The sequence below is a fragment of the Capsicum annuum genome, chromosome 3 (genome assembly GCF_002878395.1).
Source record: "Capsicum annuum cultivar UCD-10X-F1 chromosome 3, UCD10Xv1.1, whole genome shotgun sequence".
Lineage (NCBI taxonomy): Eukaryota > Viridiplantae > Streptophyta > Magnoliopsida > Solanales > Solanaceae > Capsicum > Capsicum annuum.
In genome coordinates, this window is record NC_061113.1 from 176924712 (window position 1) to 176996800 (window position 72089).

The window sequence follows — 72089 nt, forward strand, 5'->3', positions numbered from 1 at the left end:
GAAATATACCTTCTAAAAGTAGAGAGAAAGTAGTCAAACAATCAACAATTAAGTAGACGTTTGTATATGTGATTTCATATTTGTGATATGAAATAAGTATTTCGTTATCTGATTTCATCTCATGACGTAAAATCTCAATTCTCCAAAAAATATGATTTGAAAATTTCATATCATAATTTGGGATTTGTCAAATTCAAAAAGTAACTTACAAATTTATATTTTATAGAAAAAAATTCACTGTTTATATTTACCAACCATTTATATCATATGTAAATAAAATTTACAGTTCATATTTTTCTCTTACCAATCTTTAAATCATTTATATCTCATTTAATCATTACTTTCACCAACATATAGTCCCATTTGGTCATGAGAAAAAATAACTTTTTTCTCAAAAAATCTTTTCATTTTATTAAAAAAATGATGTTTGACCATAAAAATTTCAAATACAACCTAAAGTTCTATTTGGAAAAGTGAAAATAAGTCTAACTTATTTTTATTTTTTTTCGAATTTCAACTTCACTTTTATGGTTAAAAAAATCTCTCCTAAAAGATAGGATCAAACACAATTCCGAATCCAATTCCAACTCAACTTCAATTTTTTTTATTTTAATGGTCAAATACCTACAAAATTTATTATTACTTCAAATCATCTTCTACTTTATCATCAACTATTCACCAAATTAATAATTCGATCAATAAATATAATATTTTTTTAGAATAGTTTTGTAACAGTGTATTATACTTTTGTTATGAACTTTTACTTATTTGGTTAAAATATATAAAGAATTGAGATAATTTTAATAATTTACACAACTTATGAATTTTTATTTTTATATAAAAAAAATACAATTTAAAATATTAAATTACATATCCAAACACAAATTCAATCTCATCTTATATGATTTCATATCATAATTTCATCTTACATGACTAAAATAAGTCCTATATATTCATTAATAATTATAAATTCTTATTGAGGAATAGACTGGCAGTACTTTCTGTGTTTTTCTTTTTCTTTTTCTTTCTGACAAGCAGATGAAATTTTTGTTCGGAAAACATATACACAATTTAAAATAATTTATGGCATAGACTATATATATATATATACATACTAGATGCTGTAGCCCGTTTCAGACAGACCCAATATATATTATTTAAATTATCTTAATTTATATAACACAAATAGCATTTGGTGTGTCAATCAAATTTTTATTAATACAAATTTTTAAATAATTTAAGTTGCTAATCATTGTGATTTATAATATCTTTTATGTAATTTAGTACTTTAAGTTACTCGCTTTGTCTTAATTTTAGAATTTAGTGACTCAATCAAATTTTTTTTACTAATATATTTTTTAAAATATTTTAAGTTGTTAATCTTTGTGATTTTAGTATCTTTTAATGTAATTTCAAATAATTTATGTTACTTGCTTTATCGCAACTTATGTGACACTATTAAAATTTCAAAAGTCAATCATATTTTTTACTATATATTTTTAAAATGTTATAAGATGCTAATAGTTATGACTTATAATTATTAGTACTAAATTTTCAAAATATGTTAAATTCGAAAACATCATTTGGATCAACATATTACTAAATTAAAACAATAAAACATGCAAATTATAACATGCCAAAACTATCCTGAATTTATGTGATACAAATATAATTTAGATAATCAATCAGATTTTTAATATGTTGTTAAATATTTTAAATTGTTAGTTATTGTAATTTATAATATTTTTATGTAATTTTCAAATAATATACGTTACTCTCCTTATCCAAATTTTTGTGGCATTGATAGTCAATTATATTATTAAAATAATTTAAGTTTTTAATTATTATGATTTATAATACTTTTTCTTCTAGTTCAATTTAAGTAGCACTGAAATAAATTCGAGAGTCAACCAAATTTTATGATTGAAGCAACGAATTGGATATGTCCTAAATGACTTATAATACCTAATTAGAAGTGATATAGAAAAATTACTATAAGAAAATATTCATGAGAAAAAAATTCAAATAAGTCTCATATAAGATTTCATGTTAATTTAAAACATCAAGAATTAATTTATCATTTTATGTCAATTTTATTTTTATTAAATATGATTAAATTTTTAATACCTAAATGACTTATAATAATTAATTAGGGCTACTATAGTCCTATTAATTTAAAACATCAAGAATTAATTTATCATTTATATCTATTTTATTATTTATTAAATATTATTAATTTTTTAATACCTAGATGACTTATAATAATTAATTTGAGGTGATATAATAAAGCTACGATTGAAGCAACTGAAAAAGACATGTCATAAATGTCTATTTTACCTTTTTTTAATTAAGTATTATTAATTTTCCTATATATAAATGACTTAAAATAATTAATTAGAAATAATATAGTAAAATCACGAAACAGCTGAAGCAGGTGAAGAAACAGTCATGTTGATGAAGAGCTGCCTGCGTCTTCACTCTTATTAATAGTAGTAAAGTAATATTGGCCGTTCAAATATATATAATTTGCTGAATTTCATTTTTTTACCAGTATTATAACCTCTTCTCCTCATGATGAAGTCATCATTGTTCATGTATGTCAAATGGTAGCTGCCCCGTGATGATATTAATGTGTAGGCTTCTTATGATATGATAATATCACTGAATAGGAAGTGTTTTTAAAAGCCAAAGGAATTGGATACCTCATACCTGATTTCTTCAAACACACCTTAACTCTACTCAATGGTTAAACCAAGAATTTCTTTAAGAGTGTTAAATCTATATCTATATTTATTTATCTATTATCAATAATTTATATCTATATCTATATTTATTGTCTATATCTATAATCTATATCTATATCTATATCTATATCTATATCTATAATCTATAAGTTATATTTATAATCTATATCTATAATCTATAATCTATAATCTATATCTATATTTATAATCTATAATCTATAATTTACACCTTAAATTAAAGACATGATAATTAATAAATATTTCTTGAAACATGCATCTTCCAAAACTTTTAAAATAGGAAATGTCCTGCTAGTATATTAAAAGTGTGAAGGAGTTAGAAATATTGTTTGAATTTTGTGTTTGCTTTAGACAATTCGTCTTTTCACTATTTTTTTTCTAACATTTAAGAGTTGAAAATTAATTAAATATATTTTTGGTGAAACATTTCCTTATTATACGTGATCAAAATTAATGACAACTAATAGTTTTTTCATTAGTTTAAGAATTCTAAATCAACTAAATTTGATTTTAAGAAGATTTGAAAAATCTAGAAATATATATAAAAGTGTTATAATATGAAAAATTTAAGAAATATCAAAATTTTGAAAGCTTTAAGTACCTAATAAGAATGTAATCAATGATTTTATAAAAATTTGACTTTAAAAACAAGAAAAGATTTAAATATAGAGAAAAAAAAGAAAAATAATCTTAACACAAATATGGTTCAAATTTATGCGTCTCCCTTAGCCTCTGGCAGCAAGGGAAAGAGGTACTACATGACAAACGCAAAAGTAATGATCCATCAATCAGTTGAAACTTTTAGTGGTAAAATAAATATGTGCTTACATTAAAATATATGTTTATGTTTAAGTGTGACGAATCTTTCAAAAGTGATTTAAACTTTTACACTTCATTAAAAATCTCCCCAATATATAAATTAGTTAATTATAAATAATCAAAAGTTACACGTACAAAACACGTGTGGTTAAACTAGTATTATATTAAAAATATGAAGACTCTTATAAATGTTATTTGAACTTTTTGTTCTTCATTAAAAATATTCACAATGGACAAAATTATCTTTTCACCTTTTTTAATAATTATTTAAAAATTAATATATAATTATTCTCCTAATATTTAGGACTTCAAATTCAACTAAATTTTAATTATTAAATCAGATTTAGAATCTGAAATCAACTAATCATTTAAGTTTTGATACTTTTCCTTGTTTAAATCATGTGTAAGTCCTAAATTAATATTTGAATTTTATAGAGATGTTTACGAATGGAAATTCTTAGAATTCAATTAAACAAGGGATATTATAGTTATTTTTTTTTTCCAACAAAAGAAAATTGCTATACTAATTTTCACTTAACCGTTTTTTGTTGCAAACTCTTGCAATTTTTATATTGTAACAATATAATATCATTCCTGCATGTTTATAGGATAATTCTGCATGCTTATTTTTGTTCAATCTCTCTTGATCTATTCTCATATTTCACTGCTGCAAATTTTTCCATTGCTAAGGAAAAATTTAAATTTACTATCTGCTTCTTCTTTTTCACAAATTTTAGGGTATATATATATATATATATATATATATATATATATATATATATATATATATATAAAAAATCAAAATTCAGGTATAAATATGCTAATTTGTCTAATTTTTTATGAACTCTGAATATGATTATGTGCATCAATATGTTAACAATTCTATATTTAAATCTTAAAATTAATTACAACAATATAATAGCAAGGTTTCTTCAATTTCTACTTTTTCTTCTTTTTTCAGTTTTCATTCAAGTCATCTTCTTGCATTTATTCATGTTTTCTTACTTTGAATTACATTATTTATTGTTTTATGTCCTATACATATTTATAAAAGTTTATTGTGCTACATATTATTATTATATCTTAAATTTAAACATGACTAGGGATATTCGTATGATGCACAGATGTATAAACTAGCATTTAATATACGTATATATCAAAGATAGGTTTTTTGACCTATATATATAGTAATATTTTATATGTATAATATAATTTTCTAATAAAGAATGTTCAGTCGATCACCCTTAAGTGTATGTGTATGTGGCTTCGCCATTGACTCTACTTCAAGTGGTCAACTAGAATTACTTGCTTCATTACACAAATTATAACTGGTTCACAAATAAAATATCATATCCTTGCAGATTAATTGAATCTAACTCTCAAGTAAGATACTCTATGCTTAATAAAGTAAATGAGGAAATACTTGCATTCCTTACTAAATGCAAGTCTTTATCGGATGACCTCGGCGAACCACCTGTGCGACATATTTTTAAAGAAGTCGACTTGTGCTTGATATATTTTCTTTATCTAAATATGATAGTAATACCAATTGATATTACTCCCCTACTCAGTTTTATTTCAAGTCTCCATTTTCATATGATTATTAGGTTAATGGAAAAGGGTTAAAATGCCCTATAAGTATACTTGTTTTCGGTTATTTGTTTGGTCCAATCCTGTCCCCGATGTTACTTTGTTGGGACAATTATGCCCTTATTTCACAGGGCACTAACGGAACATAATTAAAAGAATGGAAGGCAATTATATATGGACCTACTACCTAGGCGTATACATAAGGATATATTTGGTCCAATTTAGGTCTTGATTACAATTATGCAACAACTTGATTAAATTGTAGGAGGGCAATTATAGAGTAGTAAATTTTCTCACCAATTTATGACATCATATAAAGCACACAGAGCACATTCTGTACCATTTTTAATCAGTTTAAAGTGTCATTTTATATTATTTGAATTAAAATCTCTACAAAAGTGTGATTCCATCAAACCACCAAACGCAATTAGATTTCACAAACTACAAATACACTTACAATGCATCAAAATAATATAACTAAAGCCACCATTTGCTTAAAGAAATACTAATATGATGAAGAACTAGAACATTGAGGCATTTCATAAATGATTGAGAAAAATAAATGATGAAGATAATTTCAATAGTACTTCAATTGGCTAAACAAAGCTCGAATTTTATCAAAATTAAAGAATAAAACCATACTCACTAGGGTAGCTTTGAGAAATTAGAAGAGGGCGGCTAAGGTTCGGATAAGAACGGGGTTGGGTTGGAGAAAAAGTAATTGTTAAATGGGGTTGCGAAGGACGAAGAAAGTGGTGTACTAACGAATCTAATTAGTCATCAAATTAAATCAGAATAAGAACATATTTGATTCAACTAAATAACGGTAGGATCAAGGCACACTTACGAGTCAAACTATTAATGAGGGACAAATTTATGAATTCACTCTTACTCAAAAAGGCATTTTGACTTTTTTTCCTTCGTTAATGAACCTTCAAATTGGGGACCCAAAAAAAGGGGTCACATTCTATATGACTAGTTAGGATATAAATTACAAAAAGAAAGGAATTAGTTCAGATGTCCATCTTGTAAAAACAAACAGACCACGCAAGTTTTTCTACTTGTTACGTTAATCGTTTAAAATATTGACTTCCTAATTTCACTTTACTGGTGATTAGGGGTGTACATAGGCCGGGTTGGTTCGATTTTTCATTAAAATATAACCAAACCAATAATATCGGTTTTCTAAATTTATAAACCAAATCAAATCAATATACAATCGTTTTTTTATTTGGATTTTAGTCGGTTTTCTCGATTTTTTGGTTTTCTCGGGTTTTTTACGATTGTAATGTGATTGAAGAAAAAATTAAATATTTTAACTAAATAGATAAAAAAAATAATAGCCACAGAGTAGTTCCAATTAAAATTAAATTGACAAATTACTAAGACGTCTAAACTACTATCTCTCAAAATAATATTATGTGGATACTCAGTTGTTCAATTTCTAAGTCACTAGTCACAGTAGTTTGTAAAGTTTCCTTCACATAAAATATGTGCATATAAAAGAATAAAAAATTGGAGACAACTTATTAAAAGTTTAACTCCATAAAGTAATTAACTATAACATAATTCCATAAGAAAAAAAGAGAAAGAAGAGAAACAAACCTAAATCACAACTTGACGAATGAGGAAAATGAAAAAAGTAAGATGAAAGTAAGATGAGGAAATAATGAGAACTCTCTAAAAACTTGAAAAATAAAATGTAAAGTGAAACAATTGAAGGGTTTTAGGTTTTTATATTAACTAGTTTAGTTGCACATGCCTCGCACGGGTAACTTTTGATTATTTAAAATTAGACGATTTTGTCTATTACGAATTTTTTTTAATGAAATGCAAAAGGTTCAAAACATATATTTTATTGTAAGCTCATATATATTTTACCATCAGAAAATCAAGTGATTAATGGATTTAATATATTGTAGATGTAGATTAGATTTATAAACTTTTTTAGTTGATTTAAAATTCTTAACCTAATGAAAAAAATATTAGTAGTTATTAATTCTTATGAATTCTAATAACGAAAAATTTTATCATAAATATATTTAATTAATTTTCAACTCTTAAATATTAGGAAAAAAAGTGAAAAGACGATTTTGTTTAACGTAAAGACTTTTAATGAAGGGCGAAAAGTTCAAACGATATTTCTAAAACCTTTCACACTTTTAATATATTATAGATATAGATATAGAATCGATATAGATATAGATTATATCTAGATATAGATATAGATATAGAGATAGATTATAGATATAGATAAATATTGAACTTTGTATTAATTTGTTACTAATGGACACAACCGGACACAACTATTATAATTAAAGGCCCAAGAATATATATCTATGTCTTGAATATAAAAAAGTAATAAAAGTAATTAGAAAGTAGATTATAAGTGATAAGTTTTTTACGTATAAAAAATGAAATTATATATGTATTAGTTCGATTTTATTTTATTTTCGCTAATACCAAATCAAACCAAGAATGATCGTTTTTTTTCCAACACCAAACCAATCAAATCAAATCATAAGTCAATTTTTTTTCTCGATTTGATTTGACTTAACGATTCGATTTGTACATCTCTACTGATGATAATATGATCTGGCATAACATTTAGTATTTAACTTAAAAAAAAAAAAGCAAAAACTTATGATTTTGTATATGTCATAATATTAATGTTATTCTACATTTTTTTTGAATTTATGGTCTTTAAATATAGTAATGTGCAATTTTTTTAACGAATTAATAAAAAAATAAGGTTCCCTTCGTTTTAATTTTTTTTTTGACTTGAGAAATAATTTTAAAAAGTAAAATATTATTTAAATCATATAATATTTTAAATTAAAAGTACGTAAAATTTACTACAATATTCTTAATTTTGTCGCTTTTATGTGAAAAATTAAAGATAAAAAATTGCCAAGAAAGGAGAGAGATATCGTTTTAAACGGACAAAACAAAAAGTGAAAAAATATTAAATTGAAATTGAGGGAGAACTAAATAAAGTGAAATGGAAAGAATGTTTATTTATCAAATAAATAGATAAAATTTTAAAAAAGGGTAAAGAAGAAGCAGCCTAGAAATACTCTTGGTGGAAGAGATGAGGGTCATCTATCAATGCCAATTAAAGAAAAAACCCAAAGAGAAACAAAGCAAACATCATCCATCACTTTTTGTTGCCCCACATCATTTCTTAGTAATTACTTCCTCTATGAAATTGTTGAATTTTGACACGAAAAACGACATTAAAACATAAATTTAACATAACTTTTTATTTCTTCTCCTTAAAAGTTAATCTTGTAATACCTTTTCAAAAGTTAATTGATTGTCAAATCATAAGGACAAATTTGAAAAAAAATTCAATGATTCACTTATATTGAAACATCAATAAATACCCCAATAATTCACTTATTCCAAAATAAAATGGAGAGGGTATTTTATATTTCCCCCGTTCAACTTGTCACTAATTTCTTAATCGTGTCATATTCTATTTAGTTTTTTTCAATATTAATTGTTTGTTTCATAAATTAATTTTAAAATATAATAATAATTATAAATTAATAAATACAACTACAACAAACTCAATATATTCCTACATAGTAGAGTTAGAAAAGGGTAGAATACTAATACCTTCAAAAAATATATTATATTATATTATAATAAATAATTATGTTATTTAATATTTTTTAATAAATATATCAAATTAAAATAACACCAGGTAACATAACAATTTGTCTGTAACAATAAGTAAACTACAAGTAGCACTAAAGGGTCGTTTGGTTGGGAAATTGTTATCTCGAATAATTAATATCGAAAATAATTATCTCGAGATTATTCGGGATAACTTATTTTAAAAATGATGGAATAAGTTATCCCACCATATATTAATCCCTCCAACCAAACAAAAAATTTAAGTGATCTTTTATTTAATCTGAGATAAGTTATCTCTTATATTACTTATGGCTCACACCAAACAACCCCTAACAGGTTAATAGACCACCCGATGCTTCCTATCTCCACCTTAGAAGCCTCCTAGAAACCTCTTTTCAATCCTCAAATTTCCACTCTTTATAACCAGCCCTCAAGACACTCACTTTTTTCCACTCAACTCAATATCCCCTCCCCTCAAACACACAGAAAATATTCCTCTCCAATACCCTTTTAAATTCTACATAAATGGGTTCCCCACAAGAGAATTGCTCATTTGATATGATTAGGCAGCATCTTGATGATATTTCTTTGATGGAATATTATTGCCCCGAAAATACCCTTTATTCTCAAAGTTGTGAATCTCTGGACCAGACTTCTGTCTCCTTTGAAACATCTTCGAATCTTGATGATATCTCAAGCTTCTTTAGTAGCTCAAAAACAGACTTTGGTTGCTTCGAATTTGAGACAAAACCAATTACGTCAGCTGCTACTAGTATCAGTTCGAATTCTCCGAAAAAGAGGAGTTTCAACGAACGCAAGCCATCTCTGAATATAGCAGTACCCGTGAAGCCTGTTGTTGTTCAGAAAGTGGAAGTCGTCAGGGAGAAGAAGCATTACAGGGGAGTTAGGCAGAGGCCGTGGGGGAAGTTCGCGGCGGAGATTCGTGACCCTAACCGAAAGGGCACTCGGGTTTGGTTAGGAACCTTCGATACAGCAGTGGATGCGGCTAAGGCATATGATAGGGCGGCGTTTAAACTTAGAGGCAGCAAAGCAATACTGAATTTTCCTCTTGAAGTTGCTAACTTCAAGCAACAGAATAGTACTGTTGAGGTTCCACAGCAGGTGAACTCATCAGGCAGTAAAAGAGCCAGAGAAAAGGAGGAATTAGCAATTAACAAGGAAATGAAGATAGAAGAAGAAGAAAGAGTAGCCCAAACAGCTCCATTAACTCCGTCAAATTGGTCGACGATTTGGGACAGTGGAAATGGAAAGGGCATTTTTGAGGTGCCACCACTATCACCATTGTCTCCACATATGAGTTATTCTCAGCTTGTCATGATATAAACAAAGGACAACTACTAATAATTTGGGATGTTAGTGTTTGATAAATATGCACCTGACTGTAAAGAAAGTCTGAGGTGAAGTTTTTCTAGAATTAGTGTTACGATTCAATAGAAAATTGAAAAGAGAGGATGTGTATCTGGACCTTGAATCTTTAGTAATTTCATTTATTAAGCCTTATTTAATGTAAATACGCAATCAGTGTAACATGTGTTCATTTGATCTTTTATTATATATTTATAATACCGATATATGAAAGCAGACATTTATATGAAGCAGATTGTTTTTAATACACCCAGTCGCATATTCCGACGTGTGCACACTTTAAATTTGAAGAGTCAACAATAGGTTAAGTTTTGATCTTGAATTTGGGTGTGGAATATTTAAGTTTTTTTTTTTCTAAAAAAAAACAAAATTTATATATTCGAAAACTACGTCAGAAACAAACCAACCACGAAAGTTTATAGTAATGCGCTTTCACTTTTACTCTGCTATAGACATCCTCCGAGTCAAGCCACTTGATCTACGATGTTCAAAATTCAACACTTAAATAGCCGTTTGATCATGAAAACTAAAAAAATTTAAAGTTGAAGTTGGAGAGATTTTTTTAGATTTTTGAAGTTTTTTTTTTTAAATATAATTTTATTCTCTCAACTTTTAAAAACTATCAAAATCACCCAACCACTAATTTACCTACTAACATACAACCAAATGTGATTTTTATATATAGACACTTCCATTACTCCAACCAAGTTTGCCTTAAAGAAGAAAATAACACTTGAGAACAAAGATTGACAACTAATGACTCTCTTAACAAGCATCAGAACTAACTACAGGGGATAGAATGATTGATTTGGATCATTTGTTTAGACGCATTATTAGACACATCATTTGTTTTTTGATTTGAATCTTCACTAGGTCCTCCCTTGGTCTCAAATAACTTTCCAGTTTCCCAATTGCAAGAAGTAACTCAAGCTGCTGAAACAAAATTGAAGAAAGATAATGTAAAAATGCAAAAATGTTCAATCAGCCGAAATGCAAAAATTAAAGAAAGATAATGCAAAAATGTAAAAATTGAAGAAAGATAGAGCAGAAACAAAGTTGAATAAAGATAATGCAAAAATGTCTTAGATGCAATCTCAAACGAAAGATGGTGATATTTTTGTATTAATCACTGTTCAATCAGTAATTATGGAAAAAACATCATTAATTGCATCAGTGGCTAAACACTTAAAACTTTTAAACATTATGAGGGCTTTGTGTAAAAATTTAAAAAATTGGGATTATATGTAGTAATAATAATAAAAGTTGGAATTTGAGTTGAAAAATAGTGAAAATAACAAAAATCTGTTTTTACTTTTTAGAAAATAATTTTGGAATAATTTTTAGAATTTTCATGGCCAAACACCACAACTTTAATAAAGTGAAATTTTTTTTTCGAAAAAAAGGAATATTTTTATGGCCAAACGGCCTCTTAGTCATGAACTCCATGATATCCTTTTGCATCCAACATCATCAATAATGCTGCTTCAGGTCCTGATACATCTTGGTTGCTCCCGAATGTAAACCTCCTCCATGATCAATTCAGTCAAGTCGCCGCTTTAGAACAAAAATACGATCTTTAATCCTCAAAACACTTTTCGAATCAAGAATCAATTCTTTAGCTTCATCACTCGTCACTTTGTCTCGAATGATGCACAACTTTGCATCCTTGAACTGTCTACCCTTAATAGCTCCAACAACAACAAATATACCTCAACACAAGCAAGAACTCTATCCAATTCTGAAATATCTAGTCTCACGAATCTATTGGCCAAACACGAATATCCATGGACCGATGTCTCTCCTCAACCACCAATAAAGCAAAACTATCCATTCTCACTATCTTTCTGCTCAAGGCATCCACCACTGCCTAGGTCTTACTCAGATGATAGAGTATAGTCTAGTTATAGTCCTTCAAAAATTCTAACCACCTGTGATGCCTCAAATTCAAATTCTTCTGGCTGAAACTACATTAAAGGTTATGATGATCGGTGAACACTTTACAATCAACTCCACACAAGTAATGTCGCCACAACTTTAAAAACAAACACATCGCCGCCAACTCTAAGTCATGTTTAGGTAGTTATTCTCATGAGTTTTCAATTGCCTTGAAGCATATGCTATCACTTTTTCCTTCTGCATCAAAACACTACCAAGGCTAACTCTCGAAGTATTATAACACACGATAAAATATTCACCTTTCACGTGCAAGGATAATATAGGTGTTTAATTTAACAACAAAGTTTTGAGCTTTTGAAATCTCTCTTCACACCCATCAGACTATTAAAAGACAACATTCTTCTTAGCTAATCTTGTCAAAGAAGCTGCAATAGTAAAGAAGTACTACATGAATTATTTGGAATAGCCAGTTAACCTAACAAATTACTTGTAATAACTATCTAACTCAATAAAACTCTGCTCGATAAGTGAAGTAGGTCGAGACCAATATTGAACCACCTCAACCTTGGTCCGATCAACCATAATGTCGTTCTTGGTCACCACATACCCCAAGAAAGACACAGAACTCAATCGAAACTCACACTTCAAGAACTTGATATACAACTTCTCATCTCTCAACTTCTGGAGCACAATACTCAAATATTTCAAATGATTTGCTCATTTATTAAATACACCAAGGTATCATCGCTGAACACAATCACAAAGGAATCAAGATAAGGCTGAAATACTCAATTCATCAACTCCATAAATATTGTAGGGGCTTTAGTCAATCCAAATGAAATTACCAAGAATTCATAATGCCCATATTGGGCTCTAAAAGCTGCCTTAGGATATATAATACCCTAATCTTCAACTAATGGTCCCTTGATCCCATGTTAATCTTTGAAATCACTGAAAACCTTGAAGTTGATCAAACAAATTATCAATATGCAGAAGAGAATACTTATTCTTGATAGTCACCTTATTTAACTGTCGATAGTCGATATACATGCAGAACATAGACTCATCCTTCTTCTTCACTAACAACACTGAAGCATTTCATGTGAAATATTTTGACCAAAATAGGCTATTATTTAAATCATTTCATCCATATAGTATTTTTTTAAATTTTTTTTAAAACTAGTATAAACGTATTTGGCAGTAACATATTAGGCTATATTTTATTTTAAAAAATAAATGGATCAAAAAGTAATTGATTGAGGACGTTAAAGTAAGATTCGTTACTGAGAGGAACGTTTTTAACTTAAAACGTTACTGTCAGTAACGAAACTCTGCCACTCTGCCACTCTGCCACTCTGCCACATCAGAATATTCTTACGAAATTTGTCATTATAGTCATTATTATAAGTCACGTTTAAGGCTAAAACGTTACTATTAATAACGATTCCGCAGAGAAATTATAATTTAGGTGTATAAATTTATTTTTAAATCAACTAAATGTTAATATTTAAAATTATCATTATAATGTACTCGTTTAAAATATGCTTTTCTAAGTAGAACAAATATAATAAAACATCTAAAGTTATTTGACTAGAACTAAACGTTGAAAAATATTTATGATGTAACGACTATCTCTCTTTCAGAGAGGAAATTACTTGTTGGATCATACTCATAGGTTTGATTGATTGGGTATATATATTCGAATAAATATACAATCACGCTCAAATATATCACTAGTATGAGTCATTGATTCTTCTTCTTTGGTCACATGTAAAATAAAAAATTATTTTTTTACACTAAAATTATGAATACTTTGAAATTCAAAAATATTGTATGTACATGTTTTAAGATTACGATATTACTTATTTATTATTGGTTTTCTTTTTATCGAATGTCCCTGATCCAATTAGCAATTTCTGATGAACTTGATCAGAAGTCTTTCTTGCCTCTCAACACACTCTTAGCAAAAAAAATTACTTAAGTTATATTATTTTCTAATCTTCTTATCAAATATAACATTATACTAACCAGTATATATATATATTAATTATACACTTGCTAAATATTGAATATATGTAAAGATGATTATAATTTAGGTGTGTGAATGTTATTTTTAAATCAGCTAACTAATCAATTTATATATATATATATATATATATATATATATATATGTGTGTGTGTGTGTGTGTGTGTGTGTGTGTGTGTGTGTGTGTCTGTGTTTACGAATACTGTGATTCAATTTGATAGAATCATTACTCAGAGTAAAATTTTAGCCATAAAACGTGATTCCTGATAATGACAGATTTCATACAATGACAGAGTTGCAAAGATTCGTTACTAAAAGTAACGTTTTAAGCCAAAAATGTTACTATCAGTAATGACTCCCACTTTAACACCGTCAATCAATTGAACTTTGATCCATTTATTTTTTAAAATAAAATATAACCTAATACGTTACTATCAAGTATGTTTATCCTACTTTTATAAAAATTTTAAAAAACGTACTATTTTGGTGAAGTGATTCAAATAATAGCTTATTTTGGTCAAGGTTTAAGTCTAATGAATTCCTTACTCAACAAATTCTACAACTGGTCCTTCACCTCCGCTAGATCCATCCTATAATGTAACACCCCAAAAGTCCCTAAGATCATATGTCAGACCAACAACAGAAACCAATAAAAAAATTTAGGTTTCTTCATAGAAACGTCTCACACCAAGAGTCGTGGTCAATATCAACGACTATGGGTGACCCATTCTGAGCTGAAAGCCAAGATTTTTGAAAGGTGATATTTTTTCCCAATAACACTACTCACAGATCACGATTCATTGGGACTCTCTACTAGTCATTAGTTCACTTATTCTGATGATGTATCAGAGTTAATATTGGCTTAGAGGCAATGAGTTTCAAACATTACTAGTTACCAGTTCTCACAAGTCGTGGCAAGTAAAGGGACCACGAGTTAGGGAACGACTCATAGGTTCAAGGAATGAGTCATACCCTGATCCATGACAATTGAAGATAAAAGAATTAGTTATATTTAAATAGGATATTCTTGTCTCTTTCCTAGATCCTACTCTTAAACTATGTTGTTTGGAGGTTCAATCAACGAGATTAAAGGGGGAAAAGGTGACCCTTTTTCCCCGTTCACTCTTTAAGAACTTAGAAAAAAAATTAGAAAGGCGATTAAGGTTCTCTCACGGAACAAACTAGGGTTCTTCTTCTAAAGACATGGTTCAATCTTCCAAGCAAGAATTTTTCATTTCAGGTATGTGTGGGATTTCAACAATAGCTATCGTTTCACCCATTGTGTCCCAAGTAACTCGAAAATTCTCAATTTTTTATGACTTAAAGTTTAGGGTTCTCATTTAGTTTATAATTCCCCCCTTTTAATTTAGTTTCCTAATGATTTATATATTATAATTGTATATCTTCCATGATTTTGATATCTTGCATGGCCTATCATTTTGTAAATAGATACTTAGTTTAGTTTTATTGTACTTTCACATGAATTAGCTTTTTTTAGTATGTTTGACATTTCATGAATTCACGATCCTAGTATTATTAATTTTTGCATGATTACATATGATTAGTTTCAGTATAAAGACCTTCAGAATATTTTTAGTTTTAACTAGGTTCTGACCTCTACTTAGAGCCTCAATTATAATAAGCTATCAGTATGAAATCAGTAATGAAAGTAGTACTTAGCCCTGAGTTTGACTAGGGATTCAGTTTTATCCAAAGTTTCAAAATTATATGCCACCATAGGTTTATTTAGCCCTCCAAATTGGGCGTCAATTTAGTGATCATGTCAGTCATGCCTTTATACCTTGGCAAGGTATATTGAATCCTCTCGATGGGGATTATATATCACACTCCATGTTAGCTCACATGATTTCTGTCATTTAATAGACTCTCCCACAGACTCAGATTCAATTTGTGTACATGACTCTTAGTTCAGTTTTATTTGCTTTTAAATTATGACTTTTCAAATTAACATTTCATATCAGTATATACGTATCACATACAGAGTCATTGCACTACAGTTTAGATTTGCATTTAGTATAGTATATCAATATTTCTAGCATGTTTAGTTTATTTCACAGTTGTATATCTCACATGCTTAGTATATTCAAAGTATTGATTGCATACTTTCTCTTTGTGTTGTATCATGTTATGATATAGATTCGGACGCTCAACATCAACCACATGGTTAATATGCTCTAGTGCCACCTTAACATCTGTCAATAGTGAGTCCTCATCATCCAGAGATCATGATTTATTTCCTTTCAACATTATTTCTAGTTTCAGATATTTAGAGTTAACTGGGGACTTGCCCTTGCTCATCAGGTAGTAAAGACTTTCATACATAGAGTTCGACATTTCAACTATTTTAGTATTGGTGTTTTATCTAGACTTAATACTTATTTCAAACTCATAGTTATTTAAATTAAGTTTAGCTTTCACTCATTTTACAGTTAAGAAATGCTTAGTGTTATGCAGGTTATGTGTTAGATTGAGGTCACTTGTGAATGTAAGCACTATGTTACATTCATGGTGTAGACTCAGATCGTGAAAACCTTAGTATTAGAGCTAGTCTTAAAGTGTTTCTCGGCATATGAAAGTCGCATTAAGTAAAGTCTATTTTATGAGTGTGAATATGTCACACTTAAGAGAGAGAGGCTGTGATATGTTTTAGGAAAAGTCTCATTTTTTTCATGTTCATATCATGTGATGGAGTATAAATTCTAATTATCCTTCTAATCGTGCTCTACACGATTACAGAATATGCCTCCCAGAAAAGTTAATGGAAGAAGAAATGAAAACCAGGCAGCCCCACCAGCACCAGCAAATCTTTTGAATGAATAAGTTACTCATGCCGAGTTTAGTGTTGTTTTCCAGGTTCTTCCTCAAGCCATGACTAACCAGGTTAATCAGCGAGTTGTTGCACCTGCTAACCGAATGTGAAGGCAATAAATATTAGAGTTTAAGGCTTTACTCGAATGAACCCTCTAGTGTTCTATGATTCAAAGTTAGATGAAGATCCATAGGATTTTATTGATGAGGTTCAGAAGATCACTCATATACCGGCTTCTGACATTATATTTTACATCTTTATAAGGTATAATTGTTTATTTTCTTACAACTGTTAGTGTTATTTGACATATTTTGTTCTTGTTCTCAGGAATCAAATGAAAGTCAGGAAATCTCAAAAATTCAAGTTACAACAGCTTACAATAGGTTTACTAACTGACCGCTGGTGCCTTGATGGACCATCGGAACACTCGTCGCCATAAGGCAAAAATTGGATCAAATTAGAATGAAATAACGAACTAAGTGATGGGTCATCGGGATCATGATGGGTCGCCGCCTAAACCATCTCGACCACAAGAACTAAGGAAAATTTTATGGCATTTGACGAGAGAGGCAACGGGACCTCCTACTAGTAATTAATCATCACCAGAGCCATCAAAAACTTATCTAGGTAGACCATCTCTGGATAGTCAGGCGATGGTTTAGCTAATGAACTATTGCAGTACTGACGGACCATCTGGTAAATCGTTAGCTCTGACGTAACATCTCCATTTTAAACTTCAAAACCCAAATTTGTTTGAGTCTATTAATACCCAACTTAGGGTTAGAATAGGCATCTTTTGACTATTGTGAAATTTATAACGTAAGTTTGGCTGAGAAATAAGTTTAGAATTGAAGAACACACTGCTTAACTTTTGAATTTGGACTAGAAATTCTAATTTCTTTTCATTGTAAGTGTAACACCCCAAGTTCTTGGGATTTAGACCCTCCAAGATATGAATAATTGAATTAGCCACGTTACTAAAGTGATGCTAAAACTTTTAGTGATAACGACTTTAATGACGACTTGTTGTCAAATATAACGAGTTATCAGGAGGACTCGTTACCACGACAGTAAGAAAGCCTATGGTTTAGTCCCCTGAAAATGAGTCCATAGTATGACCCATTGTGTGACATAATGAGTAGTTAGGAGGGACTCGTTGTCAGCATAGAAGGATGCCCAAGAGTTCAATCCCTGACTACTATTCTTTATAACGGCTCGCTACATCAAACAACAAGTCGTTATGAGAGACCCATTTTCATAACAGTGAAGGACTAGATTGTCGATCCTCAGGTAAAGACTCTAGGTCACGACTTATGGTCAGACCTCATGAGTTGTTATCCAAGCCGTGACGACTGTTCTCAGGATTTTTCTTGTATGTTTTAATTAGGGTCTTTTTGGTATTTTCCTCTCTTCAAAATCTTTCCCACAACCTTTAAACACCAAAATGTCCTCTTTGTAAGGAATTCAACAATTCGGCTTCAAACTTTGAGTCATTTTAATTTTCTCTATATTTCAAGCATGTTACTCATCCAACTGATGTTTTTACATTATGGCATTTACTTACTGAACCTCTATGTGCTTAAATTGTTGGGTTTGAAATTGGTTGAGAGCTTTTGACTGATTATTACTTGAATTATTTTTCCATATTTTAAATGTGTTATTCATGCTTGATAAATGATTTATTTTGGACTGAGTTGGTGCAACATAGTAGGGTTTGGAATGGGTGACCTGGGTTTCCTAAATTTATGGATTTTTTACTTGGTAATGACATAAGCCTCAACCCACCTTGTAAACGTGATCTTGAATTTAGATAATTGCATAATTTATCTTATCTTTTAAAATATTGCATTGCATTAAAGGATAAATGGCTAAAAATGGTTTTTGAAGGCACTTGATGGCTATGGTTTGGAATTTAAATGGAACTTGGGAGTCTAATGGTTACACGAATTGATTTGGTATAATTATGTAAGATTGCAAGCATATTGGTATGACGATACCAGGTGAGTAAAATACCTTAATAAAGACTTTTTGGTAAATGGTTGGATTATGTGCAAGTCATTTTAATTTAGGCTTAAAGGAAATTGTGTATCTCATTGTAAAGGTGTAGGTCCTAGGGGAACAAACACTGAAAACCATATTTGCCGGCGTGGGGGCTTATATGATTGCGTGCTTAGTGCACACATTATCTTTTAGATGGCTATTGCCTTGGTGTCTTTAGCCTTTCTTCAATTTTCTCGATACATGCAACTTATACACACTGAGGCCCTTTTGACAGGGAGAGCCGGACCCATATAAACCATGGGTGCCATTAGGACAGAGCGAGCTATACAGTTTAGGTTAATATTTTATACTCTCATGTTCATGGTCCTTGTCCTTATCTTAATATCTTATATATGTTTATATAAATGTTATGCATATGGTTTTAACTATTTTTTTACAATGGCATTATTTTATTACTTTTGTCTGAGTTACATACCAGTGCTAGCCCCACTGACCATCCTTGGATGCTGCGTCATTTCATGATGTAGGGTTTAAGGGATTTTTTATCACTCTTGTGCAGCGTTAGGTGGTGTAGACGTTGGTTGAGTTGCTGTGAAGTGGTGAGCCTCTATCTTTCAGAAAACCTGCTATTTTATTAGGGTTCTTTTTCTATTTTGAGAATTGTGAATTATCTTTGTCATGGTCGGGGGTGTGTCCCAGCCTATTTTGATATTTTTGATTTTAGAGGCTTTTGTGGACAGTATTGGGATGATTGCTTGTCTTGTTTAGACTCTTAGATTTTATTTTATTCATCCATCTTATTTATTATTTTTGTTAGCTTCTACTATTTATTATATTGTGCTATGAAGGTTAGGCTAAGAGAGTGGTATCCAGCCCACGGTAGGCTTGAGATACATATCACGACTACGCCCTGGTGGGGGCGTGACAAGCTTGGTATCTGAGCATGGTCTGTGTTGAGTAGAGTCCCTTTTATGGGTGTGTAGCATGCCACACTTATAAAGGGAAAGCTATGAGGTATTTAGGAATGTTTCCCCTTCTTATGTTCTATTTTGGGCTATAGAGTGTATTTACCTTGAACCTTCTCTAACTTCTGGCTTACTCACATTTTAGATCATACCTACCAAAAGATCTAACGGTCGTAGAAAATTTATTGGAACCTCTTTCCCACGTGTGGAAGATGTGGAAAGAACTCGCCCTATTTATGGAGTGCAGACCCAATTTCAAGTGCCTTTCTTGATCATTTCTTTCCTTAGTATCTGATGGAGGCTAAGGCCGAAGAGTTTGTAAAGTTGAAGTAGGAAAAGATGGGTGTAAAGAAGTATGCCTTAAAATTTTAGCAACTATCCTCTTATGCTTCGGAGTTGGTATCTAATATGAAATCCTAGATGAGTAAGTTTGCTTCTGGGTTGTCTCATTACTTAGTGTTGGAATGCAAGGTTACGATGTTGAACAGTTAGTTAGACATCTCCAGGCTGGTGGTTTATATGCAACAGGTGGAGGACAAGAAAAAAAATAGGTCGAGATGGGAGAGAGGCAAATAAAGAAGTTTAGATATTTAGAGTAGGGTGCAAGTTAGTAGAACAGTGGGAGAGATGGTAGGCAGTGAATTAAAAAGTAGAATTGGGGAAGTTCTTATTCATTGGCTAGTGCTCCTTATCCTAAGCCTTTGTGTGATCGACTTTTTCATGCTAGCAGTGGTCCTAAGGCACACGGTGCTCAATCTCAGGCTAGTGGAGCTCAGTCAGCCTAGCTTACCCTCCTTATTATTTTGTGGGTAGCTTCACCGTGGTTATTATGAAGAGAGGAGGAATTTTTGTTTTAATTGTGTCATCCTAGTCTATTATGGTGAAATTATCCCATAGATAAAGTTGCCACTGGAGCTAATAAGGTCCCAGTCACCACTTCTTCAAATCCTGCACCTAAGGGAACCACTTTAGGTACCGAGAATTGCTGGAATCTCCTCTATGCACTTGCTAGAAATCTAAGGTATCCCTAGATGCTGTCACTAGTATTTTATAAATCTTATCCTGTGATGTTTATTGTTTGCTTGATCTGGATTCTACCTTATTCTATGTGACCCCTTATGTGGATGGACACTTTGGTTTTGGTCTTGAAAATATTTCTGACCTCTTTTCTGTGTCTACTCCTGTGGGTTATTCCATTGTCGATAGAAAAATATATAGGGGTTGTGTGGTGTCCATTTTTCATAAGGAGACATTGCTTGATTTGATAGAACTTGATATGGTGGATTTTGATGTAATCTTGGGGATGGATAGACTTTATTCGAGCTATGCTTCTCTGGATTGTAGTACTCAAAAGATCAGTTTCCATTTTCCTAATGAACCGGTGATTGAATGGGATGAGAGTTCCTTAGTACCCAAAGGAAAGTTTATTTCTTATATTATAGCTCAAAAATAATTTCTAAAGAGTGTCTATATCATCTAGTTTGGGTTAAGGTTTCAAAATCTAAGATTTTCTCTTTTTAATCTCTCCTGTAGTGAATGAGCTTCCTCAAGTATTTATCGATGATCTTCCTGGAATTCCTCCCAATAGAAAAATAGATTTTGTGATTGATCTTCTACCGGATATCCATCATATTTCCATTCCTCTTTATAGGATGGCTCTGACTAAACTAAAGTAACTAAAGGAGCAATTAAAAAAGATTCTAGATAAGGGTCTTATTCGTCCTAGTATTTCTTTATGGGGTGCTCCTGTGATTTTCGTATGAAAGAATGATGGGTCTCTTTGGATGTGTATAGATTATCATCAGTTGAACAAGGTTACAGTAAAAAATAATTACCCTCTCCCTAGAATGGATGACCTATTCAATCAACTTTAAGGTGCTAGGTGTTTCTCTAAGATTGATCTTCGTTCAAGCTACCATCAGCTAAAAATTAGGGAGATTGATATTCCCAAGATTGCTTTTCAAACCCGATACGACCATTATGAGTTTCTGTTTGTCATTTGGGTTGACCAATGCTCTGGCTGCTTTCATGGATCTTATGAATTGAGTGTTCAGACATTTTTTGGATTTTGTTTGTTATATTCTTCATTGATGACATCTTGGTGTACTCCAAAAGTGAGAAGGATCATGACAATAACCTCCAAATTGTGTTGCAGAATCTTAGGGATCAGAAATTTGTATACAAAATTTTGTAAGTATGAATTTTGGCTAATGTTGTGACCTTTCTTGGGCAAGTTGTTTCTAGTAAGGGTATTAAGGTAGATCCATATAAAGTTAAGGTAGTTAGAAGTGGCCTAGACCCATGACTCCAACCGCATTAGGAGCTTCTTGGTCTTAGCTGGGTATTATAGGAGGTTTGTAAGGAGCTTCTAGTCTAATGTTGCTCCACAAATGAAGTTAACTCAGAAAAAGGTTAAGTTTTTGTGGTCTGATGCTTATGAGGGTAGTTTTAAGAAATTGAAGGATGAGTTAACTTCTACTTCTATTTTGACCCTACCCAAGGGTATTAAGGGTTTTGTTATGTATTATGATGCGTCCTATGAGGGACTGGGTTGTGTGTTGATGCAACATGGTAGGGTTGTAGCCTATGCTTCTTAGAAACTTAAGGTTCATGAGAGGAACTCGCCAACACAAAATTTAGAGTTGGCAGTTGTTATTTTTTATTTCAAAATCTAGCACCATTACCTGTACAGGGTGCATGTAGATATTTATTGGGACCATAAAAGCTTGCAGTATGTGTTTATATAGAAGGAATTTAACCTTAAGCAGAGGTAATAGCTTGAGCTACTTAAGATTATGACATGAGCCTGCACTACCACCTATGTAAAGCTAATATTGTTCCTGATACCTTTAGAAGGTTGTCTATGGGGAGCTCATCTCATCTGGATGATGAGAAAACATGGTTGTGAGGGATATTCATAGGTTGGCTAACTTAGGAGTCCATCTCTTGGACTCTGATGATGGGGAAGTAATTGTTCAAGAAGTGGTCAAATCATCTCTTGGTGTTGAGATGAAAGAGATATGGGATTTTGATCCATACTTATGCTGATTAAGGATGATGTGGGTCAGCAAAAGCTTATGGCATTCGAGATTGAGGGAGATGGCATTCTGAGGTACCAATGAAGATTATGTGTTTTTGATGTTGATGGGTTATGGAAAAGGATTTTAATTGAAGCTCATGAGTCCATATATACAGTTCATCTGGGTTCAACTAATATGTAGCATGACTAATCTACTGGTGGAATAATATGAAGAGAGATGTGGCAAATTTTGTTACTAAGTGTATGGTTTAGTCATCAAGTCAAGGTTGAACATTTGAGGGCTGGTGGCATGTCTCAAGAGATAGAATTGCCTAGGTGAAAGTGGGAGATAATCATTATGGATTTCATTATAGGTCTTCTGTAGTATCGCAGTCAGTATGATTCTATTTGGGTCATTATGGGTAGGATGACTAAGTTCACTTCTTACTTGTGAGGACTAATTACTCAGGAGAAAATTATTCTTAGTTGTTCATTCAAGAGATAGTTAAGTTGCATGGAGCGCCAATCTCCATCATCTCAAATCGAAGTACGCATTTTTTATCTTACTTTTGGTGTTTGTTTCAAAAAGGTTTAGGTACTCGAGTGAACGTTAGCATCGCTTTCCACCTGAAATAGATGGGAAAGCAAAGAATACTATCTAGAATTTAGAGGATATGATAAGGTCTTGTGTGACTGATTTTAATGGAGATTGGGTTGATCATTTGTCTCTTATTGAGTTTGCTTACAATAACAGTTATCATTCTAACATTCAAATGGCTTCTTTTAAGGCTCTTTATTGTAGAAGGTATAGGTATATTATTGAATAGTATGAGGTTGGTGAGACTAGGTTGTTTGGTCCTGACTTGTTCACCAAGCCATGGATAAGGTGAAAGTGATTAGAGAAAGACTTAAGACTACTCAATGTTGCCAAAAGTCTTAACGTATGTGAAGCAGAGGGAGTTGGAGTTTGTGGTAAGTGATTGGGTATTCTTGAAGGCTTCTTCTATGAAAAGAGTCATGAGATTTTGAATGAAGGGGAAACTCAGTCCCTATTATGTTGGTCCATATCATATTGTAAGGAGTATTGGGAATATTGCTTATGAATTAGGTTTGATAGCGAGTGTGGCTTCGATTCATCCTGTTTTCCATGTGTCTATTCTGAAAAAGTGTATGGGTGATCCTTATTTGATAGTGCCTATTGAGTATGTTGGTGTCACGGATTCGTTGTCTTATGAGGAAGTCCCAGTCAAAATATTGGATAGGCAAGTTCGTAGATTGAGAACTAAGGATGTAGCTTCAGTTAACTTTAGAGAAATCAAAAGATAGAGGAAGCTACATAGGAATTTGAAGAATATACGAAATCCAAATACACGTCCTTATTTCAAACGATGGATGGAAGTGCTTAAGGTATGAGTTTTGTTTCCCTCTTATCACATTTCGAATTTGTCCTTGGATTCTATTTGTATTGGTTTTTTTATCGTGCTAAGGGGGCCCCACTTCTCATTCTAGGAAAATGATCCAAAAGGGGGGGGGGGGACAAATGTAACACCCTAAGTTCTTGGGCTCTTGACCCTCCAAGAGATGAATAATTGAATTAGCCAAGTTACTGAAGTGATGTAAAAACTGCCAGTGATAATGACCCTGACGATGGCTCTTGTCAAATATAACAAGTCGTCAGGAGGACTCTTTACCATGACAGTAAACAAACCTAGGTTTTGGTCCCCTAACAACGAGTTTAGGGTACGACCTATTGTGAGACATAACGCGTTGTTAGGAGGGACTCGTTGTCACAACAAAAAGATATCCAAGAGTTCAACCCCTGATGATGATTCTTCATAACAACTCATTACATTGGATAATGAGTCATTCTAAGAGATAGGTTGTCATAATAGTGAAGGACTAGGTTGTCGATCCTTAGGTAACCACTCCAGGCCATGACTCATGGTCAGACCACATGAGTCATTACCTAAGCCGTGAGGTCTGTTTTTAGGATTTTTCCTACACATTCTAACTAGGGTCTTTTTGGTCTTTCCCCCCCCTTCAAACTCTTTCCCACAACTTAAAAACACCAAAATGACCCCTTTACCTTTCGTTATCAAGATTAAACCTTACTCTTTTCCTCTTTAACTCCCAAGATAAAAGATACTAGGATTTTACAATGAATTCAACAATTAGGCTCCAAACTTTGAATCCTATTCAATTTCCTCTATATTTCAGGCATGTTGCTCATCCCTAACTTGTGTTTTTACATTGTGACATTTACTTACTCAGTGGGTTTGAGATTAGGTTGAGGGTTTTTGATTAATTATTACTTGAATTATTTTTCCATGTTTTAAATGTGTTATTCATTCTTAATAAATGGTTTGTTTTGGATTGAGTTGGTGCAATATGGTAGGGTTTTTAATGGGTGACCTGGGTTTCCCAGATTTATGGATTTTTGACTTGGTAATGATATTAGCCTCAACCCACCTTGTAAACTTGATATTGAATTTGGATAATTGCTTGATTTAACTTATCTTTTGAAAACATTGGATTGCACCAAAGGATAAATGAAAATGGTTTCTAAAGGCCCTTGATGGCCATGGTTTGAAATTTAAATGGAACTTAGGAGTCTAATGGTTACATGGATTGATTTGGCTTAATTATATAAGCCTGCAAGAATATTGGTATGACGATACCAGGTTGAGAAAATGCCTTAATAAAGACTCCTTTCTAAATGGTTGGATCATGTGCAAATCATTTTAATTTGGGCTTAAAGGAAATTTTGTAGCTCACTGTGAAGGTGTAGGTCCCGAGAGGACCAATTCTAAAAACCACATTTGTTAGCGGGGGAGTCTATATGACCTTGTGCTTGGTGCACACATTATATTTTAGATGGATATAGCTATGGCGTCTTTAGCCTTTCCTTAATTTCTTTGGTACATGCAGCTAACACGTACTAGGGCCCTTTCGGGAGGGGGAGCCAGAACCATATAGCCCATAGGTTCCTTTAGGACGGAGCAAGCGACACAATGTAGGTTAATATTTTAAACTCTCATTTTCATGGCCCTTGTCCCTATCTTGGCATCCTGTATGTATGTCTCAATATTGTGAATATGGTTTTGACTGGTTTTTGGTAATGGCATTATTTTATCACTTTTCCTTGATTTACATGCCAGTGTTCGCCTCACTAGTCGCCCCTTGATGCTGCATCATTTTATGATGTAGCATTTTAGGGCTTTTTTGTCACTTTTGTGCAGTTTTAGGTGGTGTGGTACGTTGGCTGAGTTGTAATAAAGTGGTGATCCTCCATCTTTCGGAAAGCCCTGCTATTTTATTAGGGTTCTTTTCATATTTTGGGAATTGTTAATTCTTTTTGTCATGGTCAAGGGCATGTCCCGACCTAGTTTGGTATTTCTGGTTTTAGAGGTTTTTATGGACAATATTGGGATGATTGGTTGTCTTGTTTAGACTCTTCGATTTTATTTTATTCATCTATTTTATTTAACTACTTTGGTTGGCTTTCTCTATTTGTTATATTGTGCTCTGGAGGTTAGGCTAAGAGGGTGGTCTCTGGCCCACGGTAGTCTTTATATACCCGTCACGACTAGGCCTTAGTTCGGGCCGTGACAGTAAGTTAACCCTGCAGTTTTCTGAAATTAATCTTTTCATATATTTTCTAATCATGTGTGGCTAAATCTCCATATTTAGGGTTCAGTAGCCTTAACTTAATTCTATGTTTTGGAATGTTTAGTTTATATTGATATTGTGATTATATCACATTCTTTCCGTTTTAATGATTTCTCATAGTTGCAAACTTAAGAATGTGCCCTAAAACATAACTTGTTTGAACAAAGAAGTTATTGTTGGAAAAAAAGAATAGTGATAAGAAATTAGAGTTTTCACCCTCTAATTTAAAGATTGAAGCATTAAATGGATTAATCTCTTGGAAAATTTATTGCAATACATTTTTATCACTTTAAGTTTGAAGAAATTAAAGTGAATCGATCTTTAGAGGTTGGACACTTGGATGGGAATTTCATGTATCTTTCTCTATAATCACAAATGTTAATATGAGCTCATATAACTCATAGCCCTAAAAAAGTTGAGACACTTTGGTGAACATAACCCTAGTTTACTATTTCTCAATTGTTAACACATTATAAGGTAGACATTGGTCATTACTAAACTGAAATTACTTAATCAATATTTTAACCAAAACCCCCTACTCAAAGGAAACTCTTGATTAAAAGTCTATTAATCTACATATAACTTAATTAGCACCTTATTTCCTGTGGGATTCGACCCCAACCTTTGTTGGGTTATATGTTTGACAACGATCACTTACACTTTTATTGGGGAGTTGTAGTTTGGGTATATCAAATTTTGGCGCTATTGTTGGGGAATACTGTTGTCAATTAAGTTTACATGCATTTACTGACTTTTAGTTTGGTTTCTTAATTTTAATTTTATTTGTTGTTTTTATTCTTGTAGGCTATAGATTGTGTATGGAACGAAACCGTTGGCCACACGAGCCTCTATTACCATTTGATCCCAAACTTTTAGGAACTTTGAGGAGGAATATATAAGCTCAACAAGAGGCCAAAAGATTGGCTGCGCTATCCACCGCACAGGTTAACCAACAAAATGTTGATGCACCCGGATGTCTAAGATGATGAGGATCTGGGAGAGAATGAGTTAGTTAATCTAATGAACGGGCGACATTTTGATAATGTCTCACTGGCCAATCAAAATTAGCAAGCATGAGGTAGAGGGCACCAACAGACTGTGATGCAATTTTCTCTTGATGATGATGCTAATTGGATAGCGCTAGTGCTACTAGAGAAATCGTGTCACCTCCATTGGCTCTTAGGATGAAGTTTAACATTACTATGACAATGATTCAACTTCTCAATTTGAAATTATTATTTGGTGGACTACCCAGAGATGATCCCAATATGAACTTTGTGAATTTTGTCAACATCTGCAAGTCATTCAACTATCCTGGAGTGGGACTGAATGTAACTCATTTGAGGCTATTTCTACTGTGTATGTTTGGGGAGGCAACTCTGTGGATGATTAAAAAAATACCCAATTCTATAACAAGCTGGAGCCAATTGATAGGAGCTTTCTTAGAAAGGTTCTTTCTACCTTCCAGTATGTTACAACTGAGGTATAAAATTAGTAACTTTAGGTAACTGCCTAATAAGGCCCTTCATAAAACATAGATGTGATTCAAGGAGAAGTTGATTCAAATACCCAAATAATAAGCTGACTGATGAACACTTGATGAAGATAATTTATAGTATTTAGAACTCAAACATAAAGCCAGCGGTGGACAACGTAGCTGGAGAAGCTTTTATAGATTGTTCTTTACTTAGGCAACTGCAATCTTGGATAGGTTAACGAAGACAAGTAGAGCTTGGCATACCAGAGAATCTGAGGTAGCAAGAAATACCTATTCAGTTGGGATGTTGATGGAGCAATGCCGAAGAGAAGAAGAACGTAACCATGGTATGGCTCACACGAAGACACAAATAGATTTGATCTCTAAACATTTGCTTTCAAGTAATATGGAAAAGCTCAAAACAGTTGGGTCTCATAGTAGGATAGATGAATGTTATTCTGAAGAGGAGGAAAACTACTTGAAAATTGGGGGGCGAGGGGTTCCAATCCAGTTGCTAAGGAAACCAAGGCTAGAACTATCAATGGGAGAATTATTATGATAAATCCAGTTATAGAGATCGTGACCAAGGAAACTATAATAATGAGGGTGACAGAAGTGGATTGTATGTGCCACTTGAGAGCTGCGACAATGTGACCAATGATTCTAGGAAGATGTCTATAGAAACCAAGATGGTTAAGTTATTTAAAAAGGTGGGTTTGATTGATACAAGTGTCAAGGAAATGCGGGATGATCTATCAACCTAAAGCTAATTAGTTGATTTCCATTCCACCTTTACTAAGCATTTGAAGCAGTAAATAACCCAATTATTATCCGCTTTTAATTAAAGAAAAAGCAGAACTTTCCCTAGCAATATGGTAAAAAATCCAAGAAATGATGGTACATGTATTGCTATTACCACTAAGAGTGGTAGAATGTTATTAGAACCACGTCCGTTCGTGCACCCACATGTTGATGATACTGTGTTGGATAACAAAGTGATGGAGAATATGTCCAATTAAGTTTGAGAAACTGGGAGAGTTGGGAGAGAAGAGCGTAGGTGTAGAGAAACTATCCGAGGTGAAAATTTTTAATGACGTAGGACAGGAAAAAGGGAAGGAGTTGGAAGCACCTCTAACTAAAATTCCTAGGACATCGCCTTTATTACTACTTAGGTTGAATAAGAAGGTAGCCGATGGATAGTTTAGCAAGTTCATAGTTATGTTGAAACAATTATCAGTGAATGTACCATTGGTTGATGCATAAGAACAAATGTCAAAATATACTAAATTTATGAAGGATCTAGTCACGAAAAAGAGAACAATCAATTATAAGCTGGTAGATAATCTTCATCATTGCAGTACCATTGCAACTAGATCATCGGTGCAAAAGAAATCTGATCCAAGAGCATTTACCATACCATGTACGATCAAATCATTTAGCTTTTCTAAAGTGGTTTGTTATTTAGGAGCAAGTACCAACCTCATACCGCTAGCAATTTATCAATAGTTGGGTTTAGGAACTCCTAAGCCAACATCTATGCACTTGTTAATGGTAGACCGCTTAGTGAAGAGACCGATTGGAATATTTTATGATGTACTAGTGAAAGTGGCAAATTTTATATTTCCTGCACACTTTGCCATTCTTAATTGCGAAGTGGATTTTTAAGTGTCCATAATCTTGGGTAGATTATTTTGGCCACTGGAAGAGTAATTGTGAATATGGAGAGGAATGATTTGAAGTTTAGACTCAATGATGATGAAATCAATTTTGATGTTTGTCAGTCTATGAAGAAACCAAGGGAGATGAAGGTATCCTAAGTTATTGATGTTGTTGACAAAGATGATCTAGTGGTGCCTGTAATAACGATCAACTTACACGTTGATTTGAGTTTAAGGCGGTCATCGGCAATATATTTACCCAACTTTGGAGTCGGGGTCGAATCCATGAGGAACAATGTGAGTGACGATCAAATTAATTTGAAATGATAGTTTCAAGTTAAATTCAAACAAAAGGTACAAATAGATAAAATGGGGGAGGTGAATTACTACACTAATGTTTTTTTTTGGGGATTTTCTAGCATAAATTTGGGGCTACGAATAATTAGAGTTTTAATAATCATGCATGGATCTTGGGATTATGCATTACTAAGGGAGTGACATGTGGGAGTTAGTCATCAAAGTCAATTTAGTAAGTCAAATATGGGTAGGTTTGGTTATAGATTTTGATGCTAGTCTTTCAACAAAACACCAAACTTTCACCCATTGATCCTTTCAAATACCTAATGGATGTGTTCAACAATTAGCAACTACAACCTCAATCAAGGCATCCCTACTTCCAGGATGACCCCCAAGGAATAGTCAACCTCAATTTCCCCCTTATTTATAAGATAGTGAGAATTTAGCAAACTACACATATAATTGTCTATCATTACTTTGGTCTCCACATTCCTCTTTCGAGGATGATATAGATTCCTAAAATTCACCCAAAACCCTTCTTTCAAAGATAACCTTGGGGATTTTTAGAGCTTGGAGATATCACCCATCAAGACCATGTGGGTATTTGAAGATTTCACCCATCAAATCCCAACCAAAATAGCATAGCAATAATAGACCCATAAAAAATAACTACCAAATAGATGCTAACATCACAACCTAGACACACTTTTATCCCTATTCACACATAACTCCAAGAGGGAGATTTAGCTACACATAAGATAAATAAGCATAGATATACCCATAATCTCCAATGTATTAATTTGTGGTAGGTCTAAGCAAATGTTACTTCAAACTTGGCTCCTCAACAATATCAATAATGAAAGTGAGTAATCCTTCCACTTGGAAAGTCTTCAATGTATTCTTCACCCAAAATTTATACAATATTTTATTCTCCAAAAATGGAGGCTACAAAATCTTAAGCTAAACCTAGAAAAATTGGAGAAGGAGGAATGTGATGGATTGAATGATTCCTAAAATTAGAATTTAAGTCTATTTGTTCAAATTGGGATCGGCATGTGCAATTATAGTTTTGCCCTTGGGCTGAACATTTCCGCCAAGCTGCGATCGCACAAGTCTGGATGTGACCGTGATTGACTTCTGCGGTCGAGCTTGATTGACCATCTTGATTGACCATGACCGCGACTGTGGTAACTGAGGCTAGTTCACTGTAGGTCTTCAGCTGCACTTTTTCTGTTCCCTTTTGATCATTTCAAGCTCTAATCCATATCTCTTTGTCTTTTCAACTCCTATACCTGCAACGAGTGGATATTTGTGCATTAAATCACAATTATGACTCATTTACTCATTTGAGACAAGGTAATGTGCACGAAAAATGAGTGCGAATGAGTGGTAAAATCACCACTCATCAATATCCCTAACTTAAGACCTTGCTTGTCCTCAAGCAATACTACCTCTTTACCTTACATTTTATGCCTTAAATGCTATACTGAGCTCGATTTGAGTCACAATCATAAGTATCTCATTACACATGTGCTAGACTAATTTCACAACACCCCTCATTATAAAATGCAATCCTCAAAGAATGCATATGACTTTAAAGAGAAATTAAACAACAAAAACCAATACTCAAGAAGTGGCTCATATTTGACTAGAACTAAACCATATTCCACTTGCCTTATTTTCCGGGAGGTGACAAAAATCACTCATCTCAACTTATTTGCATGCTCGTTTCACAAGAAAGAAAATTTTCACACACCAAACTACCGAATAAGTAACAAGGAATTTTAAGTGCATAATTCTCCTCTCACAAAAAAAATCTCAATGCAACAAGTGCCATGCCATAGGCTTGTCCCTATATTCAATCTTTACTACAAAGAAAATAAATGGTTGGAGATCTCAAAGGACTTTCTAAGCTTGTAATGTAGGTTCAGGTTAGGGTAGGCTATCATTTAGGGAACTAGGTTACACCCTACCTTGAACATCTACATCACACTTTACAATACTCCTCCTTTTGACTAAGGGCCATTTTACTATGTTTTCTCTCTTTTCTTATGTCTACTGTTCGCTTCCTTTGTCCACCACTTTTCTTTCATTTCATTTTCTTGCAATTTTCATGCAAAACCTTCTTTTGTTGGACTTCTTACTATTTTATTTTATTTCTTTTAAAGCTTAGGCACACTAGGCATTTCACTTACAACTTTGTGGCCCTAAACCCACTTCCATCGATCTTTAACACCCCCAACTTAGGCTTTTAGCCTCACATTACATTTTCAAGTTCAAGGAGGGTGTGGTTCAAAAAAGGGATTAAAAAAAGGTTCACGACTTGTAACGTGTTTGCCAAAGAAAGGTAAAATGGCTCAAAGTAGGTATTAGGGATTGCAATTATGCATGGGTAGGCATTTTAGGCTAGAGTGGGTTCCAAAATCACAAAAAGGGCCTAAGATCATTTTTCCAACCAAATACAATCAAAATTAGTTTTAAAAGACTATTGGGCAAGTTCTAGATAAAATAAGTATACAAGAGATGAATGCAATATTCTCACCACACATGGCATGTAAAATTTGTTAAGGGATCTCAAATATCCCTCCCGATGGAAACAATCATGGAGTATTTATTACTATTCACAAGTCAAAAATTTGTGGAACCACAAATAGAGAAAAAGATTTGTTACCACATTGGTCGTATCTATGCCCTTGATTTTTCAAAATTTTTGGACGGAGGGGGTTTTCTGATTTTCTATAGTACCATGCACAAATTGCTAAAATATAGCGACAGCAACAACCATAGCCTTAGTCTCATATCTTGGCTCAAAACGGGCAAACTAACCATATGGCTACTCAGACTTCGCCAATGGTGTACAATCTGATCCCAACCTTATAAAATAAACTAAAATGACACAGGTACTCAGGCTTCCCTTGCATTTATACCTCAAACGTAAATACAATGCTTTACTCTTAAGACTGCAATCGCTCAATCCATCATCAGGGAAAGCTAATTAAGTATCAACAAGGTCAAAATATAAGTAAATCAAAAGAATACTTAAAATATGAGGGAAACATGCTAATCCATAAAGAGTGGGCACTATCAGAGCACCCAAAAATATAGCATCTCAAAACTTAATAAAAATAATATCCACAGTGCCATCCAAAACACTACCCAAGGACATCCAAGCAGTACAAATATAGAGACATGCAGCGGCAACTGAAAAGTTGGCAATCCCCCCACTGCCTAGTTAGCAAGGTAAGAGTAAAGGATGCTCACTGAATAATCTTCATCATCTTTGGTATACCCTACATCATCTCTACCATCGTTAGCACCAGACCCCTCCGTAGTGGCTCCATCATCACTGTCGCTCCTCAACGAAGGTATATGTTCTATAGGCTTAAGCACCTTGAAAATTCCCTTTACCCCTCTCCACAACTTGGTGAAGAATTTTTCTCTCTTCTTTTCCCTCTTCAAAAATCTTTCCTGTGACTCCCAGAGGGTCCTGTGTGATATTGCCAAGGTCGAATATACTCTTTCCAATTTGGCGACCCTAGCACCTTGCTTCTTCAACTCCTCATGATATATTTCATAGTCGGACTGAGCTGCATATGAATGGCGAGTGGTGGAGGATTCTCTAAGACCCTAGGGTAGTCTTGGAGCATGTTCCCTAGTAGTAAAAAGTCTATCAAAGAATTCTAGGAGCTTCACTGGGGCTTGGTCCATAGTAATAACTCTGTTCTATGTGTAGCTTGGACGTTGGGAGGTTTTTGTAATACTGGTAGTGGCTTTCTAGAAGCAAGGCTCCAGATTCATCTAAGTCTCCCATTTTGTAGATGAGTATTGTATGTAGGACACTTCAGACCATTTTTAATATTTTCAAAGAAAAACGTAAACTAGATTAACAAGAAAAGTACATGTGGCATTTCTATAGAAAATTCTGGGTGAAAAATAGATGTGTAGAAAGTTGGGTTTCTCTAGGTAGCTATTCTCAGGTACGACAATCGTGGAATATTTACCGCGATCACATTACTGCAGTCGCGGTCATCAGGACTGCGGTTGCGATACCTAAGACCGCAACCAACAGTTTTTCCATTATTAAAAAGGCACAAACTTAACACCAACCTTTTTTTCTAACTAGGTGTACAACATCATGATCAGATAAAATAACCCTAGATAGCAAGATTACAACCCCAAATTTGAAGGAATTCATGTTGGACTCATTTGGGCAATGAATGGACACCTATTGCACATGTCAAATATAACCAATCTAAGTTAGAACATGGGTGCTCAAGACTTCCCCAAATGTTGCGTAGATGCCCTACAACTACTAACCACAATTATAATTACAAATAAGCATAGTTTTGGCAATATAACACTATTTCAAGCTCATTTCTAGCTACATGTCCTAAGCCTATAATAACAGTGAATATAAGGGAGTTTGAGACAACACACTAGGTATCTTATGCAAAAGGTTTGAAATGAAACCTTATATACTCTTGAGCGACCACAATTTTGAGGGGAATTATGAGAAAAATTGAAACTAAGGTGCATAGGTGCATGACATCCGAATGGTCTTTTTAATCTGAGTTAGATGTGATCGCGGTCCAAGTTATGCTATTGAATTCACATGGTATCCACGATCACAGAGACACAAACTATAGTTGCGGTAGCTGAGATCAAGCATCTGGGGTTCCTGCATGTCCTGCTTAGTCCATTTGCCAAATTCACATATCTCTTCTTTCCAAATTCAAACACAATGCCCCTAAGAACCAATACTGTATGAACTATGCATTCATACAAATAACAACACAAATCAAAATCTACCCTATCATGCGTAAACAAAAAGAATATGGGCCACTTTTTATGGCGTGATGGGTTGCCTCCCATCTAGCGCTTAGTTTACTGTCGTAGCACGACACCTTCATTTATCTCTTTTGTGTCTTCACTTAGAAGATTTGAATTTCTATCCCAACTTTCTTTCATTATTTAGTGAACGACAGAGGGACAAAAGATTCAAATCTTCTAAGAAGACACTTGAAAGACATGGAGAGATAACAAGACAGATTCGATCCTACCATTTTAATGATTTAAAATTTTTACCCAATTTCACATCAAATTTTTAGATTGGTTTTATGGGTAAAATCATGGTCATAAATTGGTCATTCCTTGTACTTCATAAGTTAAGTTTCTCGGCTATTGATGTGGGAGGCTCCATATGCTCCGTTGCAATGTCAAATTCAACAATGTAAGAAAGGAGTTCATTCTCTCCATGGCTCATCATTAGCTTAGGTATATAGACTTTCATCTAATACAATAATCAAAATATTGAAAATTGGGTAGAATGGGGTCCGTTCTTTCCTTGGGAATTGTATCCAACGAAACGTACTCACCCTGAAATGAGCTAGAGTGGTCATGAGCATAATGCACTGTGTATTCTTTTAAATCTATGCTCACTTCCTTTATTTTGGTGTCTTCTCCCTTATATGAGTTAGAAAATTGGGAAGTCAGTGTGGAATCTTCACTACCAAGCTCATCATCATAGCTTGGTTTCTCTTTTTGATAACACTCTTCTTGAGTATTGGGAAAGGTAGTGATAGTTTCAAGCTTTTCTTCTTTGACCAATAGCTCTTTCTTGACACCTGTCCATTCTTTGTATATGTATTCCATATTCTCCCCTATGACATATACCCGATCTAAGATGGCTAATAACCTTGGGTCACAATCACTGGACTCAATGCATTGTTCTTACTAATTCTCATCATATGACCTAATAAAATCATAGGAAGAACTAGAAATTTGATTAATGTAATAAGGGGAGAAGGTGTTTGGACACTCATCCCAATGTCCTTGTAGACAACAGCACATGTGGCAACCATACTCCCTATCGGATGCAAATGGTAAAATTTCTCCCTGGGGAGCATACTTACAATCTCTTCTAAGTACGTTACATAACAATGCAAACATGGGGTCACGATATGACTTCCAATCATTAAACTCGTATTTGTTAGAAGAAGTCATCAAGAGAAGTAAAAATAAAATAAAATCTACCTATAAAGAAAAATCACAAACAAATATTCACAAGCTTGAATTCAAGAAAGTAACTAAGATTGCAAACTAACTTAATATGCCAAATTGTTCCCCGGCAACAACTCCAATTTTGATAACGCCCAACTTACATGTCGATTTGAGTGCAAGGCAATAGTTGTCAATATATTTCCCCAACTTTGGAGTCGGGGTTGAATCTATGAGTTACATTGTGAGTGCCGATCAAATTAATTTGAAATAATAGTTACAAGTTAAATTCAAACAAAGGGTACAAAAAGATAAAATGGAGGAGGTGAATTCCTACACTAATATTTCTTTTTGGGATTTTTTAGTATAAATTCGAGGCTATGAATAATTAGAGTTTTAATAATTATGCACGGATCTTGGGATTATGAATTACTAAGCGAGTGACATGTGGGATTTAGTTATCAACATCGATTTAGTAAGTTAAATATGGGTAGGTTTGGTTATAGATTTAGATGCTAGTCTTTCAACAAAACACCAAACTTTCACCCATTGATCCTTTCAAATACCTAATGGATGTGTTCAACAATTAGCAACCACAACCTCAATCAAGGCATCCCTATTTATAGGATGACACCTAAGGCATAGTCAACCTCATTTTCACTCTTATTTCTAAGATAGTAAGAATTTAGTAAACTACACACATAATTGTCTATCATTGCTTTGGTATCCATATCCCTCTTTCGAGGATGATATAGATTCCTAATCTTCACCCAAAACCCTTCTTTCAAAGATAGCCTTGGATTTTATTAGAGCTTGGAGCTTTCACCCATCAAGCCCATGTGGGTATTTGGAGCTTTGACTCATCAAATCCTAACCAAAATAGCATAGCAATAATAGAACCCATAAACAAGAACTACCAAATAGATGCTAACAATCACAACCTATACACACATTAATCCCTATTTACACATAACCCTAAGAGGGAGATTTAGCTACACATAAGATAAATAAGCATAGATATACTCATAATCTCCATTAAATTAACTTGTGGTAGATCTAAGCGGATGTTACTTAAAACTTGGATCCTCCACAATATCAACAATGGAAGTGAGCAAACCTTCCACTTGAAAAGTCTGCAATGTATTCTTCACCCAAAATTTATATAATATTTTCTTCTAAAAAATGAAGGCTACAAAGTCTCAAGCTTAACCTGGAAAAATTAGGGAAGGAGAAATGTGATGGATTGAATAATTCCTCAAATTAGGATTTAAGCCTATTTGTTCAAATTAGGATCAACATATATAATTATAGTTTTGCCCTTGGGTTGAACATTTTTGCCAAGCCACGATCACGCAAGTCTGGCTACGATCACGGCTATGTGATCGCAATTAACTTTCACGATCGCGGTTGATTGGCCATCTTGACTGATCATGACCGCGGTCCCTGGACTGCGACCATGGTAACCGAGGCTAGTTCACTGTAGGTCTTCAGTTGCATTTTTTCTGTTTCCTTTTAATCATTTCAAGCTCCAATCCACATCTCTTTATCTTTTCAACTCCTATACCTATAACGAGTGGATATTAGTGAATTAAATCATAATTATGACTTATTTACTCATTTGATACAAGGTAGTGTGCACGAAAAATGAGTGTGAATGAGTGGTAAAATATCACTCATCAGCCTATTGATGAGAAATTTATTGCGGAAACCTTGGCAGTAGTGTTGATAAAATTTGATAGTGTGGAAATTGAAAAGTATAATGAAACAATCTATGCTTTGACTATAATGGGTTTATACTCATACACCCCAAAGAAGTTAGATTTGGACTTTAAAAATAGACCAACTCCTCCGGCTAAACCATCTATTAAAGATCTATTATGTTGGAGGGGAAAGAGTTGTCATTCCATCTTCGATATGTGTTCTGGGGATAGAGCACTACATTACTAGTGATTATTACAGCTGACCTAGTGGAGTATCAAGTTGAAGCCCTTGTATCTGTATTAAAAAGGTATAAGTGAGTTATAGGGTAGATAATTATTGACATCATATGCATTTCACCGATATTTGTATTCACAAAATCCAGTTAGAGGAGGCATAACCCACCCATGCAAGAGGTGGAATAACCCACCCACTCCAACTAAATGGACAGATGCATAAGTGATGTATCCAATCTCAGATAGAAAATGGGTGTGTCCTATCCAATATATACCAGAAAGGTGGAATAACTGTGGTGGCAAATCAATAAAGTAAATTGATTCCTCTTTGACCAATTATAGGGTAAAGAGTATGTATGGATTGTCAAAAGTTGAACTCATGGATACTCTGAGATCACTTTCCAATGACCTTTATGGACCAAATGCTTGATAGATTAGATAAAAAGGGATGTTATTTCTTTCTAGATGGTTACTTCAAGTATAAATAAATTTCCACTACACCCGAGGATAAAAAAAGACCACATTCACATGCCTTTTTCTTTCAAGTGGTTACCATTTGGGTTGTATAATGCCCTAGCTATATTTTAGAAGTGTATGATGTCGATTTTCTCTGACATGGTTGAGGACACCTTAGAGGTGTTCATGAATAATTTTTTAATGGTTGGAGATTCATTTGATGATTATTGGACAATCTTAGCCATACATTGCAATGATGTGAGGAATTTTATTTGGTACTCAATTTGGAGAAATGCCATTTCATGGTAAAGGAAGTTATAATGTTGGGCCATAAAATTTTGGCAAAAGTGATTGAAGTGGATAGAATAAAAATTGAAGTTATTGAAAATTGCCTTCACCTATTTTGGTAAAAGGAGTGTGAAGTTTCTTGGGTCATGCGGGATTCTATAGGAGGTTCATCAAAGGCTTCTCTAAGATTGGCAATCCTATATGTATGCTGCCGGAGAAGGAGGTTAAGTTCAAATAGAATGAGGATTGCATGAAAATATTCACTTGTCTTAAGGAGAAGTTGGTGGAAACACCTATTACAATTACATTTGACTGTCCAAATCTTTTGAAATAATGTGTGATGCAAGTGGAGTAGCACTTTGTGCAGTTCTGGGCAAAAGAAAGAGAAGTTTTTCCAACTAATTTATTATGAAAGTAAAGCTTTGAATAGAGCTCAGAAGAACTACACATTCACTGAGATGTAGCTGCTTGTTGTGGTGTATGTATTTGAGATGTTTAGAGCATACTTGTTGGGGACCATTGTGATGCTACATAGAGATCATTCAACATTGCAGTATTTGATGGCAAAGAAAGTGTTAAACCTTAATTAATTCAATGGGTGTTGTTGCTGCAGGAGTTTGATTTTTAAGTAAAAGTTAGAAAAGGTTGTGGGAACGAAGTGGCTAACCACTTTTCTAGGTTGGAGAATGAAGGGAGCAAAAGAGAGGAATTGAAGATTGATGATTCTTTCCCAGATGAACAAGTACTTGCGGCTATCCTCAACCTTGTTTCTTGGTCTGTAGATTTTGCAAACTACATTTTGAGTGACATTATTTTAGAGGACTTAAGCTATCTCCAACGAAAGAAATTTCTCCATGATGTGAATAGGTATTTTTGGGATGAGTCTCATTTGTTTTATTTGTGTGTAGATAATATAATTTGAGGGTGTATACCCAAAATAAAGGTAATTGAGATAGTACCGGTGTGCCACTCTGCTCCTATGGGAGGACATCATGGAATTGATAGCATAGAATGAAAGATTTTGCAGAGTGGGTATTACTGGCCAACCATCTTTAAGGATGCTTATGAGTTTGTAAAAGTGTGTGACCAATTCCAGCGTCAAGGATCAATTTCTAAGCATAAAGAAATGCCTACGTAAACCATTCTAGAGGTTAAATTGTTTGATGTGTAGGGCATCGAATTCATGGCCCTCTTCATGAGCTCTTATGGGTGTAAGTACATTATTGTTTCTGTTGATTAAAGTAGTAGCATTATCTGATAATGAGGTAAATACGGTAGTATTATTCTTGAAAAGAACATTTTCTCTCACTCTGTCACTCCACGTACAATTATTAGCAATGGGGGATCACATGTCTATAATATGGTGTTTAGAGATACATCGGCAAAATATGGTGTAAAATAGAACAAGGTGGCCATACCTTATCATCCCAAGATGAGAGATCAGGTTGATGTGTCCAACAGGGAGATAAAAATAATTCTAGCTAAATTCATAAATGCTATCCTTAGAGATTTATCAAGGAAGCTTGATGATGGTCTTTGGGCTTACCCCATCACTTTTAAAACTCCAATCGGTATGTCATCGTACCATTTGGTGTTTGGTAAGGCATGCCACTTGCCAGTGGAATTAGAACGTAAAGCATTGTAGGCGCTTAAGTGTTTGAACTTGAGTTGGAAAGAATCGACTGAACCTATCCTTTAACAATACCATGATCAGAGGATTAAAAAGAGAGAGTTCTAAGTTGGGGATTGGTCTTGATATTTAACTCAAGATTCCAATTATTCCAAAGATAGCTGAAATCAAAATGGTTTGGCCTATTCAAAGTAACCCAGTGTTTGCATCCAGAGCAGTTGAGCTTGAGAACGGAGATTGTAAGTTTTAAGGTTAATAGTCAATATATCAAACAATATATTGGTCAACAAGAAGAGTCTAATATGATGATGATGTCAATATATCTTAATAAAGTCTGAGTGATCAAGATAGCTGGGTCATCGTGACGTTAAATCAGGTGCTAGTGGGAGGCAACCTATAATGTGCTCTAAAATCATATAATTAGCTGTGTTTTATTAATTAGTCAGTGTAATCTTTCTGTTTAATGTGAAAGATTTAAACTTGAAAGGGGCTAGAAATGTGAACATTTTGGATAAAGAGTGACAGAGACCGTCAAGCATACGATGGACCATCGCATAAACCGTCCCGCCTAGGTAAAGAAAGGCTACTTTCTGGATAAGGGGTGATGATTGGAGTGACGAGCCATCACTAATGCGATGGTCTTCCAAACCAACTTCCGCAAATTAACCAAGTCACATATATTCTAGTAAACAGTGATGGGTCGTCGACCCTACCACAAACCGTCAATGTGGCCGTTGGAGGTCAATAAATTAAAATTAAATTTAGGTCGGCCCATGTAGAATAATTCATTTTTTGTGCCCACGATATAAAATAAATACACTCAAAGATAAATATGGGATAACTGACTATATTTATGCATGACGCTTTCACTTCACCTTCTGAAATGGTTAAAACTCCCATATTTATCAACTTTTAAATAACATTCATTCCACACTAACTTTTTAGTTTATCTTCGTTGCTATATAAACCTTGCTAGAAATCTCATTTTTTCCCATCACTAAGAACTCAGACTCTTTACTATGAAAGTGCTTAAATTTTCCTTGCTTAAGAGTGCAACATTAATTTCATTGGTTATAAGTTATTGTGCATTTGTATTCTAAGATTAAGTTTGTTGTGTAGCCTTAAATTTTGTGTGTTTGATGTTTGAGATAATATGAAGTAGTAAGAATGTTACTTTTGGATGTTGTTTTGATTTGAAAAATGAAGTGTGTTATACTTTGGTGGATCCTACGTAGAGGTGAAGTTTGAGTAACCTTGCTATGGAGTTGAACTTGCTAGTTGGATAGGATGAAATTATTAAAAATTGGGTCTGAAAACATAGGCCCACCACGTGTTAAATATAAATATCCCAATGGAAAATTCCAAAAATTGGGTATGGACGTGTTTCCTGAAGATCCACCACAACAGTGACAGTCTGCCAGAGTAACTTTCCAGAGTTAATGTAAATTGAAGACACTAGTTAAGGGGATGGATTGTCACTCCAACCATCATCTACTACTAGAATTTTCTAAATGAATCTACAAAGATATGATGGCACACTCGATGAACCATCACTCAGACTATCAGAAGTCAGCCATCTATACTATTTAATCCTGACAAAATGGGCAACTGGCCGTCTCTCATATGACGGTCTGTTGACCTATTTGCTGGTTTAAAACAAAATTAGATTTTTTTCTTTTAAACTCATGCATTTGTTATACTTATCAGGCATAATGACTTAGAAACTACCATTGAGGAAAGTTAGAGGTAGGACCAGGCCAACATGAGAGACCACTTTCTCAAGACACTATGATGAATGAGAAGGGGACACCAAGGCCCCAGTCTACCATACTTAGGAGTGAAATGAGTCATCAACCACACTCCCAGTCTGATGAGAAAGGGGAATCATCGAGTGTAGAGGCCAACAGTGAAAGTGAAATTAAAAGCAAAAATAGTTCTAGTTCAAGACCAAATGGTGAAAGAGAATAAAAAGATGCCACTGATCCTAACAAAGAGCCAAAATAGGAGAAGGGTGATATAATTTGTATCAAGGAAACTAAGGTTCAAGAATCAATTAGGTGGATGGTTGAAGGGTCAAAGAAACTCTACTATGATGACCTTCAACCTATACAAAGCAAAAGTATGAAGAGGCCAATTGTGGAAGAATGTTAAATCATCATCACAGATCTCCTAGAATATCCTAACCTTGAGAGGAGATTTAATGAGTATGAGTAGGGATGTTTGAGTAGACCTCCTAGATAATATTACCCTACTATTGTTAGGGAATTCTTTGTGAATTACCTAGCAATATTGGAGAAAGATTGTCCAAAAGGGTCAAAGGTAGTAGATATAAGCAACCAAAGGAGAACCTCGGTAAGAGAAGTTATAGTGGACATCTCTGAGCATACCATCAATCGAATATTACTTGTTCAGCTATATATCACTCCCACAATTACCTTGGATCTTAAGCATCAAATTACTACTATGTTTACTAAAAAATCATGGGTAGCAAGAATTATGATAGATAGCAGGTACCTATTATGGCTAAGGAATAAAGAGAGGCTTGCTATATCTACACTAAGCTTTAGAGCCAAATTTTGAGGGGCTATGGTGAGGTTGAGGTTGATGCTGACTGGGGGCATTGTAAATTTGGATCCATAATGGGTAGTGTTGGTGGACTGCTTAATTGGAGGGCTAAAAAAATATCAACAAAATTATAGCAGATAAATTATTCGCGAGGGCACACAAAATATCCAGTGCCTTGCCTTTTCCATGTCTTATAACTAAACTTTATAGGCAGGAAAATGTGCCAACCATTTGAAGAATTCAGAATAAAGTTTGAGCTACAAAGAGATGCGATATTGAGAAGACGAGGGACAAAATAAAGTTTGAGATGAGAGTTCACAAGCCATCAGCATTTACGACACAGTCCCAACCTATCTCGGAGGAATCAGATACACCTTCAAGTATGCCATTACCTCTAGCTACTATTGTTTTACATGGCACTTCTGAAGTATCCAGATCAGTGCCTACACCTCTTACTATTTACGTTGCAGATACGACATCTATGCTACCTAGCTATTCGGAGTATAGGTTGACCCTAGAGAATTTTGTGAAAATGGTTAAGGCTCCAAAGAAATTTGAATGGCAATTAAATATATACACCAAAGAGTTTAAACCATTTGTGGATAGAGTTATAGCTGACGCATTAAAGCCTTATGAAAAGCTGCACACACAAATAGATAATGTAGAGAAACAGGTGAAAAATAGGCTATGAGAATGATCGATTCCAGATCTATCTAGGTTTACTACTGAACTAAAGTAAGTACATGATATATAGCTGAACTAAAAAGGCAACTTATTTTAAGTTTATTTGATCTAATTTTTATGGAGATAGATAAAGAAAAGGATATTATGGATCTAATGGGCCAACCATTGAAAGATAAGGGCTAGGCTATGAGTGAAGGTAGAGAGAGGAGATCATCAAGAAAGAGAAGGCATAAAGATGATATGGATGAATAAAGAATGATGTAAAAAGCATTGAAACATTCAAAGAGAGATGAAAAAGCAAGAAATAAGAGAGTTGAAGATGAAGTTATCGGTGTGTCTACTATTCGACTCAGGTAGGTGGGCAAAAGCCACCAGTTTTTACAAATTCCCACTCCAATTTTTGAGAAAGTGGATGATTTGAGCACCTGGTCACCGCTGAGGTCACTATTGCTACTACCGAGGCCAGTGGGGACTTCCATGACTCGACAGACTCCCAAGCCTAATGGATTTTCAAGTATTCCATTCCCTTGTACTTTATTATTTATGCATTGATGAAAACACATTATTTTTAGTGGGGGCAGGGTGTTTGTATCTTTTGGAAAGTCTGTCACCATGGGGTTTCTTATTGCCTGCATTCTTTTCCCTCGTGTGCTATCTAGGAGAACCAATATATTTAGGATTTTTATTTCATTTCTATATTCTTATTTCTTTCATTTAATTGTATATATCATTATTGTACTTATCATATTTGTTGAAAGAAAATTATTGAATGAAAAGTTATCGGTGGCTGAAATGTGTGATGCTTTGAAATAAGGACAACCCTAAAAAATTTTAATCTTGTCCATAGTCTTTAATGATTAGCCATTATTGATATACGTGGAATTAGAAGCTTTAGGTAAATTGAGTGTGTTTAAGCTGAACACAAGTCTAAAAATTAGTAACATGAGTATTAGTTTATCGCTATGTGTGTGTAAGGATTTTGTTGATTTCCTACATAGTGTATGCAGCTAGAATTTTCCTGGTTCATTGTGTTAAGTGATAATTGGTTAAATAGGATAAGAGCGTAGACCATTTTTCTAATGATTCCACTTTTCCTTTAGAGCCTGACAAAAAACATAGCTATTTGTATATCTTTTTGAGTCAATAACCTTTTATTCAATACCTTTAACCTTTTCTTCTCTATTGTTAAATCCTTATTATGTCCTTGGTACCTCCTTGGACATTGTGCACTTCAACTCAGGTAATTTACTTAAGTGGAGGGTGACTACTATAGAGAGTTGACAAGTGAAAAATGGGTTGAAGAAAATTTTTGGTGTTAAACCTTTATGTTGGCACTGGTCCTTTATGGATATTATGTACCTCAACTTATGACATGAACATAATTTGAGGGTGGCTAGTGTGTAGAGTTTAATGAATAAATTGAATCAAGTGGCTGAAATTTTTTAATAGGACATGTACAGAAATATATATAAAAAAAAGGGACTTTAAACACTAAGAGGGAAACACATAGCAAAATCTGAGGTTAATAAGTAGCAGTAATGATAAGGAAGGTTAAGTCACTACTTTGAAAAGGTATCCTACCTGCACCCAAGCCCTCATTACAAGCCTAATTAAGTCCTATAGTGATCCTTTCTAACAAACTGTAGCATTTAATAGAATGTTAAGGGCAAGCATATGTCTTTGTGTATACTTTTTGTTTGAAATTTATTGTGAGAGTTAGAGATTTGAATAATAGTCCTTGATTTAAATTGATCAATGTGGAAAGGACTTCCTTTGAGGTGAGATCATATAAACGATACCTGCAATTACTGATCCTCAAATGTGGTGTTCTATGTGTATACATGAAACTTATCTAGAGTGTGATACCAAGCATGGATTCTTATGAGTTAGGATTATAGAACTTGTGTACATGTTTAAGTGGTATTCCTTTCTAACTCCAAGAGTTTCTCATTCTTTCATGATTTGGACACATATATAATATAGTGTCAAGTTTCTTAAGGACAAGCAGTCATGTTAAGTTGAGGGTGTTGATGTACCGACTTCTGATAGTGTATTTTTTTTTATCTTTTATGAGGTATAATTGTTTGTTTTCTTCTAACTATTAGTGTTATTTGATATGTTTTTTCTTACTCTCAGGAATCAAACGTTAAGGCATAAAATCTCAAAAATTCAAGTTATAATAGCTTGTGAAGGGTATACCACCTGACCCCATTTTTACTAAGAATAAATTAGATCAAACTGGAATGAAGCGATGGACTGAGTGAAGGGTCATCGAGATCGCAATGGGTCATCGCCCAAACCATCCTAACCAATCAGAACCAAGGAAAATCATATGGAATTTGATGATAGGGGTGACAGGCTGTCATACCAATGACAGACCATCGCTAGAGCCATCAAAAACTTATCTAGGTAGATCATTTATGGATAATCAACAATGGTTCAACCAACGAATCGTCACAATTTTGACAGAATGTCTGGCAAACTGTTAGCTCTGACGCGACATCTCTGTCTTGAATTTCAAAACCCAACTTTATTGGAGTCTATAAATACCCCACTTAGGGTTGGAATAGGAATCTTTTGACTATTGTGAAATTTTTAATGTAAGTTTGCTGAGAAACAAGTATAGAGCTGAAGAACACACCACTTAACTTGTGAATTTGGATTGGGAATTTTGATTTCTTTCATTTTAAGTTAACATTGTGTTTTATGAAATTAATCTTCTCATCTATTTTCTAATCATGTGTTGCTAAAGTTCCATAACTAGGGTTATGAGAGCCTTGGTGAAATCTCAATTCTATGTTTTGGATTGTTGAGTTTATATTGACATTGTGATTATATCACATTATCTTCAATTTAATGATTTCTCATGGTTGCAAAATTGGTGTGTGCTCTAAAACATAACTTTCTTGAACAAAGAAGTTATTGTTGGGAAAAGAGGATAGTGAAAAAAAATTAGAGTTTTCACCCTCTAATTTATAGATTTATGCCTTAATCGGATTAATCTCTTGGAGAATTTGTGAAATACATTTTTATCACTTTAAGTTTGAAGAAGTTAAAGTGAATCCATCTTTAAAGGTTGGAAAACACTTGAATGGGAATTTCATGTTACTTTCTATCTAATCACAAATGTTAATATGAGATCATATAACTTATAGCCCTGAAAGAGTTGAGACTCTTTGGTGAACATAACCCTAGTTTACTATTTCTCAATTGTTAACACATTATAAAAAGAAGTTGGTGATTACTAAACTAAAATTATTCAATTAATATTTTAGCTAAAACCCTCTATTAAAAAACTCATGATTAAAAGTCTGTTAATCTACATATTCCTTAACTAGCACCTTATTCCATACGAGATTCGACCCTAACCTTTGTTGAGTTATATATTTGACAACAACCACTTATTTTCTTCTTGGGGTGTTGTAGTTTGGGCGTATCAATCACCCAAGTTGTAGCATCATGCTAGTTAAGAGTGCAAACTTAGCCTCCTATTAATTGAAAGGGGTAGCTCCACTCTGATTCAAACAATGAAAAAATGGCTAATATGTGGATGCAGGTTCCGTCGATTAGGATAAGTTTGTGATTGCTTTCCAAGATAGATTCTTTTCTTATGAGTTAAGGGAAACTAAGGTTGAAGAGTTCATCAACCTAAAGTAGTGTAGCATGTCTATTTAGGCATAGTCTTTAAAGCTTACCCAGCTCTCCAGGTATGCTTTGGAGATGGTTTCTAATCCAAGGGCTCGAATAAACAAGTTTATTTCTGGTGTCTCAGAGTTAGTGGTAAACAAATTTATTTTTGTTGGGGATATGGATATCTTCATACTTATGACTCATCCCAACATATTGAGGAAGAAAAGATAAAAGGGGGGGGGGGGGGGAGATCAAGAGGGCTAAAATAAGTAACTTTGACTATTCTCAATAGAGATAGGAGCGATGGTAATTGCTCTTAGTTTTAGCAGAGGTCTTCAGCTCCAACATCTTCTTTAGCTAGTGCTACATTACCTAGACCTTGTTATGATCAGAAGAATAAAACATCAAGATCTAAGTCTCAGGGCATTATTATAGGTTGTTGCACTTTTCCAGCAAGCTCAAAGTATAGTAAGAATCATCCAAGAGAGTGTCGTGCTAAAAAGAAGGGTTGTTTTGGATGTGGCTTTATAAGACACAGGTTGAGAGACTGCCTATCTACCGAACATATTAACAAGGGAAGGGAAACAATTGTTACTCTACTACATCAGTTGCCCCTTCAAGCCACCCAGCTGTATTTGTGCAGATAGTGGCCAGTGCTGGAACTAATTCTATGTTTCATCCTTTCGTCAGGATTAAGGGAGCTTACTAGACATAGTTATAGGTATATTATGAGTCTTTCATATAGATGTTTATGCACTACTAAATGCAGGAGCCACACATTTCTTTGTGTCTCCTTACATTGCATCAAATTTCAGTGTCAGTCCCAAAACTATTTAAGAACCTTTATTAGACTCTACCCCTATTAATGACTCGATTATAGCTAAATGCAAATACAAAAATTTCTCAATCTCTATATTCCAAAAATTACCAAAGTTTATCTAGTAGAGTTAGATATGATTAATTTTGATGTCATTCTTGGCATCGATTGGTTATATTCCTATTATTCCTTAGTATACTATAGAACTAGAGTTGTTAAGTTTTATTTTCCCAATGAACCAGTCTTAGAATTGAATGGTCATACATCAATACCTATATATTACTTTGTCTCTTACCTTAAGGATGGGATAATAATTTCTTTGGGTTGAATTTACCATTTAGTTTAGGTAAAGGATTTATGTTCGAAACCCCAACCATCCAGTTAAATCCAATTGTAAATGAGTTTCTAGAAGTATTCCCTGAAGATTTGCTTAAAGTCCTTCTCGAGCGGGACATAGATTTTAAAATAAACCTTCTTCCGAATATCTTACCTAGTTCAATTCCTCCCTATAGAATGGCTCTATCCAAACTTAAGGAATCGAAAAATAATTTAAAGACTTTTTAGACAAGGGTTTCATAGATCCAACATCTCTCTATGGGGTGCTCTAGTTCTCTTTGTGCATTAGAAAGATGTTTTCCTCAAAATGTGCTACAATTACTGTGAGTTAAATAAAGTTACAATAAATAATAAGTATCCCATTCCTAGGATTGATGACTTGTTCGACCAGCTTTAGGTTTCTAGTTATTTTTCAATGATAGACCTCAGATTTGGGTATCATCAACTCAGAGTCAGAAAATGTGACATTCTGGAAACAAACTTTAGAACCTGGTCTGGACACTACAAATTTATATGTCCTTTGGACTAATGAATTCTCTCACCTTTTTATGAAATTAATAAACAAAGTGTTCAAATAGTATTTAGATAGGTTCATTATTGTTTTTATTGATGACATCCTCGTTATTCTCAGACTGAAGAAGAACATGCAAATTATTTAAGGATTATTTTGTAGACTCTCAAGGATCTCCAGTTATTCACTAAGTTCAGCAAGTGTGAATTCTTATTTAAATTAGTAGCATTCCTTATTCATATCATTTCTAGTGAGGACATTCAAGTTGATCCTCAAGATACCAAAGTAGTTAAGAATTGGCCCAGACCCATCTCTTCATTAGACATTAGGATTTTCTTGGGAGTAGTCAGTTACTACAAACAATTAGTTAAAGGATTTTTATCTATTGCCTCTCTTATATCTAAATTAACTCAAAAAATCAAGTTTCAGTGGTCTAATGCTTGTGAGAAGAATTTTCAGGAGCTGAGATAGGGCTCACTTCTGCTCCAATTTTGACTCTTCTAGAGGGTTCAAATGGGTTTGTTGTTTACTGCGATACCTCCAGAGTTAGACTTGGGTGTGTGTTGATGCAACAAAGTGAGGTCATAACTTATTCTTCTTGGCAACTCAAAGTTCATGTGAAGAATAACCCAACTCATGATATTCATTTGGCAATTGTAGTTTTTGCCTTAATAATTTAGAAACACCACCTTTATGGAGTTCATATGGATATGTTTACAAATCAATAGAGCCTTTCGTATGTGTTCAGTCAAAAAATCTAATTCTTCATCCATGGATATGGCTAGATTTGTTGAAAGATTATGACATGAGCATTTTGTGTCATCCGGGTAAGGCCAATGTATGGGTTGATTCTCTTAGCAGGATTTTGATGGGTAGCATTGCTCATGTCAAGGATGAAAAGAAAGAGATAATTTGTGAGGTTCACAAACTTTCTGCATTTGTATTTTATTTGGTTGATTTAGCCGAAGGTGGTGTTCTGGTTCAGAATGGTTCAGGATCTTTCTTAGTAGCTGAGGTGAAGGCGAAGCAGGATAGTGATCCTCTTTTTCTTATACTCCCTAACTACTCTTACTAACTCCAAATAAGGTATGTTAGCACCAGTATCAAGCACATAAGCTAAGTAAGAAAGACACCCCTTCTCCACCATCTGTTGAGCTCGAAGGAAAGATATAACCCCTTAGGATACGAACCTAGAATACCCTTCCTCTTCAATCTCGACATACTTGGAATAATTAAGGTAATTGTATTGGCATCACAACCAAGACAAAATGGCATAGAGAGCACCAATTCATATTCAAAATTACATCAAAATCTACCATATCTAGAATAATCAAGTCTATCCAAGTATCATACCCCAACATAGTCACAAAATAAGATTGATACACCCAATACACCTCTAAAGAATTACCTACCAAGCTAGAAACACAAATAGATATGGCGAGGAACTCACACACTTCATCAATACCTGATACAAGATACTTAGACACATATGAGAAAGTAGATCCAAGATCAAGTAATACTGAAGTAGTCCAATGGAGATTGGGATGATAACTCTAATGGTTGTATTGAAGATCTATGCCTCGATTCTACTTGAAAATGCATAACACTATCCATTTTTTCCCTCCGATTAAGTGACTCTATGACCACTGCCTTGAGTACCAACTCTACCATGCTACGCACCCCTTCTAGTCGTGGGGCTAGTGCTCGATCAGTTTTTATCTAAAAACCTTATTTTGGATGGTCATGTCCATGCATGGGACACTATCAAGCATATAACAAAACTTCCAATAGTCAAAGAATTCACTAATTTCTATAGGATGATGGGATGGACCTGATGAACTAGAATATCTACCATAACTTGAAGATGGAGAATGAGAACTTCTAGATATCTGACCTAAACAATGACTATCTGGAATACTAGACCTTGCATAACCACCATAAAAATCTATAATATGGTGTGAACCAGTCTACTAGGCTAATAGCATTGACCCCTACCTTAGAAGTCCCTGCCTCAGGGTGATAAATCACTGAAACCACCCTCTATGCAAACCCTTTTGTCATTACCTCCATAGGCATCAAGATGTATAGCCTTGATACTCTTAGCATGATTTATAGTCTACTGAAATATGCCCTCATTAGTCACTAACTATGTTGTATCCAACCAAAAAGGAGTAATTAATCCCTTTACAAACTTAATGACTTACTTCTTCTCTGTCAAAATATTCATTACAGCATGCTTAGACAGGGCATAAAACCTAGTCTTGTAATCGGTAATTGTCATGATACCCTTGTCTAAGTCATCAAACTTATCTCTCAGCCTATCTCTCATGTTGCAAGCACTTACTTCATAAGAAAAGCCTAAAAAAATTATGTCCATATCACATGAGGCAAACCTACTGGTCTACACCAATATAAGATATCCACCATTGCATTGCTTTCCTAACCATATGAAAAGTAGTGTAGTCCATATAATAAGACTCAACCAAACTAAGATTATGCAATATCTCTTAGCACCTAACCCAAAATTCATATGCATCCTCCCCAGGGGCATTAATAAACCTAAGAAGAACTAATCTCACAAAATTGTCAAACATATTTTATTTCTAAACTGTCATCACTGGACTAGCCGCAACCGGTGGAACAATAAGACCGACTAGAAAAACCTCAATACGTGGAGCCACAATAGTAGCAGGTTATGCCCTAAAAGTCTGAAAGCCCTAAATCAAAAACTCCTTGGAAGCTGAACACTATCTCTAGTCTGAGATCTATTAGGGGTGACAGGTAGAGCCCCAGGCTGAGCCATATCCTCCTATTAACTCTAGATTCAAACTATAGTATCACGCAATACTAAAGTAGGTATAAAACCTTGTAGAACCTTTGTTGACCCCACCCTCTCTAGATAATAAATCGCACCCTCAAACTCAACAATCTGGATGAGGAGATGTTATTATGGCAGGTCCCCTAGCTGGTATTGTACCTCGTTCTCTACCTAGGATATGGCTTCGACCCTTAGTTAGAGCTCTAGCAGGGGGTGCATGCATATCATCCTTAGTAGCAGCTGATCTCGTCCTCACTTTTTATTGAGGAAATGAAATACAAAGTTTAAAATTCAAGAAGTAAAAATATGTCCACGATAAGGAATCAAATAATAGAGTTTACCTAAAAATATCTCATAACCTCCCAAAGATAAATACAAATGTCATTGTACCAATCCATGAGACTCTACTAGACACTTGCCCTTATATTCATGAGACAGGTGAACCTAGCACTCTAATACAAACTTGTCACAATCCAAAATTCCATGAGTTGTAATAGCACTTACCCCAACTCGACCATGGTAGGTAAGTATGACTTACAATTAGGAATGACTTATAATAAAGACAATATGCTAAAATTTTCATTACACTGTAATTAAAGATAAAACATCCAATATACTCAATAAAAAGTTAAAAAGTTCAGATAGAAATTCCCAAGACTCAATAATCATAAGTACAAATGTGAAATCTAACATACAGTATCAAATTTGAAATATAAGTTGTCCAAAAGATAAACAAGGTAGAAGTGAAGATAGAAGAAGTTGGATTAGTCTCCAAACATAGGAGCTCGCCACAACTCTAAATCAGCAATCATTGCATGAATTAGGAATCACACTGGTGACTCGTTTAGAGATATATATCAAAATACTGTAGAAAAGTAGGAGTAGGTATGATCTACTTGTATTTAACAAGCATCATAGGTTGACTAAACTTAAATAGTTACTATATCGAATAAAGAATACTAAAATAATCTTAGAAGTAGAAAAGTCCTAGTATTTAAATATCAATAAATATCATAGTTTATCTTAATCACAACAACAACGCAAATAATAATGCAATACAATGATATGGAATGATATGAAATATCCAATACCTACCAATATACACCCTCTCAAGTAATATATTATGAGATGAGACCGATGGTGGATTCGCGAAATCTATATATCATGTCCAGTCTCGATCCGGGACTTCAATGCATATATTAATGATCCAGACAAGAACCAAAGCTAAAATCAGTGTCAAATGCCCAAATCAAACCATAATTTTAGTAAGCTTTGTATGAACTCAAGTCGGGACTAAAATTAGTATTTCTGTTAATCATTTCGCATAATTCATGAGATAAATGAATATACGTGCACATGAAAGTAAATAAAGTCAGATTCAACAAATGTATCTAAGCATCACAAAATAATACTCAACCCATGAATAGAGGCTACAAGTCTTAATATTAAGCTAAGAATTCAAGTTCTATATCACCAAAATAATATAAGCCCCTATTTCAGACATCAAAATGATAATCCATCTTATTTAGTACTCAAATACACAAATTCAACAAACCCCTAACATGTTTATAGATAAGTTTCCACCCAAGTAAACTCTAAAGATGTTAAGTCATAACTTACCTTGAAGTTGAACCGCAAAACCCCACAATCACTACCTGGAATTCTCCATCTGAAGGTCCTCAAAATACTCCAATTATCAAACATAAGAGCTTTATATGTAAATATGAGTCTAGTGATACTCATATTGCCATACTTTTATTTTGGGACTACAATTTTAATCCAAAGTTCAACCCTAGCCTTCGAGGGTGAAATTGAAATTTTATTAGAAATTAATTATCCATAACTTAAGGAGTTCAAATCTAAAATTTTATCAGAAACAGAGTTAAAATCAACCTTGAAATCATCAAAATATCATTTATTTACCAGAAAAACTCCAAAATTTTAAGTTGAAAAATCAAGATCTGAAGATGAAATAATGAAATAATGGTGTAACAAACCTATCAAATGAAAAAATCTCAAAATTTTCCTCTTGATTCTTCCCAAAATGAGTTTCAAAACTTCAAAAATGTAGTAACGAGGTTGTGCACCAAATTTAAATTTTTGAACATTGTCAGGTGACTTCTTCTTCACAAATGCGAAGGGTCAATAGGGATTGCAACATGAAACTAACCTAGACCATCGCAAACGGGTCTATTGCAAATGGAGTGGTCTATTTCGAATACAGCAAAGGACCCTTGACAGGCCCAGATTCCTTCCTTTTTGTGATCGTGAGACTACCTCTGCGATTGCGAAGAACCTTCAATACCCTTCTCTGCGAATGTGATGTGAGTCTCGTCAACATAAAGAAGGATTTACAACTTCAAAAGAAACAAGGAGGAACCAAAAATCTTCTAAACGGACCTTAAGATTCATTCAGAACCCTGTGAACTCAATCCATCTATGTTATTAAATCAAAATTGATATTTGAGACTCAATAAAACCATCAGAAATTCCAACAGAGAGGTCGTTATTAATGAATATTGACCGAAGTAAACTCTAGGTCATAACTTTTCAACTTTTTGATAGACTACTCAAAACACATCTGAACGAATCTGGAACTGAAACAACAATGTTACTAGCCTAAAATAACATTTCAGAGCCAACAAAGTAAACTCTAGCAACTACAAAACCATTCAAAATAAAAAATATCATAAAACTCAATAACCACCCTGAGAACTGTCACCCACTCCTACAAACCACATCTTCCATAATACGCTAGGAGGAGGAGTAAAATGGTCAAAATGCTTAAAAATTCAAAATTCACTACACAGATTGTTACAATATTACCTTTTGAATATAATAAATTTAATGCTTTTAAAAATAAAGTGGATAATGAATGCTATTTAATCGTAAGGGCAAAATAGATATAAGTTGGTAAATTATCCATTGTTATTTTTAAACTGGACAAACATTATTGGACATATATCTTTAATATATTGAACAAGTAAAATATGTCGGAAAGAGACAAAGCTGAAAATAGAGATATATAATGCGAAAAATTATTTAAATCGATCATAACAATCATGGGATCATATAGATTCAAATAGACCTAATATAATAATAAGGTTATAAAATCTTTCAAAAAATAGCTACATAACAAATGCCAAAAACTTAGAAGCAACACCATTAAAAATAAATTGAGAGAAATCACCCCAAAATGAAGTTGTTTTTAGGACTTGAAATTGGATACTAATGACCTTTAAATTCAATATCCATTGTTCAAATCAACGACTTGAGATATTAAAAACACATAGTCAATGTTTCAGTTTGATCTAACATTATAAATGGTATCAAAAACTTGCATGTATAGGTAATTTTTGATGAAGATAAATATAAGCAATATGATATGTTTAAATGGGAGTAATTTCAATATATGAAAAAGCAAGATGAAAGATTTACTACTTATTAAGAAAATTATATATTCTTGTTTGTGTACATTTATTATTATTATTTTTTAGATTTTTTGTATCTTGGACTGGGGTATATTAAAAATAATCTCTCTATCTCAGGTAAGCTAAATAAATGACCCATCCCCCAAAAGAAAAGTTGTACAAAATTAGTCTTCCTTCTTTTTTTATCGATAGAACAAATACTTATTTGCTTTCTTTGTACCTCAAATATTTCTAAACAACTTGATACTTTTTTTTTAAATTGGGGGTAGGGGAAGGGGAATGGGGGAGGGGATTACAATGTGGGGAATCGAACCCTCACTAACAAGGTGAAAGTTCAGGTAACTAACTAACTAAGCTACTAAGATTCCCAACTTGATACTTATTTATCTTTCAACTTCTATTTCTTTATTATTTTTATTTTACTTTGATTTTTATTTTTTCTTTTCTCTATTTAAAAAAAAAATTCTCAACCCTTACTTTTTTTCTTTTCTCCCCTCAACTGTTTTTTTCTTTGGCTTTTATTTTTTCTTTTCTCTTTTAATTTTTCTCAACCTTTATTTTTTTCGTTTCTCCTTTCAAATTCTTTTTTTTTTATTTTCTTTGATTTTTATTTTTAAAATATTTTTATTTTTATTCTTTTTTCATAACTTTCATTATTTTTCTTTTCTTCGATTCCTTCCAAACAACAAGTTATGCGCTCATGAGCACAAGTTGAAACTTTCACATTGTATCTTGATTTATGATATGTTCTATAAATCATGCCTTAGAGGCAAGACTTAGGGCTTTCAAACAATAAGTTATGTCTTATGGGAAAGAGTTGACACTACCACATTGTGTTTTGATTTATGAGATGTTCTATAACTCAATTTAGAGACAAGACTTAGTCCAAGGACTTTCAAACAAGAAGTTAAGCCCCACGGGCAAGAGTTGACACTACCATAGTTTATCTTGATTTATAAGATGTTCTTCAACTGTTGCCTTAGGGGCACGCCTTATTCCAAAAATTTTCAAACAACAAGTTACGTATATTGGGCAAGAGTCAACACTATAAAATTATGTTTTGACTTATGAAATGATCTATAACTCTTGCATTAGAGTCAATACTTAGCCCAAGGACCATTAAACAGCGAGGTATGCTTGACACTACTACATTGTGTATTGATTTATGAGATGTTCTATAACTCTTACCTTAGAGGCAAGACTTAGACCAAGGATTTTAGACAAAAAGTTACATCCCATGGATAAGAGTTGACATAACCATATTGTGTATTGATTTATGAGATATTTTATAACTGACATGACCTGACCCGGGGCCTTGTCGTAATGGGCAGCGTAAGTCCAACCAAGACTAAGGGCCACACCTAATACCCAACCCAACCGCCTTCCAAACGCATATCCTGAGTTGGATGAATTTCAAACATTTAATAAGATAACGTAATTATCCAAATCCAAAATCTAGGATAGGTCTATGATCGAGACTGACCCAACCAAGTCCAATTGTCCAAACCCATCTGATAACCAAACCAAACCAAACCACCAAATGGATTCCAAAATATAAATAAATATAATCCAAAACATAAAAGGATGTAACAACCAACAATACCATCCAAGGGTGTCATCCCCAATACCAATGCCAATATTAAGGCCGACACCAATACTAATCCCAACTATTCCAACCCATAATAGTTCCACCAAAGCCTCTAACCAAAAGAAAATCAATATTCGGTTGGTACATGCCCCTAATCATAGCTAAAACCAATATCCATAAAGTAACAAAAGTATGCAAAGACATCCATGAAAGAAATCAAGCCTTCTAAAATATGAAAGATCACCACTTTAATCCAACTGAGTTGATTTTGAAATACGATTAATAAACAGAAGGAGTAGAATGGCCAGTTCCTGCATCGTGTGGGGATACAGCCGCCCAAAGATGGGTTAGAGGGTTAATGCTAGCAAGCACTCAGGATAAGGATAAAATAATGTCATCCAGTAAATCCAAGCAAATCAACCATATGCTTACAAACCATACATATATATAACCATGCTTGAAAGAAAATTGAGTTTAGCATGTATTTAAAACCATTAAACTAGGTATGTATAGTTTAGCCGTCCTAGAACCACCCACGGGCTATATGGGTCTAGTGTAATCCTCTGAACGGGACTTGATGTATGTAGACGCACAAATCAAAGATACCATAAGAGTAAGAGATTCTCAAGTACCCTTTGCTCTCTATGATACATATTTACAGTGCACTTAGAGGATTCCCATGTACCTCATAAGTATCATAGATGGTCACAATGACCAACCCTCATGTAGGCAAACATGAGTTTTGAGTGTCCGTTCATTTGGCTTACACCTTCCACAATTAGCTATCACACCCTGCCATTATTGTATAATTAAAACCATTTCTAACCAACCAAGCCATTACTCTATTATTATTAATCGAGGCTATAAGTAGCGGTATCGTCATACCGGCTATAACTTGCAAGTAATGTCCTTAGCCAAAACTTAGGGGATTCCCATGTACCCATAGGGTACATTATCAACTTGACTTGGTGAAATTCCATATACCCCACAAGTGTTTCATTATTATGTTTGCGTGGGGAAATCCTATATACCCCACAAGTTGTTTATTTGCATGTTTACTAAAGGGATTCCCTTGTACCCCACAAGGAAGTTTAATTAACCATAACCACTAAGACTTACTATTTAACCATTCCAAACTATTTAAACCATTTAGGGTTCCATTACCAAATCATATTATGCAATAGTTCCATTAAAAGTCCAATAATATAGTAAAAGCATTCTCATAGGCATTTTATCAAACATGTCGGGGGCATACTGTTTCCAAACCAAATCCAATTACCGATTAACCATTCTCATGCAACCAAATGTCCAAACCATCATTAAAGCATGTAAAAACATAATAAAACAAGCAAAAATCATAACCAAACATTAAATACCAAAACCCCAACACATATTTGAAAATACCAAAACTATACAATAATTATGAAATGAAAACATTGTATGAAACATGCCTTTAGTTGTAACTAACAATGAAGGCGGAGTAACTTGCCTTAGATTAGATGATGATAGAGAGAAATCACCTTAGCAAGACCCAAATTGATCCTCCAGACGAAACCCTAGCCTTCTTTTACCAAAGAGCCTTAGAGAGAGTTAGAGAGTGTTTTAAGAGAGTTTCTAAGTGTATACGAATAGAATAATAGGGAAATAATATCCCAAGTGAGTTAAAGTCATGGGGTCCCAAGGAGTTATAAGGAGAAATGTCCAGATTACCCCCAACTTAAACTGTATAATGACCCCGTTCGATGGTATGACTACCCCATACCAATTTTACCCTCTAATACGAGTAGTACCCACCATTCATACCCTAAGAATCCCCCTTGGACCCAATACTGTCCACCATAAAACTTACCCAAACCATACGATCAGTACCCCTAAATCGTATCCTTGACAAAATAAAATTAAAGGAAGTTTGAACACTACCTACCATACGAGTTGATGGTATGACTCGTACCCTAACTCATGACCCTTTGTGATCTACTCATACTCAAATCCAAGATATTTTACTAAGTTTCACATTAAGTGAAGGAAAAACCCTAACCCTACGAACCGTTACCAATCATATGACTCGTACCTACCCAAGTCGTACCCATTCCAGAAACTAATCCAACTCACCATCCATCACTGGTTAGTATACGACAAGGGCATACCACTAGTACCCCATCATACGACTGGTACCCATAAGTCATATGCTTCCTAGAAACTAGAAATCCAGGAAATTTTCTAAGGGTGTTTCAATAACTCTTGCGTTATAGGTAGGACTTAACCCAAAGACTTTCAAACAATAAGTTATGCACCTTGGTAAAAGAGTTGACACTATCACATTATGTTTTGATTTATGAGATGCTCTATAACTGTTGTCTTAAAGGTAAAACTTGACCCAAGGACTTTTAATTAGTAAGTTATGTCCCATGGAAATGAGTTGACACTACCACATTATGTCTTGATTTATGAGATGTTTTATAAATCAAGGACTTTTAAAAAAAGTTATTCTCTATGAGTAAGTGTTGACACTACCACATGATGTCATGATTTATGAGATGTTCTATAAATTTTGTCTTAAAGGCATGACTTAGTCCAAAAAATTTCAAGCAGAAAGTTATCCTCCATAGGAAAGAGTTGACACTACCACATTGTGTCATGATTTATGAGATGTTCTATAACTCTTAATGTTGAGGCAAGACTTAGACCACAAGTGTCACGGCCCAAACCAGTGCCTGGCCATGGCGGGCATCCCAAGTCCGTCGTGTTCCTAGTCCACAGTAATCCACAAAACCTCTATGATAAGATCAAACCAAATCAGTGTCGTGACATGCCCCGATGATAGCCAAAATAAGTCCAAAGAAAATTCTATAATGAAAGATAAACCAAGAAGTAACGGCCTTCTGGAAGAAGGAGGCTCAACACTTCAAGTTAACTACTAGTAACCCAAAAATCCAATCATTGAGCAGGAAAAGCAGAAGTATCTCTAGTTTCTACATTGCGTGGGGATACAGGGTTTGATGTACATGATGCCAAGTGTGCATACAAATAATACCACGTCAAAACCACAGTAAAATCCATATGCAAACAGTGTACATACAATTAATGCCAAGTCAAAACCATAGTAAAATCCACATGCACATAGTGTTCATACAATTATAACCATGCTGGGGGTAGGGAATAAGACTTAGCATGCAAGTAAAACCTTAGCCTGAATTGTGTAGCGTAACCATCATGATAGTATCCATGGGCTATATGGGCAAAGCTCTCACCACCTGGTCACGCCCCAGTGCATCAAGACACAAAATTAAAGAATAATCATAAAATATATGCACGGGGGACTTGAACCTCCCAATTATATACTAAAGGTGACTTAAACACCCAATCATGTAATAAGGGGGACATAAACCACCCGATCAGTTAGACCTCCGTATCGATAAATGCGGTTTCCAGTATTGATCCCTCGAGACCTCCACCTTCATAGCTTTTCTACACAACCCCCTTTAAGCCTAATTAAAGTATTTACACACATTCCCAATCATTAAGCAAGGAGTCATTTATTAAGGCTCATCATAGGTATTGTCATACCCTTATTCTTTTACAAGATTATCATTTTGCCAAACTGTACCACTTAGCTAATGGGGACTCTAAGCCCTCAGCCCATGGGACTCCAACCCATTTAGCCATATGGGACTCTGACCAAATAGCCCACAGGACTTTGGCCCATTTATCCAAATGGGACTCTAACCCAATCAACGAATAGGATTTCAAAGTGTCTAGCAAATTTAGGACTCAAACCCATTTATTCGATTCGGGACTCAAACCCATTCAAGTTTCAATAAGGCCTTTTATGACATGCAATAGTTCTAGAGATAGTTCAATATGCATTCTTTTCACATTTAAAACCAATTTCATAATATTAGGTTGCGGTTATTACCAATTCAATTGTCAATATTCACAAATTTAGGGGAAATCACAATCCTCTAGTTTATTCACCTTGCTCATGCGCCCTACAAGTTCAAGATCATAAATAAAGCATGAACAATCATATGTGAACTATGGGAAACATTATTCAGAAAACAAACATTAAAAACCCTAAACCCATGTTCCAAAACCAACATCAAAATCATATGAATAACACTTTAAAACACATGCTTAAAAAATAATATGTGGGGAAGATTAACATGCCTAAAAGTGTAAGGAATTATCGAGAGAATTCAACCCTTAGAAGTTCTAGACATCAATTGCTTAAAAACCCTAGGTGTTTTTGCTTGAGAGAGTTTAAGAAGTTATTTTGATTTGTTTGGGAGTGATAATGATACACTAAAAGGGTTTTAAGTCATGGGTTGTTATTGGGGAAAAGGGTAAATCTCCAAAGTGCCCCTAATTAAAAGCTGAAAAATTATCGCCAGTGACTACGGGCCACTATACGACTTGTAAGGACTCACTATGACTTGTCACCTCGAGTCGTAGTCTGGACAATATCTAAGGGACCTATCTCTTGTGACCCTATGACTCATGCCACATGACTCATCAAGAGTCTCTATGACTCGTAGGGTCTTAGTTGTGACCAAGACAGAAATATTTGGGGTGCACATTGGTCACCCTATAATCTGGACTCCATAATTCGTAATAAGTCTTTACGAATCAAGACCTCTAGTCGTAATCAAGACAGTAGCATAGATACTACTCAAGGATTCCAGGGGTAAGAAATCCGAGGTGTTATATTCTCCCCTCCTTAGGGTCATTTATTCTCGAATGATGAGACAAGGCATCCATTAGCACGATTTAACACAGAACACAACCACACTTAACTTTAACAAAGACAAAAATCGAAGATATAGAGGAAACCACAATTTCATTTAGCAAAGTCGAAAAATAAAGATATCAAGGAAACACATACCTTAAGCATGATTATCCCAAGAAGAAAATGGGAAGGAATATTTGGACTTCATGTACTCTTTATCTTCCCAAGTAGCTTCCTCAACCTTTTGGTTCCTCCATAGAACCTTTACTGAAGCCACGTCCTTAGTTTAATACCGACGGACTTGCCGACCCAAGATCTCAATTGGTACTTTCTCATAAGATAAGGAGTCAGAAACACTAACACTTTCCAAGGGGACAATAAATAAAGAATTACCCACGCACTTATTCAACATCGAGACATAGAACCCAAACTAAGAGGCAACTCCAATTCATAAGCGACATTGCCCACTCACTTTAAGATTAAGTACAACCCAACATAAAATGGACTGAGCTTCTCTTTCTTCTCAAACTGCATTACTCCATTCATAGGAGCCACCTTTAAGAACACCCAATCAATAACATCAAACTCTAACTCTCTTCGTCTCACGTCCACATAAGAATTTTTGTGACTTTGGTAAATCATAAACCATTCCCTTATTACCTTCAACTTTTCCATGGCCTGATGAACTAAGTTAGGACCAAACAACCTAGCCTTACCAACTTCGAACCACTCGATAAAATAACGACATATCCTACCATACAAAGCCTCAAATGGAGCCATCCAAATGTTGGAATGACAGCTATTATTATATACAAACTCTATGAGAGTCAAATGGACAGCCCAACTACCACCAAAATTGATCACACAAGACATTAGCATATCCTCTAAAGTTTGAATGTAACTCTCTGCTTGTCTATCCGTCTGAGCGTGGAAAATGGTGCTAAGGTTTGCCTTAGTCCCCAATTCACTTTGTAAAAAATGCCAGAAGTGAGATGAGAACTGTGTGCCTCGATCAGATATGATAGAGATTGAAGCACCATGCAATTTGATGATCTTAACTTTGCATAATCCTCTGCAGAATAACTACTCCCCAAAGGCAAGAAGTAATCAGACTTAGTCATCTTCTCTATGATGACCCATATCAATTCAAATTGACTATGAGACTGCGGAAGATCGATAATGAAATCTATGTTGATCACTTCCCATTTCCATATGGGCAACTCAATCTCTTGAGACAATCCCTTAGGCCTCAAGTTCTCCACCTTTACTTGCTGACATACCATACACTTTGCCACGAAAATTGCCATATTACTATTTATGTTGTTCCACCAATAAATCTCCCTCAAGTTATTGTACATTGTACATCTTTGTCAAACTATGATGAACCGTATACCGCAACTCATGAGCCTCATCCAAGATCCTCTCTCTCAGCCCATCAATATCAAGAACACATAAACTACCTTGGTACCTCAAGATACCATCACCACCAATCTCAAAAGTGTCATAACCCAAACCAGGGCCTGGGCGTTATAGGTATGTCAAGTCTAACAAGGACCAGAGACCACCCCCTACACCTAGCCAAATAGAACATAATACCCCCAACGATGGATGAACTTCAAACATATAACAAGATAGCACAAGATAAGCTCAAAGAATTAAAGATATGCCAATAACAGACAACTGATAACCTACCAAAAATAACCAACCACTACTACCACCCAAGTTTATAATAATCCATAAAGCATTCTAACAAAACCAAAATCAATAAGTGTCAGGACAAATCCCCTACTCTGACAATGGAAATGACAATGATAATGTTAATATGAACTCTTCAATTCTAGTTTATGAAAGGAAATCGATGGAATGATCAAGCCTTTCAGAAATGGAAGCTCACCACTTCACTGCAAACTACCGACAAATCAAGATAATTCACCTAACACTGTGTAAAAAAAGTAGAAGTATCATTGGTGCATGCATCACATGGGGATACATCATTTGGAGATGGTTAGTGAGTTGAGAACTAGCATGTAACAAAGGGATAAGAGATAAAATAATGCCATGATCTATAATTCAAAAGTCTTTCAAGCCAATGCACATAATCATATATACGTATAAACATGTCATACTGGGAAAAGGAACAAGGCTTATCATGAAGTAAAACTTTATCCTGGACTATGTAGCTAAACCATCACAAACAGGAACCCATGGGCTATATGGGTTCAGCTCCCTTTGCTGAAAGGGCCCAGTACGTGTTAGTCTCACGAATTGAAGGTATCAAGAAAGACCAGGGAATGCCTCGACCCTACATTAATCCAAAATATAATCATATCAATAGTGTGAACTATGCACATGGTCATTAAGATAAAACCTTATATTGGTAAACATGAGTTTCCAGTATAAGTCATTCATGACCCACACCTTTACGGCTCAGCTACATAACCCCATTAAGCCTAAATTAAAATAAGTTTCATATAACCCTTTTCATTTACCAAGGAATCATACATTAAGGCACATCATGGGTATCATCAGACCCTACACTTGAAAACTTATCATGATGACATTACAATTCCATTATTCTGGGAGAATGCCTTGACCCCTTTTGTTCATTAAATCATATTAGAGAAATGCCTCGACCTTCTTTAGTTTATCAAATCAAATCAGAGGAATACCTCAACCCTCTTTGTTCATCAAATCAATACATAGCTAACAAGGCCTTCAAAATCCATATTTAACCTTTTAACCATTATGCAATGCAATAGTATGGGTAAGTAAGTCAAACCATATGACATTCATATTTTGAGTTGAATTTCAAAAATGGGTTGAGGGTACACAATTATTCAAAACCAATTTCAATCTCAAAACATCAATTTGGGGAAAACCATGGACCCTTAGTTTATTCACCATTCGCATGCACCCTACAAGTTAGAAACCATTATTAATGCATAAACAATGCATAACGAATCATGGGAAACCAATTTAAAAATCAATCACGTCAAAACCCTCAACCATAAAAAAATCCATATTTAAATCCATACAATTCAAACCATATAAAGCACATGCTTTTCGTAAATTGAGAATTGAGGAAGAGTAACATGCCTGAAATATCAAGATTTAAGAAGAGAAATCAACCCTCGAGCTCTTAGATGACCAACTTCTTGAAAATCCTAAGTATCTTGGCCTTGGAGAGTTTACAGAGTTTAAGAGTGTTTTTTATTGTGTTATGAATGAGAAATAATCCCTTAAAGTGATTTATGGTTGTGGGGTTCAAGTACTAAAAAAGAGGAATTGACCAGTATGCTCTTAATGAAAAGCCTGAAAAATTACCGCTAGTCGTTATGGGTGCCCTTACAACTCGTAGGGTCACCCTATGACTCTTATCATCCAGTCATAAGATGGACAGTGTTTAAGATCGCCAACACTGACTTGGCTACGAGTCATACCATACAATTTGTACTCAGTTATTATGACTCACTTAGTCCAGTCATTGTCAAAGCAGAAACTATTTAGGCATCACACTCGTTATGAGACCCTATGACTCATAGGGTCTAGGTCGTAGTCAAGACAGAAACTCCAAACCAACAAAATGGACAGGCTATGATTTAGGTCCATAGGACCCGTCAATACTCAGTACGACTCGTATGGGTAGCCTTAGTCTGGGTAGTGAGGATAAAATTTCAGAAATTTTCAAGGACCAAAATCTGGCGTGTTTCATTCCCCCTCCCCCATGATCATTCATCCTCGAATGATGAAACAAGACATCCCTTAGCATGATTTAACTCAGAATACAACCACACTTACCTTTAACAAAGATAGAAATTAAAGATGGCAAGAAATACAGATACCTCAAGCATGATTATCTGGAATAAGGAACAAGAATGGGTATTTGGACTTCATGTCCTCTTCGGCCTCCCACGAAGCTCTTCCACCCCAAATAATATACCTACCAACCCTTATATATAACCACACTTTACCACTATTCTTTAAGATATGAATAGAATGCTACACTCTACCATTTCAATCTCCTAATTTCCCCGTGAGACTGACACACAACTACAAGGGTCCAAGTATAACTACATCTTTCTTCCATTCTAAAACCTAACTCGGAGCTAAAGGTGCTAGAGTAAGCTATAGGATCCTATAATTTACATTCCTCCAATAACACTACTCTATGTCACCACTATAATCAAACATCCCCTGGTCTTAAATCAAGGAGTACTAATCACACAACACCTAGATTTGTATCTATCAATCACACCATTCACGCCCATCTTTTCTACCCCAACCTTATGGATTTCCCAGCTTAAATTACTATCACAAAGGTTTCACCATTTCTCCCCTTCTTAATTATTTCACTTAATAAGAGTTCATCTTACCCTTCTACCTTCATCTATAGCCCTAGCCCGAGAAATCACCTCCAAAATTTTCATATCAAGAACATCCACTCCCTTATTTATTACATTACTACACTTCCCGAGTCACTCTATACTACCAAAAAGAGAGTCATGAAATTAGCGTACACGCATCAAGGATCATAGGGTTAGTTCTTAATCATCTCCTACCAGGCGTACTACTTAGAGTAAGACCCGTGAAATAAGACATGGTACAATGAGCATGAAATACTTTGTAGCAGCCAACTATATCATAAATAGAGGGTTGTTCTCGCATAAGCATAACATAGTATGGTTTCTTCAGACCGGTACAGTGAAAAACACGAGTGCAAGTATCATGGGTCATAAACATGAAGCTGAGACTAATATATATTCAAGAAATAAGACAAAGACAACCGCTTCATACTACTGCCTCTCCTTCTAAGGACTGAGAATGGTCGCGATCTTGTATATACAACATCACTTTGGGCTAATACAAGGCATAAAATGAATCGATAAAAAGTAGAACGTATAGTTCCTTAGAGCCAAGTATAAAGTAAGACATGAGTTTATGGGTTCATGAGCGTCATAACACAGAGCTTGAGTATTTGGAAGATTGGATTTATGAGAGCCATTATCACTTCTAGATCAGGGATTAAAGTATGGACATACGCAGCACAGAGAACACAAACCATAGGCATAGGCACTATAGAAAATGTACGACATTGGTAGAATGCTCTCTTAATTAAAATAGGAGGGAATTACTAAAATAGGAGTATATTTACCATGACACTTCCCTGAAACTCACCATCATAAGAAAATTCAAGATCAACCTTAGTTCACCATCCTATCCTAGTGGACATACTCTCGTTGAACCTATAAGCACAACACTTTGCACCACGGGGTATTACCGTGTACATAAACTAGGTACACCAGGAACTTACATACTTAAAACCTCATCTAACGTGATACTACCTGGAGTCCAACATATTCTTATAGACCTAATTCTCTTATTTACCGAATGACTTGACTCTAATTCATCGCTCTAACACTAAACTTCTGGTATACATCACAATTACCCATTCCAATATCTCCTAAGTTATCAACCTAACCTCTTCTGCACATCCCATCAAGCCCACCAATTTACTCCCGCAATTCTCGCATAGCTACCCTCAAGCTAATATTCCTTATTCGACTGCCGATAATCTATACACAACATATCTAAAGGGAACCACCTTTCTTACGCACTAAGAGAACAGGATCAACCTACAGATAAATACTGGAGCGGCTAAAACCCTTATCAGGAAGGTCTTTTAGTTGCTCCTTAAGTTCTTTTAACCAAGTTGGAGCCATTCTGTAGGGAGGGATAGAGATAGGATGGGTATCCAAAAGAAAATTAATCCCAAAATCAATTTTGCTTTTGGGAGTAATACCAAAAAAATTGTCAGAAAATGCCTCGAGAAACTCATTGACTACAGGGATATATTGTAAAGAAAGGCCCGAACTAAATGATATAGACACCCCTTGGAAATCAATTTATGGGCTCTAAGATATGAAATAAACCTTTCCTTAGGCACTAGGGAACTATATTACCACTCAATCACCGGTTCATTCAGGAAGTGGAAACTGACCTTTTGGGTTCTATAATCAAGAGATACATAACCAAGTGCAACCAATTCATCCCCAAAATCACATCAAAATCTAACATATATAGCTCTATCAAATCCGCCAACGTCTTCCTACCACAAATAGATACCACACAACCCCTATAGACTTTTCTAACCACAATAGAGTCACCACCAGGGTAGACACAAAAAAGGGATCAGGAATACATTTAGGATGGAAACCAAAATGAAAAGCCACATAGAGGGTTACGTAAGAAAGATTAGACCCTGGATCAAACAGGCAATACACATCATAGGATAAAAATTTTAACGTACCCATAATGACCTCAGGAGAGGCCCCAGAGTCCTGACGGTTGACAAAAGTATAATGATGACTCCGACCAGTGCTGATACCATGGGTAGCACCATTTGATGTAAAAATAGAATAAATTGTAACCAAAATCTTATTGTCCCCAATATAGACCCTTGAAGGACACTCCTGCTATATGTGACCAAGCTACCATATCTATAACATCGAGTTATCCCCTCATCATGCTATCTATAAACAAAATCGACAAGAAGGAAAGGGTGGGGCTGACTAAGCTTCATTGGCCCAAAATTGGGCTGCCTATGCCTCAAGCCTATGGTTGACCCGAAAGCAACAATAACCAGATGACCTAGGGTAAGGAGAACTAACATTCGAATGAGAGCTCCCCCAATTTCTCTTCTTAGGCCACTTCTTATCATCTCTACTACTATCTCTCTGACTTCTTCCCTGCTCTGAATATCTGAACTTTTGGCTCTACCTATCCCTCATATTTGCCTGATTCTTTTTTCCACTAACAAGACTGGATTGGCGTGATAGAGAGGCACCTATCTAGGTTAACAAATAAATAGAACGGCAGAACTCAACATTAACATATCTCCTTGAGGCGACTGAGCATGAGTTTCACATGTTAGAAAAGAATCAGTAGGAATTGATGGAACTCCACGTGGGTATTCAGAAGCAGAGACCCAAGACCAGGTTTGTACCCCATAAGTGGGACGAGTATTCTCTATATTGTACTCAATCGGGATGGAAGAGTCCCTATGAGCATCAGATCTTTGAGGAATCATAATCTAAAATTCGATTAATGAAAGTTAGAGAGTTTTCAATACCTTAGAATCTATAGCTCGAAAATAGAACACAAGAAATGAAAACATTCCAAAATGCCTAGTACCCTCTTCTTTATAAGTATGGTGCGCTACACACCCATAAAAGAAACTCTACCTGACACGGCTTTGTGAATACCCAATGATACCAAACCTAGGCTCTGATACCAACTTTGTCATAACCCAAACCAGGGCCTGGCCGTGACGGGTATCTCAAGTCTAACATGAACCGAAGACCACCCCCTGGATCTAGCTAATCAGAACACAATACCCCCAATGATGGATGAATTTCGAATATATAACAACACAGCATAAAATAAACTCAAATAATCTAAGATATCTCTATAAACGATAATCGATAATTGATAACCAATAATAATAACCAACCACCACTACCACCCAAGTCCACAATAATCCACAAAGCCTTCTAACAAAACCAAAATCAATAAAGTTTTGGGACATACCCCCAACTCTTACAATGGCAATAACAATGATAAAGTTAATGTGAACTCTTCAATTCTAGTTTATGAAAGGAAACCGATGGAATGATCAAGTCTTCTAGAGAATAGAAGCTCACCACTTCACCGCAAATGAATGACAAACTGAGCCAATCCACCTAGCACCGTGCAGGAAAATTAAAAGTATCTCTAGTGCTTGCATTACGTGGGATACAACATCTAAAGATGGTTAGTGAGTGAAGCACTAGCATGTAACTTAGGTATATGAGATACAATAATGAAGGATAAACAATTCAAAAATCTTTAAAGCCAATGCGCATAATCATATATACATATAAACATGTTATGCCAGGAAAAGGAACAAGGCTTAGTAAATGTAAGACTTTATCTTGGACTATGTAGCTCAACCGTTATAAACAGGCCCTCATGGGCTATATGGGTTCATCTCCCCCTGCTAAAAAGTCCCACGTACGTGTTAGTCACATAAATCAGAGGTATCAAGGAAGACCAGGGAATGCCCCGACCCCAAGTCAATCTAAGATACAATTATATCAATAGTATGAACTATGCACACGGTCATCAAGACCAAACCTTACGTTGGCAAACATAGGTTTTTAGTACAAGTCATTCAAGACCCATACCTTTATGGCTTAGCTACATAACCTCCTTTAAGCCTAAAGTAAAACACACATAACCCTTTTTATTTACCAAGAAATCATATATTAGGGCACATCATGGGTTTCGCCATACCTTACACTTGAAAGATTATCATGATGCCATTATAATTTCATTATTTCAGGGGAATGCCTCGACCTTCTTTGTTCATTAAATCATATTGAAGGAATGCCCCGACCTCCTTTAGTTTATCAAATCAAATCGGGGGAATGCCTCAACCCTCTTTGTTCATTAAATCAATACATAGCCAACAAATCCTTCAAAATCCATATTTAACCTTTTAACTATTATTCTATGCAATCGTATAGGTAAGTAAGTCAAACCATATGACAAATTCATATTTCGAGTTCAATTTCACAAATGGATTGAGGGTACATAATTATTCAAAACCAATTCCAATCTCAAAATATCAATTTCAGCGAAAACCATGGCCCCTTAGTTTATTCACCATCCCATGCACCCAAGTTCAAAACCATTATTAAAGCATAAACAATGCATAATGAGGAAAACCAATTTAAAAATCAACCATGTCAAAACCTTCAACCATAAAAAAATCTACATTCAAATCCATTCAATTTAAATCATGTAAAACACATGTTTTTTGTGAATTAAGAATAGGGGAACATAACATTCCTGAAATACCAAGATTGATGGAGAAAAATCAACCTTTGAGGTCTTAGATGACCAACTTCTTGGAAACCCTAAGTATCTTGACCTTGGAGAGTTTAGAGAGTTTGAGAGTGTTTTTTATTATATTATGAAAGAGAAATAACCCCTTAGAGTGCTTTATGGATGTGGGGTTCAAGTAAGGGAAAAGGGAAATTAACCAGAATAACCTTAATAAAAAGACTAAAAAATCACCCCAGTCATTACGGGTGCCCTTACGACTCGTAGGGTCACCCTACAACTCTTATTGTCCAGTCGTAGGCTAGCTAGTGTTCAGGATCACAAACACTGACTTGGATATGAGTCATACCATACAACTCATACTCAGTCATTACAACTTGCATGGTCCAATCATTGTCAAAGCAGAAACAATTTGGGCATCACACTGGTTAGGCTATGGAAGACACCATACGACTCATTACGAAACCCTCCAACTCGTAGGGTCCAAGTCATAGTCAAGATAGAAACTCTAGACCAACATACTGGATAGGCTACGATTTGGGTCCATAGGACCCGTCAAGACTCCCTACGACTCGTATGGGTAGTCGTAGTATGGGCAATGAGGATAAAATTTTAGAAATTTTCAAGGATTCAAATCTGGGGTGTTTCATAAGGCTATCACTTTCTGTTGGCCAACATCATCCTTGATCTGGATCGAAGTAGGATCCAAAACCTGCTTCTCTTTCACCTCAGTATAAGAGATGACTTCACCATCTCTTGCACAATCATACCTCCATCCTTGGAGTCCAAGAGACAAACTCTAAGATTAGCCAAATAGTGAATATCCTTCACCATCTCTCCCTTCTTCTCCTCCACATGAGATAAGCTTCATATAGACAACCTTCTAAGAGAATCAACAACCACATTAGCTTTACCTGGGTGATAATGAAGACTTATATCATAGTCTTTGAGCAACTCAAGCCATCTCTTTTGCCTAAGATTCAACTCCTTTTGGGTTAAAAAATATCGCAGGCTCTTAGGATCTGAGAAAATGACAACATGTACCCCATACATGTAGTGACGCTAAATTTTCAAGGCAAACACCATAGCCAACAACTCCAAATCATGAGCGAATAATTTTTCTTATGACCTTTTAGCTGCCTAGAAGCATACGCCATCACCTTGCTATGCTGCATCAATGCACACCCCAGTCCCACCCAAAACTCATTACAATACATAACGAACCCATTAGTACCCTCGGGTAGGGTCAATACTGAAACTAAAGTCAACTTTTATTTTAACTTCTCAAAGCTACCCTCACAAGCATCAGACCACAAAAACTTTACCTTTTTCTGAGTCAACTTAGTCAACGGAGCAACAATAGATATGAAGCTCTCCACAAACCTCCTATAATAACTAGCTAAACCTAAAAAGCTCTGAATATCAGTTGGAGTCATGGGTCTAATGCATTTTTTAACCACAACAACCTTTTATGGATCTATCATGATCCCTTCACTAGAAACAACATGACTCAAAAAAGTAACAACATTCAACCAAAACTCATACTTGGAAAATTTAGCATATAATTATTGATCCTTATGGGTCTACAACACTATACTAAGATGATTGACATGATCTTCCTCACACTTCAAATATACCATAATATCACCGATAAACATAATGACAAACAAGTCAATAAACTAACAAAATACCTGGTTCATAAGATCCATAAATGTCATCGGGGTATTAGTTAACTCAAAAGACATGACTAGAAATTCA

General features: G+C 34.5%; 1 protein-coding gene and 1 non-coding gene across 2 annotated transcripts; one reads left to right on the plus strand and one right to left on the minus strand.

Annotated features, from left to right (window-relative positions):
* Nucleotides 1-9162: 9162 nt before the first annotated feature.
* LOC107851226 (ethylene-responsive transcription factor 5-like) lies at nt 9163-10441 on the plus strand. Its single transcript, NM_001324686.2, has one exon. It carries the CDS (start codon nt 9339-9341, stop codon nt 10155-10157), a length of 819 nt encoding a protein of 272 aa, NP_001311615.2. The 5' UTR covers nt 9163-9338; the 3' UTR covers nt 10158-10441.
* An 845-nt stretch (nt 10442-11286) lies between these two features.
* On the minus strand, nt 11287-11369 carry LOC124897466. The gene has a single exon (XR_007054184.1). It is a non-coding gene; the product is annotated as a small nucleolar RNA Z196/R39/R59 family (small nucleolar RNA).
* Nucleotides 11370-72089: the final 60720 nt, after the last annotated feature.

Coding starts and splice junctions, on each gene's coding strand:
- LOC107851226 (NM_001324686.2), top strand. CDS start 9,339: ATGGGTTCCCCACAAGAGAATTGCTCATTTGATATGATTAGGCAGCAT.